This window comes from Pseudopodoces humilis, chromosome 4, assembly GCF_049639895.1.
Source record: "Pseudopodoces humilis isolate 2021_Gansu_Grassland_sample_001 chromosome 4, ASM4963989v1, whole genome shotgun sequence".
In the NCBI taxonomy this organism is placed as follows: Eukaryota; Metazoa; Chordata; class Aves; order Passeriformes; family Paridae; genus Pseudopodoces; species Pseudopodoces humilis.
The window spans coordinates 6053932-6126020 of NC_142203.1; the positions used below are offsets into that span (position 1 = coordinate 6053932).

General features: G+C 39.4%; 1 protein-coding gene across 1 annotated transcript; it reads left to right on the top strand.

Annotated features, from left to right (window-relative positions):
* The first annotated feature begins 12019 nt into the window (after nucleotides 1–12019).
* On the top strand, nucleotides 12020–32148 carry NREP (neuronal regeneration related protein). The gene is made up of 5 exons (XM_088054358.1): nucleotides 12020–12048; nucleotides 12153–12200; nucleotides 13678–13739; nucleotides 27024–27101; nucleotides 30475–32148. Exons 3-5 carry the CDS (start codon nucleotides 13737–13739, stop codon nucleotides 30595–30597), a joined length of 204 nt encoding a protein of 67 aa, XP_087910484.1. The 5' UTR covers nucleotides 12020–12048; nucleotides 12153–12200; nucleotides 13678–13736; the 3' UTR covers nucleotides 30598–32148.
* Nucleotides 32149–72089: the final 39941 nt, after the last annotated feature.

The following is a 72089-nucleotide window of genomic DNA, read 5'->3' on the forward strand; positions in this document are numbered from 1 at the left end:
CACCTGCCGTTCTCAGGCAGCTGGAGGGGCAGACATCTCAAATTGTTTTGCTGGAGGCCATTTTGCTAAAGGCTTCATTAAAAGCTCCAGCTTTCAGTTTAGCTGATGCTGAATCAAGCTGCATCATGGGTGTCACTATAATGAAAAGCCCTGTAGGACAAACCCCCCAATGCTTTTCTCACAGCCATATATTTAAATGCAGATTAAATGAGGAATGTGAGGGATGCATAAATCAGACTGTGATAAATCAGTCTGTATGAACTTTGATGTGCTTTGGTAACAATATGCTCATATCATGTCTTATCTTATATGATTGCTACCTGCAAGGAGAAAAATCAGATGGAAAATCTGAGTTCAGTTAATTTCTTTAAAAAGAAAACTATTAAGATATTCTTTACTTCTTTTTTCTTCAGATGTGCAATATCGCAAATAAAAATTGACATTTGGTTGGGTTTTTTTATTATTTGGTTGATTTTTTAAGTACAATTTTGCAACTTTTAAAAGTATTAGTCAGAAATTCTGAGCAATCCTAAAAAGAACTTGTCTCTCATAAAAATAATAACTATACTGTTATTACTTTAAAGCTGATCTTAAAAAATACACAGATTGCAACTAATTTTTAATTTGGGATCTAAATGAAATAAATTGTAATTTTACTATTGCAGTAGGTTTGAAGTTTTAAAGTTCCTTATAAATCTGTGACTTAACACGCTATTTCTCTTGGTCATCCTGAAGTTGTTTAATATGGTTGTTAAACACATAAAATGATATTTTAATTTATACAGTCTATCTTTAAATTGCTGCTGTGTGGGAGTACAAATTCTGAACTTCACCATTAGCAATTTACAGGGCAAGAGAGTATGATATGCCTTTACTACACAATCAAGCATCAGAATCTGAACAGTTACAGAAAGCATTTATTTAGAAAACATACAACAGTATGTATTCTCTGCTTAATTTAGAGTTTGAAACCAATCACTTTATTGTGATAATATAATATTTCATGATATGTAGTGAAAAAGAAAAGAGGAACAAGACAGTCAGGATACATATTGAAAGATAATGCAAAAGCAAAAGGCACAGGGTTACATGTCCCTCCATACAGCTGACAATGTCACAGCACTGACCTGAAGGGACTTTCTCAATTTATCTGCAGTGATTTTTAGTCCACCACCTTGTTACTGTGTCAGGAAATGAGAATGCCAGTTATCCCTGAGTGCAAGCACTGGGTGAAATAATATCAATTATGAACTAAGCTGATCAACTAAGTCTTTCACACACAGTGATTAACCTTGTGTCAGATGATAGTCTGGATAGATTCAAGAAGAGTAACCTACTGAAGACCTCCATAACCTATAATTAAATATTGCACTTTGCTGCTTGGTTGATTTTTTTTCTTCTTTCTCTCTTTCTTTAACTTCCTTGCCTTTTAAATGTCCTTTTAATTTTTTTTAAATATTTTTTTAATTTCTTTTTTCCCCAGGAGCAAGGAATTTGCTTTGAAGGATGTCTTTTTTGCCTTAGATAAAACATGACCAAATGCAGATGAGCACTTAATTTCTTCTAGGCCAAGAAAAAGGACACATGTGTGTGTCGGGAGCACAGGTGCAATCTCCTGTGATTCTGTCTGTGCCCACTCTCTATGGTGCTGTCACTAGGTGCCACAGGAAAGATCCTTGCACCCTCCCTGCAGGTGTTTATATACATTGGTGAGATACCAAACTGAGGTTCCTTCCACAGGAAACAGCTCTCCATGAACTTGTCCAGCAGGAGTCCATCCCACAGGCAGCAGTTCTCTGCCACATGGGTCACCCTTCCACAAGGCGCAGTCCTTCAGGCACAGCCTGCTCCAGATTAGGTCCCTTGTGGGGTCACAAGTCCTACCAGAAAACCTTGCTCCAGCATGGAATCCTCTCTCCACAGGTCTGCTGCTCCCTGCCAGGGGTCTCCTCTGGCACAGGTTTCCCACAGGTTGGCAACCCTCTCTCAGGCATCTCCTGCCTGGGCTCCTCCAGGGGCTGCAGGGGCACGGGGGTTTCACCACAGCCTTCACCGTGGGCTGCGGAGGAATCTCGGCCCTGCCCCTCCTTCTCCCCTGCCCTGGGTGTCTGCAGAGCAGTTCCTCTCATGTGCCCTCATCCCTCTCTTCTCTGGCTGCAATTACATCTGCACAGTAACTTTTATTTTTCTTCTTATTAAATATGTTATCACAGAATTTATCACACTGCTGATGGGTTGAGCCTTAACCAGCGACAAGCCCATCCTGGAGCCAGCCGGCACTGGCTCTGCCAAACGTGGAGGAAGCTTCCAGCATCTTCTCACAGAAATCACCCCTGTATCTCCCCTACTACCAAAACCTGGCCATACAAACCCTCCTAGCTTAAGAGCTTGTCCTGCTCTGCACAATCCTTCGAGGAGAGGCTGGTGACAGCCATGGCCATTGCCTCTGGCAGCTCTCTGCTGCTACAGGTCCCTGTGTGCTGGCTCTGCACTTCAGTGGCAGAATAGGAATCAAGAAGGAGCCTTTAGACAACCCAGGAAAATCCTCAACAAAGAACTTCCATTCTTAATTGCCAGCTTCTATCTCTATGGTTCTGCCTTTGTTTTTTTAAAATACCAATTATGATTAAAGCCAGGCATTCACAAAACCAGAAGGAAAGCACAGCTTCATGGTGTCCACAGCCACACTGAAAAGTCTGCAGTCTTGGAGGAGATTAATCATCTTGGAGGAGATTAATAATTATTTTTCATGACAAGCCTGATGCTGACTACTCTACCCTTGTTCTTGATTCTCATGTGCAGTCTGTGACCCAAGATGCATTTCCCCAAGAAATGTTGGAAGTAGATTTGAAAATATGTTTTTAAGATTTAGTAGTTTGAACAGAAATATGTTTTTCATTTGAGAGAAAGTAAAATATTTTTTATTTTTTTTGTTTTTTAAGGGCTTAGTTTCCAAAACTGTTTCATATTAGTTGTTCATAAAAATAACACTCAGAATAACTTTAAAATTCTGGAACTCTTCACTAGTTCTCTGAGTACACATTTTTGCAAATGATGAAAACTCTGTAACTCTGTGATCATAGAGTATTCACAAGTACATAACATTAGTCAAACATGCTTTGTATGAATGACTGAGTGGGGCCAAAGGAGGAAATTTAACATCATTAACACAGATCATTTAACTTGAATCTTTCTTACTGCTTGTCAAATATTATTCCACAGTTCTGAGTCTGTTCCTTTGCATTTCTGCCCCAAGCACTCTTATAAATGTATTTGGGCTGGGTTTTTTAAAGGCAGAATTTCCCCTCAGCTGTGTAAGTTTTTTATAGTGGTAATCAACAAACTGTGAGCACTCATCATAGACCTCTAGATTTGCTTCTAGAACAGCCCTACAGAATGGTAAACCACACTTGTGGGCTAAAAAGGGAACACCAAGAGGACAATCATGAACAAAGCTCTTTTTTAACAGTGTCAGAAACAAACCAAGAAAGCTTCCACCAGAAGCCACTTAAAATGCATTACTAACTTCCTAACAGCGAGCAGCCATTGCCATCTGTAGAGGTGAGTGCACTCTGGATTGTAATGTGCAGCTGCCCAGTCCTCCATCTGCACATGGTTTGAATGCTTCAGCTGCAGCTGTTCAAGAAGGGGAAGTTCTACATTTAAGAAGAACTAATCACAGTCGCCCTGGACTTAAAAAAAAAATAATTAAAAAAGTGCCATTAAAAGCAGGGCAGTAGATTGAAGGAAGCAGACACTGTATGTTTATGCTGTGTTATAACCTAAGAATAAAAAAACTGATTGTGGAATTTTGGTCCAAAAACAAAACTCCATTGAACCCAAATTAGGTTGGGATGACAATGACCATGCAAGAAAAGCATGTCTGAAATTTTACATGGAGTATCTGACAGGTATCAGGTGGGGTTACTACCTCTGCAGGCAAGAGCTGGATTTTCATTAATCAGTGTAAGATACAACATAACTGAACTAATCAATCTGCTAAATCTAGGAAGGAGTCTGTAATTTGGAACTCTTTTTAATTTTATTTTTTTTTTAAAAGCACAATTTCTTTTTTATGACATGCTGGAATTGCTGAATCACAGGCTTCAGCAAAATGGTAAAATACAAAGTGTTCTGTGAAAACACATACACACACACACACACACACACACATCTTTAAGAAAGAAGCTCTGTTCACCAACTTTTAGCTTTTCCTTCTAACTTTAATTTTTTACTCCCTGTTCTTTGGCCAGTTAATAAAATAAGTTAATAAAATAAAATAAAATAAATAAAATAAAATAAAATAAAATAAAATAAAATAAGTTAATAAAATAAAATAAGGAGTTATTGGGTGAAGGATAATGGACTGAAGCTTAGTCTCTTCCAAATGAATGGGAGATGTGTTGTTGGTGAACAGAGTCACGACCTTTTTCAGATATACCCTGCAGACAGAAAGAGGAAGAGTAAATGATGATACAATTTGTGAGAGACACCACAGTGCAATGCTTTTAAAAAAACGGAAAAAAAAAGAGAATTTTGAGGCAAGGAGATTTTGACCAAGTCTTTCCGTAGTGAGGAATTTAGAAGTCATTTTGGTTAAAGGTAAAGTTTTGGGGTTTTTTTGGTTTTAAGCCTATAATGCTAGCCAAAAAATTGCAATTACTTCCATACCCATCACTTCGACAACTTCATATTTTCTTGTTACTTGTCCTGAAACACTCTAAAGGAAATGTTATAGCTTATTATACATGATTAAGGGATCCCTCAGCTGTGGCAATTTAACTTTTTCCCTGGATATAGCTGGGTATATTAACTGATTATTTTCCCCTTTATATGTTCCCCAAACACAAATATTTGTCTTCCTGTCTGACCCAAATTCTGTTCCTTTTATGATTACTTTCAAGAACCCTGCTGTGTCGAGGTCTGGATGAAGAAATTAAAGGGATATTTGCTTTCTAATACAATCACATTTGTAACATAGTGTGCCCAGATCATCAACACTTTCAGCATCACAGGCAGTGTGAATCTGAGCGGCTTTGTACTTTCATCTAGAATGAATTTTCCTTGATTGAATTTTTTTACTTACATTGTGGTGAAAAAAATCATCAGAATACAGACATTTGAAAATAAACTGACAGAACTGATTTAAATCAAACTGCTATCTTCTACGCCTTCTTTTCCAGAACTGGTAAACTAGCAACAATTGATCCTCTGGTCTTGCACCCCAGACAAATTAAATTTAACCTTAAACTCTGCTTGATAGCCAAATTTCAGTTTGACTTAAATTCATGAAGTGTTGACTAAGGTAATGTTGCAGGTTCTCACTAAATTGCTGAGAATAATTGAATTCATGGCCCATAATAGAAAAACTGTAGTGTGCATTTTTAATTAAACAAATTCTCATGAATTTAAATTAAGCACACTGCATTCAGTTAATTGACTTGAATTGAAAAGCTTGTCTCTTGAACCATTGCTTGGAACAGCAATTAACACATCTGTGCAGTCACTAGTGTGAGTAAATGCTAAGTTGCCCTTACACTCATATCTCTTAAACATCCCAGGCATGGCAGCATTGCAAGTATATATAAATATATATATATAAATCAGAATGAAATTCACAACATCTGTCAATGTAATTAATGTCTCATGTTGGTTTAGGCAAAGTACACACATGTGCTACCTGCTTTGTGTGTAATTTTGGTTGGTAGTTATAAACAACAAATTCTTTGATCTGTATTTTAACTTTTCTTCTGAAGTTTGATAATGTCTAAGACTTTCTCCCCTGTCTGTTCTACATCACTCTCTCTCCAGGGAACACATGCCAATTTTTTATCCCAGTTGGCAGAACTAGCACTCCCCAGTCACTCTTAGTCAGAATTAAATGTTTTCTCACTGTTTTCCACACCAAAGTACCGGAGTCTGCAAGGAGTTTAGCCCACACTGTACTTTCCCCCCAAGTTTCTGAATATTTCTGTCTTGTTCAAGTAATTTATCATAGTTTCCTTTCAAGAAAATTAGGCATTGTCCCATGCTCCAGGGAACTTCAGCTAATGGTGTCCCTGTGACACTCAGGCACCAGAGTGGCAATTCCACAGAACAAAGCAAGCCAAGTTCTTGAGAATGACCACCCTTTATGGCCCTCAGAGAACTCAGGAGATTCCCTGTTCCTTGCATGCAGATATTGCTTTAAATATTCCACCAATCAGGCAGCACAGCTTGAAGAACCTGCTTAGTTTACAGAAAAATACAAGGTCAAGGTCAAGCCAAGTCCTCAACATTCAGTTACGCAATCGTTAGTTAATATGCAAGTTTCTTCAAAATATAATTTACTGGCTGTAGATAGGCCTTTTGATCTACTAGTGCTTAGTATTTTGGTGTAAATATTTGTATTATTGGAGCTGATACCAAATACGTCAGTGTTCCAGAACTAACATGCACATGCTCTGAAAAGTGAAATTAGACCAACAGGTTCTAGGTTTAGTTACATGATTCACTAATTCAGATAATTGTCCATGTCTATGTTCTGGGCCTGACTCCACAAAAGAAGCCCTAAATTCATGTAAAACCTATTGGAACCCTGATTAGAGAATCATTATTCTGTTTTACTATAACATAAGAATTAGTAGATTATCAATTGACTTGTGATATAAAATGAGACATAGCAATTTTTTCCATATAGTAAAAATTGAAAAAAAATTTAAGAGCTGGTGATCAACAGACCACAATTAAATTAGGATGCAGGAAGAGCATATGCAGGCTAAGAGTACCCAGTAAGCAAGACAATATAGCCACTTTTTTCTGCTTCTTGTTTTGTGAGTCCAAAGAAGGTCATTACCTGAAATCTTAGGCACCTACTGGTATTGTGGCTGCTGTTTTCCAAGTGAACAGCTGCAAAGCTGGACATCATGAACTAGTACTGACTGGGACAAAATATGGTCAGAACCAGCATCTTTTCCTTCCCTTCAACAGCAGCTTTTTGAGCCATTTACTGTTGCTTGTGGAGCTCTACTCCACTCTGTCTCAGGACAGAAATTTTCTCAGTTTTTTCCCTCTAAAGACCCTGAATCATAGTATTTTTTCTCCTTTAATACTCTTAAATTATTTTTCTGTCTGGTCTATGGGAAAAACTCACTTTATTGCAGTCCATAACAAAGTTCCCTTGAATTTTAGTGGACATGGAATTTCACTTCAACTTGTATATACTTAACCTTTGCAGGGTACTTGACTCTATACATGTAGGCAGCTTCACTGTATTCACAGACACTAATCTAACTGTACAGGCCTTGCCACAATTTCCCTTCCTCTGCTATATTATTTAAGTGTTCTACATATTTCAGATCACATCTTCTTGTGAAGTGTCCAGTGTCAGTCAACACTGCAGAGGAACTACAACAGGTTAAACCAAGAATTTGTTCTGGAAGTGTGAAGAACTTCAGGTTGTTAAATGTGAACAATGTGTTTGCATGGCAGCTGATGTGTGGTCCTTCCATCCAAGCTGTCCTCTGATGGAGTACTGGTAAAAAATCCTGAACATTTGGTTTATTTAATGACAAGCTAATCTTATTTGGAGGTTTTCCAGAACACTTGGTTTCTTTTATTATTTATGCATAGCTCACTTTGTTTAGTAATAAAAAATAAATGAAAATAAAACTCTTGTGAATTTGGAGATTGTGCATGAAAAACTAACCCACTGAATCCAGCTTCCAGAAAACTAAGCTGAAAATACAACCCACAGTTTGTGTCTTCTTAAAACGTGAGCTAATGGACCATCTTCCCCTCTCACTTCCATCTTGTTGACACAAAAAATATCACACACAATTTCTCATATCTAGTTTATAATCCACATTTCCCCCTCTATGGTTTTTAAAATCTTTCAAAGTACTTTTATGCAATTTCTTTCTCAAATTTATTTGTTGATGGCTAGAATTTAAGAATAGGAATAGCACAAGTAACTGGAGAATTTGAAAGAAAGGAAAGCTGCCAATATATGTTCTATCTTTACACCCAGTAAAGATAGAACAGTGGTTTCTTTCTGGTGCTTTTTAGGCCTTATCCACAAAAGTAATAGAGTGATGCAGATACTGTTAATGGAAATTGCATATTCACAAAAGCCACAGGCAAATATAACTGAATTTTGGGGTTTGGATGAAAGAGTTTTGTGCATGATCTGGCTCCAGTTGCTGAGGTATCACCTTCACCCAGAATCCTCTGCACCTTCTAACCTTCCTTCTTCAGGTGCTCCAGGCAAATCAAAACCAATTCATCACAGAACTAGGCAGATTTCAACCACCTCTAGCAGGCCTGAGTCTGATGGGTTTCTAGACCAGAGTCTTGCCAGTGTTGTGTGCTGTGCCCAGTGTTGGAATTGGATGGCTGAAGGACAGAAATGAGAAGACTGGGAATTGCAGCCCACAGTTTCTCTGGCTCCTGTCAGAATTGGAAAGGACAACTTCAGAGTGATTTTCTGGTGTCTGTTTTAGGTCTATTCATTGCAAGCCATGGAGTTTTCTCACCTGGTCTATAACAGTAAATTTTTGTTCTGCTGCTTTTACTTTTCCTCAGCTGCAATGACCTGTTCTGCTCTGCCCACTTTGCAGGCCCATTTTAGGTTATTTGTATAACAGTAATACTTTGTAGGTCAGGACTCTCTCCATTTTAGGGATTATAAATCAGAACAAAGATAGAAATAAAGAGAAAAGGAATCAAAAGGCATTGTGACAGATGAGAGGTAGTAAAAGGAACAAACTTTTTCTCCCTCTCTATAATTGACTGCAGAACAAAGTCAGACTTGTTTCAGTAACCACAGGGTGTAACAATCAAGCTTGAGGTTTAACCTGTTTTCCTGAGGACAGCAGGACAATCTACCTGAGTGTCACATTTGTAATAATGAAGTTTTAGAGGAGTGATTAAAGATTAAAAGAGCATTGGAATGTTGGTACTGGACTCCCAGACAGGCTGAAGGCCAGAACTGCAGGTGCAAAGACATTTAAGAGCATTTTAGAAAGGGCAATACTTCTCCCTAATAGGCTGCTCACCTATTGGGTGTTTCTCAGCACCCTAATGCTCTTGCCACTTTGACAAAGACCTAATACAAAAAACTTACTTTTTGGCTAATAATTTCAGTAAAGTGGTTTTTTTTTTGGGGTTTTTTTTTTCAAAGATACTTTAGTTCAATATTAGCAGTTTGCTTGAACTGGTTCTTAACCTATCTCAGTTTCTACCTCATTGTCTGGGTAGGCTTCTCTATTCCTAAATTTGGAAGCATAATTGCATTTCCAAAACCCTTCCTGCTTCACAGTGGGGCCAAACTGCCTCCTTCTGTTCTCCTATGCAGGCTCTTGCCCTCTGACTCCTCTTAACAGCTAAACCTTTGCTTCCAGTTTCCATCAGAGCTGCTGAGGGAAGCTGGCTAAGAAAAAGGAAACTGCAGACACTATAGCTAAACTGGAGGGTGCAGGCTTGCAGCAGGTCCTAGCAACATGGGTTGCTACAGGCTGCAAACAGGTACAACTTTTCACATACTGTCACACACAAACAAAAGCAGGTTTCTTACCCATGCTACAAAACCAGATCACTGGAAAGAAAATGAAAGCTAAAAGGGCTCAGAGGGATGTTCACAGCTATCCACAATGATTCTTGGTGGTTCCAGAAGGAATTCCAGAAGGAATTTTAGGATGTGCATAGGTTCTCAAATGGGCTGCAGAGGATGGACTGCAAACAGACTGTGGAAACTGGGCACATGTGGTTTTGAGGTAGCAGGGAATGGAGAAATACATGACAGCTCTAGCTGGGAGTTTGTATGTCTCTTCTCCACAGCTTTTCAGGAAATGATCTGCAGAGGGTCCAGGTGATTGGATTGCAAGTTAAATTAGGATCTAGGTGATGAAAAAATTTAAGTTAAGCTGTATTAGAAATTTTGTATTCTGCTACTTATTGATTGCAATAAATCTTCTGCTATGAGAGTCATAATATAGAAAGTTATCTTTATTCTGCTGAGAATAAAAACCTTCAATTGCAACTATGACCTAGTGCAACCATTACTCTGCCAAAGTTCCCTAAAAGAATCTGCTCATCCCCCTCCTCTGTGTTAAAGGACAGCATTGTCCACTTCAGCCTCTTGGGGGCTTCACCAGCACAAACTTCCCACCTTCCACAGTCAGGTCTTTGGTGTCTAAGTTTATTCCAAGGTGCTTAATCTCTACAAGTGGCAAATCCCTGACATTTCACGAGGTAGGGCGTGTGTTCTACAAGCTAGAAGATGCACCAAAGCCAAAGAGAGCCCCTTACTCATACCTGGGCATGCGCCACGAGGGCTTGCTACCTGTACTGTACTCATATTTGTTATTCAGGAAAAAAAACCCTAAACAATCAAATCACTCTTTCAAGATAAAGTTCAAACTTTCAAGCTCAGATGTGTTTCAGTTTTAACAGCTTATGGGTGAAATTTGTGGAGGAGGTAGGCAGCTGAACAGACATGAGCAATAGTAACTGTATTTTTGAGATAAATGATCTGATCCTTAATTCACTGAACTTAGAGTTATTATCACAGCTTACCAGGGGTAAATATCAGGGGCGGCATATGTCACATATTTTTCCCTTCCAGCTGCTGAATTTTCCTGAAGCTGGCAGGCCCACAAAGCATTCCCAGAGATGTAGTAGCTGTTCAGGAAGGTGCAGAGACATGCTAGTCAACTGCTTGCACTCAACAAATGGAAATCCTATATGGACCAGAATAACAGTTTTATAGGGAGTTAAATGCCGGCAGGCTTGAAAAACAAGGTTAGTTGCTTGCTAGGCCTGATAGAAAAGGTTTAATTTGCTATCAGCCTGCATCACGAATGATTTCATACCATTTTAATCACTCTTGCCCTGGACATTAACTCTGAGGAAGATACCTTCACACGCTGAATTTGCTTCTTACCACTTGTTTCTCTGTTTTTTCGGCTGTATATTCTCGTACAGCGTTCGAAGGAGAGACACCTGGTGGAGCAGCGCACCTCCCCTGTGTCCGTCCATCGTTCCGCTGTCCCTTCACCGCTCCCTTTCCCCGGTGCCTTGGCAGAGCCCTTGTGTCGCGCACCGCTCGTCTGTCCCTGCCGCCTGCCGCCCGTCCCTGCGGGCAGCCACAAGGCACGACCCCTCTGCTACAAAGCCGGTGCGACCCCTCGGTGACAGCCCGGGTGACACAGCCCCGGTGACAGCCCCGCCATCCCGCGCTGTCCCCGCACCTGCGGACACCGCCCGCGCCCCCGGCCCGCGCTGCCCGCCGTGTCACGGCGCCCTCCGTCCTCCCCGCCCACCATCTTCTCCCCTCCCAGACAGGCACGGCCGAGCCCGGCAGCCTGCCTCCGCCTCCCTCCCGCTCTCCTCAGATGCCCTTTGCAGGGTTATTATTACAGCTCGTGGCTGCGCTCCGCCTGCCCCCCCTCCCCGCCCGCCCCTCCGCGCTGCGCACCGCGCTGGCCGCGCTCCCCGCCAGGGCTGGCCGCCGCCCAGGGGTGCGGGATCCCTGCGGCCCGGAGCCAGCGCGCCCCGCTACCCGCTCCATGCCCCTCTCCATCGCCTTCTCCCCGCTCCATCGCCCGCTTCCCGCTCCCCGCTCCCAGCACCCGCTCCCCGCTCCACCGCCCGCTCCCAGCGCTGCCCCGGCGGGCCCGGCCGGCGGCGGGGCGGGCGCTGCCCGGTGCCTCCCAGACAGCGGGGGGAACGCGGGGCTGCGGATTATTGCAGACTAAGCAGTCTGGCGCTGCAGCATCGTGCGGGGGGAGGCGGGCGGGCAGGGGGAGTGTGTGTGTGTGTGTGTGCGTGCGTGTGTGTGTGTGTATGTGTGTGTGTGTGTAAAGGGGGGATGGAGCTGGCAGCTGGCCAGCTACCATCAGAATTAGCTCATTGTTCAATATAACCAGTGCTGGCAAGCAAAACCCAGCCCGGGAGAGGGAACGGGGGGGGGGTGGGAGGGGGGGAGCAGAGAGAGAGACTTTCCCCCATCCACCCCCACCCCTTTTTTATTTTTTTATTTTTTTTCTCCGAGGCTGCACTTTGGAAGAGGTGCAGTCATTCTTACCCACACCCCCTACCCTCTCTCCACTCCCCCAACTATAAATTCCCTTCTGTAGCATGCTGCCCTTTTGTAATCCACATTTGTGTTTCAGATCATGTAGAAAGGACAGAAAGTGAGCAGGGAGCGGGGGCTTTTGTCTGTAAGTATATGCAATTCCAATCCACAGAATTTTATTTTTTTTTTAATTAATCCCCTTTCTCTCCCTCTCCCCCCTTTCTGCTTTCTTCTCTCTGTTTCCCACTGTTTCTTTTCATTTCTTTTTTGATTTCTTTCTGTCCTTAGCTGGACTTTGCTGCAGCTTGGCTTTCCCCTCTCGGTGCACATTTCCAAACAGGCTTTTTTAAGGAAAATGAGAAAATGTGTAGTATATGTATCTAACTCTTTGTGCTTTAAGGCTGGATTTCTAGGCTGAGGATTTTTCTGCACACATGCAAGGGGAGATGAGAAGTGATTTTCTAAAATGTTTCCTTTTTCTGGGTTTTGCACTCCGCAAACACTAAAATGCATTTTTGAACCTAATGCACTTGGCTTTGTTAGCATGCATGCGAGGCTCTAGGATAGGTTTATCATCTCCTTTCTTCTCCCTTGTAAAACGAATCTCCCTCTTCTCCGCCCTGACACTGGATTCCTCTCAGGCTGCTGGGGTTTATTTTTGGAAAGCAGTCATTCTTGCAACAGCATTCTGTATTTTTGCATGTGCAGCAGTTAAATGTTGGGTGGTTCTTTTGAGAAAAAAACAAAACAAAACAACAAAACCAAAACAAACCATATTTTGCTGAATGTGTAGTGACGTGCTGCTTTTTCAAATATTTCTGTGTACGCTTATGGATATATGAGTTTGCAGTTTTAAATTCAATATGTATTTGTGTGTTTGTGTAAACATATGACTCATACCTAATTATATTTCATACATACATGCTATAGGTAAGAAATACGTAATAATAGAGGACAACTTTCAATTTATTTTTTTTTTATAAGAAAGCTGATAAAGGAGATATGCTACAAATTCAGTCCATTAAGAGAGTGATAATTTAAGGTAAACGAGGTAGGACCTACTCTTCGTTTTTTTTTCTCTCCCTGTTTAAAATAGGGTGTGTGTGTGGAATAGAGAGAGGGAGAAAACTGGAGGTTATGTAATGCAGTGCCATTTCCAAAAATACCTACTCTCTGGGCTGTTACATTCTGTTATACTTGTTCCTTGATTGCAAAAACCCACACTTAGTAGTATGCTGAGGACAATGGACCACAAATTACAGTAAACACTGACAGTTTTTTGTCCTCTTGACTGATTTTTACCTGTGTTAACCATTACGTATGGGGCTCTTCAGAAATATACCCAGTGCTAAGAATAGCACAGGGTTCTGCAAATCCAGGTACCAGGGATTCCTTTGTCCTATATTTAAGCCTACAGACCACTGAAGTGCAGAGGTGCATTATATATAAGCATATGTGTGGTTATAATAATTTGCATGACTTTAATCTTAACCACTGAAGCTTATACTTGGTTCACCCACTGTTATGCTGGCACAAAAAAACCCAAAACAACAACTTTTAACTATTGTGACAGTCAGAATTACTTTTTCCTTCATTTTTAATTTTTTTAAAATTGTTTTCAGATTGTTCTCCTTGTGCTACTTGAGAGAAACTGCAATCCCAGACTTAACAGAACCTAAAAATGGTAAGAATTAGTTGCTTTAGCAGAGTATCAAAAATGTTTTTTGTCAGTACAAACCTTATTTCCTTCTTCCCAATACTAATTTATAAATAGGACCGTAATGCGACATACTTTTTGAGGCTATGGGGACTTGCTATACAGTAACTGATGTACTCTGAAAAGCTCTTTATGTTGGATCTTTTATTTTCTTGCATTTTTTGAATAAAAATCTGAAATCTCTCTCTGTGCAGTAAGGCTTATTAATTGAAACAAGAAATATTTAAGTTATTGTGAAAGATACACATCATAATACATGCAGCAATACATGCAGACAAAACAATACCCGGTAATGCCAACACTAACACTTTTCTCCCAAAAAGAAGAAATAGGTGAATATTGCACTTCATAAGTGAAAAAGATTTAATGTTAGTCTGTCAGGGAAGTACATAAGGTACAAACTAAATTTTCTTACTAGGTTAACCTTCTGAAAACACTAACATTCTTTGTGACACAGTTCTGTTCTAGAAAAATGTTTAGGCCTCAAACCTGACTGAACTTACAGGCACTTGTTTGGAATGTGTTTAATGAACAACAACCTTCTCCTCCAGTGCTAATTATGTTTGTATTTTTATTGATTAAAGCCCATTTTTTATACTCTGAGCCACCACTGCTGACAAGCTCCTGATTTTAAGGACATGCATGTAAATACGGTATTCTCTGACTGTCTCAGAATCAGCAGGACAAAGATAACAGTATTTTCTTAGAAAAAGTGCTCAAAGTAGGCAGATTTTATTTAGATTTTTTTTTTATCCTATAGAATTCTTAGTCGAGGATGCAGCTATCTCAGAAGCATATCTAAATACATATGCTAGCAAAAATGTGATTATTTTGGATGCTACAGGATAAAATCATGATCAAACCTCTGCTAATTAGTATTGAGCAATGCTTTAAGTAACATTGCACAGGGCTTACATTAGCACAGAGTATTTTCCCCAGTGTGAGGTTCTGAGGGACACTCTTATTAAGATTGGGTAAATTGCATTAATATCATCCCTATCTGGTTCTTTGGAGTTGTTTAGATATGGGGGAGGGGTGATGATCAAAGAATGATTAAAATGAGAAAATATGTATTCTGTTATAAAGGCTTTGTTTTTGTTTTTGTCTCCTTGTTTTATATCATTTCTATCTGCAAAAATAAACTTGCAAATTCTGGAGTTTTAGTCTATTCTGGAACATACTTTCATCAAAGTGCTTTGCTCATCTGTATATAAATGAATAGATGGGGTGGGGAATTAAAAGGGAAATGATTCACTTAAACTGTGAATAGAAATCATGTTAAAATACATGTTGTTCATACAACTGTGGAATATTGGATAAGGCAACTGTTTTCCTACGAACACCAAGGTGACAATCAACCCACATTTTAGATGTTATACAGGCTGCTGTGGGCAATTTATGCCTATCTGTGGAACAAAAGATTATTTAAGTTTAGTTAGGCATAAAATAGTCACTGATTTCTAGCAGCAGATGGTTCTATAAATCCAGCAAGGTTCCTGTAGTAGCCAAAGAAGTCAGTTTTGTAAAGCCAGTCTGGGCCAGAACATAAAATACAACTTGAAGCTATCCAATTGGAAAAAATAAAATGTTGTTACCCACTTGTCTAGTCCCATCATTTGCTTTGCAGTGTAACATAAATACAAACTTCACTTAGCTGTTTTTAAAAGTTTCACTCCTTTTTTGTGATCAAAATGAAAATGTACTATTAGGTTTTACCCCAGTTTGCAAGACTATTTAAGATGTGATACTTGGCAGAATCTCCTCTCCTACCACCACCCTTTTTTTTTTTTTCTATTTCTTTCACTTCTGGCACACTAACACTGAATGTAATTCTAACTCAGACCAGTGACACACTTTCCTTGCAGCAGTGGACTTGTCTTTGGCATATATCTTCTTGTATTAACTGCAAGTGTTTCTCTAACCATTCTAATTTGCAAGAAGTACTCTTCTTTGCATAGCAACACTTTCTACACACTGAAATATGTGATGATGAAGGTGCTTACTTTATTTTTAATATCACAGTATGTGCAAAGGCTTTACTCTGCTCTCACTGGTCAGTGAAAATTTAGCTATTGTGTTTCAGTAGACTTAGACTTTAAAAAATGGTGGAAAATGGCCTTCTTATTCCTTTGCCAGTCTGAAAGCTCATTAATTATTTAGCTAGGCCTACAGTAAAATTTAAAGTGACTAGAATAAACTTGTTAAGTGAAAACAAATGAGTTCTTGGTTTAACTTCACTGTGTTACCCTCTTACTATCTTAATTTTCTTTTCTCATAAAGTGTTTCTTAAACATTTTAAACAGTAAAAGCAAGTTATTTAACACATTAGTTTTCAATGCTGTTCCTCCTTTTCCCAGACTTGGAATTAGAATTACCTGATCAATTAATCAGTCTTTCTTGCACTTGTTTAATAATAGTATCCTTAGTTTTAAGAGAAACAGAAAAGCAGAAGAGTGCACTTTCTATTATTCTTATAATTTTAACTCATGGACATTTTGCACCATCTTACACAAGGACATTTGTTGTTTGAAGATCTGTTCTTACTTCTGCATAATGTATTTCCTTAAGTGTCTACCTGAAGGAGGAAAGAGCCTTTTATATTGATATGCAATGTGTAAAATCCTGAGGTAACATAAGTGGTCTTTTAATTTGAAATGCTAGAATTTCTGCATACTACCTTTGTGGCAAGTGCTGAGTGTCATGTCAATGAAAATAAACTAAAATTTTAGTGCTAACAAGGGGAGAAAAAGGGTTCTAACTAAAAAAAGAATTTTTTAAAAAGAGTTTGTTTTAATATTTTTTTTTCTGCCCCATCCAGTCATTAAAAGTGATCCAATCATTTAAATAAAGGAACTTACTAGAAGAGTAGGAGTAAGGAAGTATAAATTCCAGTTTTCTGTAATCTCAGAGAAGGCTCCTACCAAAACCAGGAAAGGATTGTGTTTTGTGTTGGCTGTTTGTTTTGTTATGGTAAATATTAGTTTTTAAATAAAGAAATCAGACCATCATTTAAGAGACTTAGAGAACTGCTCTGTTTATTTGCTTCCAGAGCACTCAGGTGTGTCCTTTTCTCCTTCTTGTGGATTTTAATTTAAGTTCTGAGAGCTCACAGTGTCAGTGCTTAAGGAATTTAAACTGACAGCACTAATAATTGTGTATATTGGTAAACAGATCCTTAAGAATTTAATTTTGACTTTTCTGAAGGTAAACAGAAGATAATCTAGAGCCAATCATTAATTTGTGCCTGGCTTACCACAATGAGATAGCTTTCTTGTCAGGCTATTTTTTTCTGGGCTGGCTGTTGCACAGTATGGCTGTGTCATGCCAGAGTAAAAAGGCTCTGGAAGTAGGTCATTTGGGCTGAATGTTTCCTGTAGTGCATCCTTGCCTGAACTGCATCAGTTCTGAGGTTATTCTGCCATGTTTTGTCATTTACATTCCCTGAATTTTATAGTCTTACTTTGGGGAAAGGAGAAATAGGGGATGATAACCTTTAGGGGCAAAAACAGTTTGGAGAAAAGTTCTTTGTTAAGTCAGAGGGAGAGAAAAGACAGACTTCATTTGGTTGAAGAGAAAAGAATCACCATCCCATTTAGTTTTTTGTTTGTGTGGGTTTTTTTCCTAGTTTGTAGAGAAATTTATAATATCATTTACGTTAGGTGAAGATATTTATGAAGAAAATTTTGTGCTTAAGATTTCATCCCAGTTTAATCATTACTAACCTTTTCCCAGGGAATTACATGCAGGTGTCTTAACACATTCTGTGATTTTCTGTGCCCCTGGGCTGGAACAGCTCTTCATAATTTTAGGATTATTTGTGGAGAATGGAGTCTAGAATTGGTCTGGCAGAGGCAGGCATTATTTGGAACCTTTTATATGCTCTGAGAAAAAAAAAAAAAGCAAGATAATAAAATGAGACATTATGTCCAGCCTATTACTAGACACACACTGGACAAAAGCAGCTCTTGGTCTGGCATGAGAAAACTCATACCTGGTTGATTACTACCAAGCCTGGTACTGGAACTGGAATTGGATTCTCTATGGTAAGTCAGAGTCACACAGAACCTGGAGGACTGTCAGATCCTCTTTGGTTCATGTATAGCATGGGCAGAATTTGGTCAAGAGAAGTAATTGTGAGGAATGAAAGCAAAATAGTTTTGTCCATCTGAACATGTATATTGTGCTTTTTTATTGTGCTTATGTAATTTACATGTTATACATTGTGTGTAGTTTGCACAGTGCTACTTGATTGCTGAAAACGCAGGGAAAATTAAAGCTTTTCCAGCTTACAAAGTTTATAAGCAGAAATACAAAACAGTTTTTGCAAAGTTCTGTCAATCCACCTGTTCAGCTGAGCAGAAAACAAACCTTTACTTGATTATGAGTAGAAAAGCAGAGTTTAAAAAAAAGTAATTTTTGCCCAAAGCTATAGATACTGTGGATATTTCAGTGGTACAGCTCATATGCACATGAAAAGACAAAAGCTTTTTATATACTTGTTTCTATGCAGTCAGAAACATGCTCTGGGTGCTAAAATTTTGTTAATCTGCCCCAGCATACTCTATCTGAAACTAACCGTATTGACACATGGAAAGGGAGGTTTATGTAATACTAGGTCCAGGAAAAATGTTTACTAATTTCTTTCTCAAAGGCTGAAATTTTGGAAAATCAGAATTAGGAAGATACATCTAGTAACACTATAGATAGGATATTGATTTTTTAAGGCCTCGGATCTAAAACAATCAGTAATTTTTATTTTTTGCCTGACCTTGCTATACTGCTGCTTCATACCTGAATTCAGATCCTTGTATATGCTGAAGAGATGGGAAAAGGATGACAATTATTTCTAGAACAACTTCATAAACATAATTCGGTTTGCATCATTGACTGGGACAGGATATTTTAATAAACATAGTTTTAACTATTTGTATTTTGGTTTTATTTCAAATATTTTTTCCCCTCATTAAACCATATTGATTGAGGGAACGATCTTCAAAGGTGCAAAAATATTATTTTCAAATGTTTAATGTAGAATGATAGTATGAATCATTGTTTGACATGCAATTAGATTTGGACTTCTGGTCTGGCAAATTCACAGTAGCACTGCTGAATGAATCCCTCTGTACATGTTGCTGGGAGGATTCCTGATGTTTCCTTCTGTAAATACTGCATTAAAACAAGCAAGCAAGCAAGCAAAACCAACCTGCCCTCAGAATAAGTAGGATTTTCTCATCCTCTGGGAAGAAGTGTCTCTGGAATAATTTTGTTAACAGTAACCTGATTATCTCTACTAGCTTGGCACACTTATGAGGGAGCAAGTTGAAAAAGTTGTAAGAAATCTGTGCATCCTCACGGGAGGTGGTAAAAGCCTTGGCTTAGTACACATATTGTCAGAAATAACCCCTGGCACCTTCCAGCACTGATGTTTAGACGGCACACGTTGACACCACAGAGCTACTTAGAAAGGTCAAGTTAGAGAGAAACAAATCTTCCTTCTTTGCTTTAAAATGACTGTAATAAATCTCCATCATGAAAGAGTATGGGTTTACACAGCTCCTTAGATGAGTCCCAGAACCTACAGATATTTTATCACTTTTATCCTCCAGAACATCCATCATACATTTTGTGGTTTTGTGTCTGGAGTAACACTTAGCTGCATCACCATCTGCCTAGAAGAGGCTGGTAATAGGGAGGCTTCAGGTAAATGTACCACACTGCTTTCAAGCACTTGTTAACAATCAGTTGCCCTCATTATATATCTTTTAATGAGATAAGTAAGAATTGGCTCTACAATGTGGTTCTATCTCCCATTTCCAAGAGTATGGCTGGGGCTGTTTAATACTTGCCTGCAAAACACTGCTTGGGCAAGGGGCTGGCACCTGCTGAGGGGAAAGAAGGGCTCTTGTGGCTGGGCTCTGCAGGAGCAGTGAGCTTACCTGCACGTGGGGAACACATCCCTGCATCTTCTGCTCATCTCTTTGGTATGTAGGGAAAATCCTGTTGAAGTCCAAAGCAGTCTCTTGAGCCTTCTGTAAGTTACAGCATTCAGGCCACTAATTTAGAAAACATATAGGAAATTTTTAAAAAGAAACACTTTTTTGGGGGGGAGACTGCTTGGTATATATATTTTGTCTACCCAAAGAGTGGAGGGACAGGTCTGAGAGGGCACACAGGAGAAGCATTATTCTGGTCTGTCTCTTTTCCTGTTCTTAAGGATTTCCTTACTGGCCACTTTTCTTGCTGGACTTTCCCTTAAGATCAAAACTCAATAGAGTGAGGACAATGGACTAAATAGAATTTTTGGTCAGCCTCTGACCATGCTCCTTTTCTTCCTCCTCTGTAGCTCAAGTAATTTGTCCATGTCAGGTATGAAACTACTGAAAAACAACTATGCATCCTTTGGTCCAGAATTTTTTGCTGCCATGCTGTGTGCCCACCTGAGTTTATAACAAGAGACTTGCTTATGCATTTTGTTCTGCAGTTACCATTAGGCGTAGATGCAAATAGTTACTAATTAAGGTCTACCTTATTGCACTTGAGGAGCAAATTACAAGCTCCTAAGTAATTAACTGAGAACTAGAGTATTATTTCAATTCTCAGCCTTGTTGCTGTTGTTTTTCTGTGTGTTGCATGTCAAGGAAAACAAAAAAAAATACTGTAGTACAGAGACAAAATAAATATGTGGGGCTGCACTGGGTTCTGAGTTTGGTTTTCTGGATGGCTGATCTGCTTATTTTGATTTCTGTAATGTTTTGCAGTTTTGGAGAGCATACACAGAAATTTACTAAAGGAACAAAGTAATTTGCAGCCATTATATTTCTTGATGGAACTTTCCACATAATATACATTTTCTTTTTATTTTCTCTGAAATAAATGTATTCTTTCTCTTTCAAGAAGGGCAATACTTTGTTAATGAGCATCTTAGTAAAATTCATTAATTCAGTAAGAAGTTGGAGGAGCATTTATGACTGTTCACAATGTACTGCTTGATTTTTTTTTCTCTTATTCTCTGTATGCATGGTAAATATTAACAATGTTTTGCAATCATTTTTGTGTATTAATGAAGTAAAAAAGCAGCATGACAACACTGCTTCAGGATTTATTCTAACTGGTGCAGGAAAGCGAAAATTGATCTCACTTCTTTACATTCTTTACATTTACAAAATTGCTTTACATTCAGGTGGTGTAGAGTGGATACCTCCCCAGGGAAAGTTAGAAAGTGTTTTCTATAACTAACCTCATTCAATCACATTTGTTAGAATACAGTTCAAGTTTCTGTGGAGGGGTTCTTACTAGATAACAAATTGGGCAGAAGTCTTATATATACATATATATATATATATATATATATATACATATACATATACATATATATTATATATATATATATATATATATATAAGTATACATATAAAACATACACTCTATATGGATGAGGACAGGAATGAGTGTCTAGAAGAAGCTGATACAGATAAGCCAAGGTAGAAGACTGCATAGGAGCAGACACTTCAGGGTAACCTCAAGAATAGATACTTTAAGAACAACAAAGGAAACAACAGATGACGATGGGTTTGTAGGAGAAGCTTTTCCATTAAAAAAAAAAAACAAAACTATTTCCAAGGTCACTTCCTTCTGCTGGGTAGGCAAGGAGCAAATTACATCCTATTCTGAGAAATTGACAGAAATTGCAGAAGAGATGCAAAAGGACTGCAAAAATCCCCAAATACCTAATAAATAAACTTTATAATTCACTTGCAGTGTGGAGAGGGGGATGCAAGGAAAAGCTTACTTGTCTCATTTAGGCCTTTTCATCTCTATGTGGTTGTGAGTTTGAGTCATCAGATGGGGAGGAATAAAAAGCAGCAGTAATGTCTTACCAATGAAAAGGAAAAGACATCAAAAGATGCTGATGCAGAGAAGTCAAAGGCAAATTCAGGTGTACAGCTGTCTTGCCATTCTCTGCTGATGTACTGCCAAGTATTAATTATCATTGCAATGGCAGGTAAAGTCTCACAAAAGGGTGTGCCACTTGGAGCAATCCCAACTGCAGGATCATGATGTAATTTTTCATCAGTTCTCTCAAACCATTTATCTAACCTTCTTTACCGTGTGGAACTAACAACTGAAATAAATGTAAATTATTGATTTTCCCCACTGTTTTTTTGATGTTCATGGTACTGATGTGAAAACCAGGGATGACAGAAAAATCTGCTGCCCTGACAGGATACTGAAATCATGAACTCAGGTTATTTGGGATGACTGTCACTGCATCTCAAGCAGAGGCTCAGACTCGTGATGCAGAGACACTGAAAAAAGCAAACAAGTTCACAAGTTCACAAAAATTGTCAAGCCTCACATCTGCTAAATCACACTTTCACAGCATTTTTAAATTACTAAGCTAAAGTAATGAAGTTGCACTTTCATTTGAGTAAATTTTGGTTTCTGCTGTTTGCACAGGGAAAGCTTCCTCAGTGAGCCTGTTCCAGAGTCAGCCTATCGCAACAGTAGCATCCCATTTCATCATGAGCACAGCTTCTTAAATATAACAAAGGCTCATCAAAACTTCAAGGACTCCTTGAATTTAGGAGTAATGATGAGTACTCTTGATGTAGCCTTGTCATTGCCCTCTCCAGAAGATCTGGAAAATAAAAGCTGTGACTGATAGAATACTGCTACCCAACTAAACTCTTATAAAGCAGCCACCTTTCAGCTGAGAGTTGCTGTATGTATTAAATCTTGTGTGCTAGGTTAGGAACACAGTGGATATTTGTATTTTATACTTTCATAATATCCCCCTTACAGTCTTAAAAATAAATTACTGAGGATGGGAACATTAGTTTACCCCTTGCACTGAAGCAAAGACTTTGATTCTAGCACAAGCTTTCCCTCCAGTTTGGTTTAAAAAGAATAAGTGAGGTTTTCATTTACAAAATTATTTATTTAGTGCTTGAACAGTGGTGCAGTAAGATTGTTTATGCATTTGGATTGTGATTGTGGGATGTTGGGTAGAAAGAAAATGTTTTACTGCAGTGGGAGGCATTTCAGGGGATTGAGAAGTACATGGTAGGATGTGCTGTGAAAAGTACATCTACAGCTCAAACTAGCTGTCAGCTAAGAAATTTTAAAGAAATGTGGGTACAGAAATGAGGAGCAGTGTTCCTTTTTGGCTATACAGCCAAAAGTGGCTATACAGCCCACTCTCAGGAGGAGGGTGGCCTCTCTCCTTCTCTGCTCTGGATTAAGCACAGAGGGCACTCAGTCCTCACAGCTGTACAATGTCATTTTGGTGCTGCAGAGAGAATGAGAATGCTTTTCTTTCCTTCTTTTCCACACACACCTCTGGTCATTCTACTCCCATGTTCCTCAGCATGTGGCCATTGGTGTCTGCTATTACACTGCTAAGCCATATAGTAAATTTTTTTCTTATAGTTTTTTTTTTTTCCCCTTTCCTAGGTAGGCTACTGCAGAGTTGTTGGACATGGTCACCTTTTATTTGGAATTAGGACCTACAGTACTTGTCATCATTTCCTTTTTGTTTTCATTCCCCCTGCATCCAAATTGCTTTATAAGACAAAGAAGTTACCTGAAGATTCTCTAAAAGGTGGTTGCTGATTTATTCAGAGCAGTTGCTCTTCAATAAACTTTTAGTTAAGAAATCAACAGTGCAGTTGAATACCACTGTAAGTCCTGAATGAGATTTGATTACAAGAATTTAGTGATGGTTCACATGGGGAAAAAAGGAAAAAAAAATCCAAGGACTTTCTCAATTGTTTCTTAATTATAAAAACCTTGGGAATTCTTAACAGGAGTATGCTCATTTTAGTAAGTTTAGCATACCATAAATCTGGGAATTTTTTCCTCTTGATGAATTTATCTGAATGTTTGAAAGATGCTCTTAGTGAATAGGGACAAAAAGTGGGTACCAAATCAATTTTAGCATTTTGATGTGACTAATAGTGTATGCTAAGTTCAGCTCTGTTGAAATTGTTTTAAGGCTGGACAAAAGATTGTGCTCCCCTACCATTGTTTTTAAGAAAACACAGCTTAAAATGAAATAACCTAGGAATTAGAATTTTGAAATGTTGGTAAAACAGAGCAAGAGCAAAAGAATTTCTCAGTCTGTTGGCCAAAGGAGTAAAGTAGACTGTAGTAGACTGTACTGGTTTTGGGAAAAAAAACCCCAAAAAACTAAACAACCCAGAAGAACTATCAGTAGTTCTGCAATGTGAGAGAGCCGGTAAACAGACTAGGCATTTCTTTTCCTCCACTTCTGCTCTTGCTTTAATATTAAATTGTATTATTTGTATTTTTTCAGGAGACTGGAGTCTACAAAATTGAAAGCATTCTCATAGAGAACCCAAAATTCCCAGTTTTCAAGTTGGCCTCAATGTTTCAGGCAGAATTGCATAGCAGAGTCTCAGGTAGCCCTTCCCAGATTTGACAGCTCATGGATGAAGCTTCCTGGCTTAACTGTCTGGCTAACGAGGATCAAACACTGAGGCTATCAGTGTGACTCAGCATTATGCAGACTTGTAGTAACTGTGGTTTTCAATCCATCCTAAAGCTCAGTAATTCTGTTCTGAATCCTGATACTTTGGTTATTTAAGCCAAGCCTGCACTTGCATAACAGTCACACAGGAAGTACTAAGAAATGAAAATTTGGTGTGTATCAATGAAAGCATTTATTTAGAAGTGTTTGCTTCATGCTAACAGCTGGAATGTTGTAACCCTTACATCCTACTCTGTAATGGAGCAATGCTTTCCTCTCTCTCATAGCTCATCTTGCAACATTTATATCACTAATTTTGCGCTGCTGTAACTGAATTAATGTTCTACATGTTTTTCTAATACCTTAGTTATCAGTATATTTGAACTTCCAATTAGTTTCTGCATTTATAAAGCACAGCAAGAGGTCATGTTTTTGTTTTTGTTTTGTTTGTTTTGTTTTTTTCTGGTGAATTAAAGTAAATATTCAGTGAACTTTTCTACATCAGCATCTTTGTTTCCATTCCAGAATGTTCCTCCACTTGGCCAGATTCTAAGGCATGATTCTCCAGCCTTTCAGCATTACTCTCAAGGCAGATACCTAAAGTTCTTTGTCCATTCAGGACTCTGGTACAGTCATAGCAGAACAGTCACTTCATGTGAAATAGTCCATATGATTATTATCTATCAATATGGGCCTTAGTATTTGCTTTTGAAGAAGAAAAAAAGGATAATATTGGTGGGTTTGTTTGTTTGTTGTTTGTTTTTTTTTACAGAGAACTATTGCAAAAGATAGTATAGGCATTATGTGGTGTATTTTGCAGGTGGTGGTAGGATTTGGGGTTAATTTTTTTTAACCCTGGAGCATAGTTGTGAGCCCAATTTACACCTTTTACCTCCTGCCTCATTCCCAAAATCCACCCTCAAACTGCAATTCCTCCAAGTTTTTATGAATTTAATTTGAGGATTCCTTTCTTTTTCATCTAACTTTGGGTGCTTATTTTATTCCTATTAGGTTATTCATAGGGATAGCACGGCCTATAGGCTAACCTAAATACACCTCAGACTCCATGGAAAATATAGAAGTTTGTATTGATGATATTGACTAATTCTGTATTCTGGTGCTTATGTGAGCCTCCCATATACATTTTGTATACTTTGCTAGTGCGAACAGCACGTTCTGTGGTAGAGCTGAGCTCCTATTGCTATTTCCCACCACGAGTTTTCAAGCAGAAAGGATGACTACGCAATGAAATCAAGACATGTTTGCAGAATGGGTAACCAGTGATTAAAAATAGCAACAGAAGATCTCAGACATTACTTTCTGACTTTTGCATGTATCTTTCATGCAAATGTTTCAAATATTCAGAGCGAACATTGACCCATTTCACAGAGTGCACTGTGCTACACATTGGTTATTTTATGTCAAACACACCCAGAGAGCAGAACTGGTTTGTCTGAGACCTCAGACATGAAACAAATCTGTTGTTTTAACCCATGGGAAGTGCTGTGGTTTGTAGTGCAGAAAAGCATGGGACACTGTACAAAGCAGGTACTGCCTTGAGCTCTGTGTTTTAAATTTCTCTCTGTCTCCTGCATTATAGAAGAGCTCAGTATTTTCTCTTGGGAAGAGGATTTAAGTAATCTTCCAATAATTTCTTTAGGATAGAACTAGTCCAGTTCTGATAGCTCATAGTCAACATGCACCTCCACAGAAATGAAAACTTTTCTCATGTTTCAATATATGCACAGGAGCAAGTGGGTGAGTAAAACCGGTCCAGCATTTACTTAACTGACAATGAAAGTTTTGATTCCCAAAGTGCAAACAAATCTGAATAGTATAATTTATAATGGCTAGCTCAAAATGCTGACAGTTTGACATCCCAGCACCATGTAGAGAGTTCAGTTCACCAAACACAAGAGCTCAGGAGAAAGATCCAGCAAGAAAATAAATTTAAGAATTTTTGTAACATGTAACATGTACCTGACCACATCAGTGTTTCTGAGGCTGAGATGAAAAGATATTCTGATCTTCATCTTGAAGCTGAGAGGTATTAGCTTGGTATTTATTCACTTTAACCTCCACTGTAGTCAGTGCCCAACTTTAGATCTTAACCTATTTTACATAGAAAAAATTTCCTGTAGACATAGTAGGACAGCACCTTAACTGTTAAATCCTGCTGCCAGCTATTTTACTGTATGTGTTTTATAATGTGTTGGAATTTCTTTAATGCAGAAAATACAGGGAGCTAACACAGAACTGTAATTGTTTCAATGATCTTACAAAGTTACACATTCTAGTTCACCACTCCTTGTGAAAGGATATCAATGCTGCGGTGCTCTTGTCACCTGCAGTCTTCAGCAAAGATAATGAACTTCATTAAACAGCCCTTTACCAGTGATCTCTGGCAGAAGGGAATGGACATGTTTTCTCACAATATCCTCAGCAACCTCATTAGTACAGACATCCTTTATAAAGAATTTATTGGAGAAATTTAAAAAATATCCATCCTTACTCTTTAAATTTTTTTATTTTTTTTAAAGGTGCCTGTTGAATGTAGATAAACATAAAACAATATAGTTGGAATGCTCTAGGGACAGATGTTGTCATGGATACAAAACACATGTACTAAACATTAAATACTCTGGGCCAAGTTCTACTGACATTAGACTTGTTTTATTGATGTGGTCTGTCACATGAGCACCATTGCATTCAATGAATCTCTCTTTGTTAGTAAGATCTTATATATATTTATGTCACTACAGGTTTATCAACCAGGTTCAATGACTTGGGTAAACCAGAAGATCTTTCCAACCAGCCGTGGGGATGGGGGATTTCCAAAGGTAAAGTTATTTATGTAATTTCTTTTGTATAATAAATAGTTTGCTAAAATGAAAGTTTTCAGAAAAAAAATAAAAATTGAAAGTTCAATGGATTTAATTTTAAAACCACTTCAAGAAAGAAGCCAACTCTCATGATTTTATCATAAGTCTCATATTACTCTGTTTTTCTTAAAGCCTTGGCTCCTTGCACCATGCAGTTAACTGAAGATCTCAGTTTTCATTTTGTAATTATGTTTTTACCCTTCAGGCTTGCAGAAAACATGGACTCTTGCTGGCTGCACACCAGAAGGAAAACATACTAATTTTCAAAGGCTCATATTTCTTAAGCCTGTCTCATGATTTTACAAGTTTGACATCTGAGTTTTGAATGTTTAATTTTGGCAATGCTTTCCTAGCAATGCAGATGAAAAAGTCAATGATAATGCAGCAGGAGGAACTGGGTTGTCTTTCATTGAGTACCTTGCTTGTGCTTTACCTGGCTTGAGCAACAAGCATACAAAGTGTGGCAGTTTTCATCTGAGTTTGACAAGAAATACCACAATATAAAGGCAGAAGGTGTGGCTTATCAGAATGCATTAATAGGATTTTACTCTGTTACCTTTACTAGTTTAATAAATGTGAAACTGGACATGGAATTCCAGTAGTGAAAGATAGCAGATTACACAGAACCATGTGATGTATATGTTTTATTTTCATATTCCCTTTTAATTACTGGCTCAAGAAGGTAAGTAAAGAAGACAACACATGGAAAATTGTTTTAAGTTTCAGTTATTAACAAGGCTTCTGCTCCGTTAACAAAACTCTGCTGCAGTTCCATATGGGTAACACTGTACATTCCTCTACACTTTTTCCTCTGCAATTTCTAAAGTTTATGGGTGGGCTATTTGCAGCCTCATGTGCCAGTCTTTAAACTAACATATACTGCAGTAGTGCCATTCTTAGCGTTGACAGTATTCCAAAAGTTCAGCTGAGAAGGCTGGTAGCAGTGCCAGAGCATGACTAATGTGCTCTATAGGGTCATATTTACATCAAATTAATTTGCTAATTTTATGAATCAGCTGTGTGTTAACTAGACAATTTTTATTCAAAATGTTGTTAGAAGTTTTCAGTAAATTGTCATTCATCATTAAAAGTTTCTCCTGAAGCACAGGAATGAGGCTGTGCACTATGTGCAGCATAGCAACAATGCTGCATTATATTGGATTTATGAATAGCTGGGGGTTTATGCTGTACATAGCTTAAAATAAAAGTTTCTCAGAAGGGATAACAGTTTCTCAACTAGCCAAAACATATTATAAATCTTTTTCCCCTTTCAAGTCACTGGATTCTTGTTTTTAAAGTGCATTTTTTTTCCTAGCCTTTATGTAATTCTTCAGAAGATATTTGGCATGTGCTGGTGCAACAACCAGTTTTTAGAACTACCTCCAAATTTTATTTCACAACTGACATTCAAAAGCAACTTCAATATTAATTGCACATAGTCCAGCTTCCAGCAGAGCATCATCTTTAGCAGAAACTGTACATCTTTGGAAAATTCTTTCATTTGAACTATAAAATAGGATAAATTGGTGAAAAAAACTGCAGAAAGTTTCTGTCCTCCAGCTGAGCACTTTTATCTACTCAATGGTAAACAGCTTGAACTTCTGAAAGAATAAAGTAAAATTGATAGATTTTTAAAAACTATTATTTGAGCTAAAAGTGTTGGGTTGTTTTTTGTTTTTTTTTTTTTTAATTTTATTTTCATACAACCAATGAATGTAAAAGGCTTCAGTTCTTAATGACAGTTTATTTCCAGACCTAGAAGGGTCACATGTAACTTTCTATCTCATGATTGTATGGCAGGATTTCAGGACTGAGATTGTTTTCACAGCTGAAAAGGAACTGCCCAACACAATGCTTTTGGAAATTTGCCCAGACCTTTGGTCTGTGTGGTGTGCCTGTTTGCATGTGAAAGTTTCTAGTTTTCCCTTCATATCCTTTAATGATACACAAGTAGCAAATTTAGTAAAACAAAAATAAGTAGAAATACTACCATGAGGATAGAATTTTCTAGAGTACTGTAAGGAACCATGTTTGTGTAGTCACTAAAATTTAAAATTTATTTTCTCATTTTGAAATTCTTGCAAAATACCCATATTGGCTCTAGCAAATATTTGTTACAACTCCTTACTCTTCTGCATATGTACTGACCAAATTCTGCTCTTTTCCTCCATTTCTTGATGCCCCAAAGGAGCAGGTCACCAGCTATCTCCAGGAAGGGATTTTGCTCTGTGCTCAGCCTGAAAACCGCTCCTGTGTGCAGTGCAGAACCCCATGGGGAGCTCATTTGCCTAAAATTTAGAATTTATCCTGTACACTGGGATGAAGACAGTGGGAGAGCCATGGGATGGCTTCATTCCCAGCACAAGTAAATGTAGCAAGTATGAACACCCCAGCGAAAATTCTGGGTTTGAAGAGCCAAGAAAGGAAAATTGCTGAAAATTGCATTTTATTTGTCATTGGGAAACTGCCATGTGTTTAATTCTTAATTCAGAAATTCACAACTGTCACATCAGAAAAAAAAAAACAAAAAACCAAACTTGGAGAAGATAACTTTAATTTCTTAAACAAAAATTGGTGTTGATATTATGTGACAAACACATCCTAAACAATATGAGCAATAAAACACCTTTACGATTCTTACCACTTAAACACAAAAAACACACATTTTTTTTTTCCCTTAAGATATATTACTAGCTAAACAAATTATTTTTATTTCAGATTCCATAGTGACATATCATCAGCAAAGTACTTTAGGTATTAGGTGCTTAGCCTTTAGGCTTCATTCTGAGGCTTAAAATGAAACATATATGTGAATGCTGTTTAAACTTTGCTGAATAGGCACAGTTAATATGTATGGCTAACAAAGACCTGTCTGAGGCAGCTCGCTCATATGGCACACCACTTCCTTACCTACTCAGAACAAGAAAACAAAGCAGTGTTTTTAGTGTGCTCTTTTTGACAGATTATTATAGGAAAGTGACTTAGTGTATGTTGGTTAAACAGTAAGGTTTTTGAAAAATTGGATATCTAGCCTGGGAAAAGTTCTCTTAGTATTAAGATCATCTTTCATAAATAAGATGCACTTTTATGTTGGATCTTTTGCATTTTTTGCTGCTAGGACACATTAATTCCTGCCCAAGTGGAATGTTTTTCTCAGATGCTGCAAGAACCTCCTGGTTTTCAACCAACCCTTTGCTCTCTGCAGCATCAGGTGCTTCAGTCATCTTTAGAACATGAACTCAATATAGGGAACTATGGAAACTTTATGATGAGAGAAGGGAGCACCCCAGCAAACAGAAGCACAACTAATACCACTTTCTCCTCTCCACAGGGAAATCTCCCTATCTCAAAGGAAGTGAATCGCAAGAAAAGTGAGGTGGAGGGGACATCCCTGGCTCCAGCAAGTGGCCGTGGACAACATTTCACCAAAATCAATTACCTCTACTCTTTTTAAACATAATTTCTCCATTCATATTACATATGGTGTATGGGTTTGATGAGGTCATGGTGTCATATATTGGAAATTGTTTCTGTGTAAATCATCAAGTGTAAGAAGAAACTACGGGACTCTGAGCCTTGCTTTAGAGAATAACAATGGACAAACATGTACCATAAAAACTAGTTTTTAACATTCTAACTCAAGCGAAAGCTCTCAGAATTTCACACTGTGAATCCATGTTTACAAACATTACAGGTGGGCCCTCAGGCCTGGTTCTACCACAGCAATGTCTTTCACTACTCAAACTCCACAGCTCACACACAACCGGTAAACCACTCTCTCCATTTCCACCAACCCAAACTGCTTCTTGCAGAGGCTGAGAGTCCCCCTTTTTTTTCATTTAGATGTAACAAGCCTAGTAGTTTATTTTCATTGATGGTCTGTATATCTCTATATTTTATCCATGTACTCTTTTGATGTATAGAAGTAGTATGAAACTCATGGTTTCCTTGTGGTAAGTGATCGTGATGCTGCCACGGGATTTGAGACACTGATGAATGGTGCTATTTTGGACTTTAAATATGCTCCTTGGCAAGGTAGCTCTGATGGAGTTATTTTTTATTTCCATGTTCTGAGAGGGTGTTGGTACTTTGTTTTTCTGAATGTTGTTCTTTAGACTGGACTGACTTGTTTACTTGTGTCTTCAGTGTGGCTTTCTTATTCAGTGCTGTAGGTGAGTAACTACTTATAGTGTACAAGTGAGGAACTGATTCCCTATCAGTGTCCACTCACAAACATGCAGTTATAGTGGGAGCAATCACAAAACTGTAATTTTCGTAAAATCTCCTTTCTGACTCCTATCCACCTTATGGAGAAAGATGAGCAATAATTTTCCACCAACTTCTCAAAATCTCTTGATTTTTGTCTTTTTTTCTTACAAGCCTTTTTTAAAGAAGGGACAAGTTTTAATGTCCTCTTCAAATCCATAAACTAGGGGATATAGTAAGAAAAATACAGCAAATTTCTGGGAAGAGAAGTCCTAAAGGGGAAAGAGTACATTTCCACAATACTGTCAACATGTGGACTTTACATTTTTGTTCTTGCTCCCAATCTAATATAAATACAAAATAACACAAACCACAAAACTAAGCAGTATCATCTACTCATGGAGTGTTGTTGTGTTAGACACAGTCTGAAAGCCCACCTTAATTTTTTATATAATTCTGTCTTTTAGCTATTCCTTTTACAGGGCAGGCCTTGTTCTGAACTGTCTTAGCTTCTGACTGTTAAAAACCAATGCATGCACTGCACTTCTAGATTACTTTCCTTTCCCTACCTTCTGTATCCCTTTCCTTGTACACTTTCTTTTCCAATAGAATAGATACGTCTGCTGTGCTGTATATAGAGCAAGAAGTAATATTCAACAGTTGTGGCATTTATGTATAGTTGCAGCTGTGTACTGCTGAAAATGCAGGCTTTTGTAACAATGTGATCTTTAATAATGCAAGTACCCAATGTATTTTAGCTATTTTAGTAGGTTTTGTTCAATAAATATGCAAGCTCTAAGGGTGGCTGTGATGTGTCTGTTTCCTTATTACAGTTAGGGCAGGGTTCCAGTTACCATTTGTTTTCACCTGTTCTTTCCCTGAATCCTGAGGTTTGTTTCAGGAATGTCTGCTCAAGTAAAAGGTGATTTCTTTTGCTTCTTGCTAAACAAGAGCTATCAAGATAACCTAAATGCCAGACCTGGATCTGGCAAATGATAGCTTGCTGGACAGTGGCAGTCAACATACTTGGCTTCCTACACTGCTGAGTGGCTGGGTCAGATGTGACACTCGGTGCCATTTTTAGTAGCCCCAGGAGGACACTCTGGGGCTGTGCATGGCAAATACAATATGTTTCACTTACCACCTCTGGTAAGCTGAATTAAAAGGTAATTTCACATGTGTGGGTAATGTGGTTTGGAATAGTGCTGATACAGTCCTCTCTTAAAAACACTTTATTGGTGGAAAAATAGCACACACTTTGCTAAGTTTTAGAACATACATTGTTTTCATTATAGTATAGATAAAGCAGAGACAAAGATTATTTAATATATGCTATGATTAATAGAAACTTCCAGAATAAGCAAAGATGGCATACACTCCTGCATCTGCAATAGTGGCTGTGGCATACACATAGTGTCAGCTTCTTAAGATTTTTTAAAAAAGGAAAAAAGTTATTATGCATTAAAAAAAAAAAAAAAAAAGCACAAGGCCATTTTAAAGAATGTCCCCAGGACTTAATACATGTATTTTCACCTTTGGAATAAAGTATAAAATTATATAAATAGAATTAATAGGGGAAAAAACTGCAGAGTATGTGTCTCACAGTCACTTGTTTCAGAACACCATGACCAGCTACTTTTTTACCTACCTCATTAAATAATCATTTGTGAAATGGACTAGTAAGAGTATTTTGAAAGCATTATGGTCAAATAAATTGATTCAGGAAACACTGGTTCCAACTTCAAACCTTTTTATAACATATCATGGAGTATCTGGCAAATCAATATTTGTCCCTCAGCAAATCAAGCAAAAAATAAAACCCCAGAGATGAATTCTAAAAAATAGGATTAGTAATGAATAATTGCTTTCATAAACCATTTTAAGCTATGAAGATAAAATCACTAACTAGGAACTAACTGTTGTTACAACTGAGCATATTTTAAATTAAGAGTAGGGCAGAATAGTATGTGTTATCAATTGAACTACATACTAAAAAGCTGCATCATTAATTACCACATGCTGAAAACATTAATCCTTACACCTTAGAGTTTGTGTCACCAACAGCATCCTGAGGATGTGTATTAAAAAATCTGATTCATATTAATCTTTTCATTTTATTCATTTTATTCTTTGGAAGCTAGCTAAATTCTGTCTGCAAGCATATAAAACATACGGAAAAGAACCATAAAAAATTTAAGTCAATAATACTTTAGTGCCAGACTCCAATTTAATTTTCACTATTAAAGCTGTAATACCATATTACAAAAAATAAAAAATAAAATCAATATTCTACATAAGAAGTTCAAACAGAAAAAGGAAATTTTAACAGAATGGAATGAGCCCAGATCTGTCTCATCAACATCATGTTCTTGTGAGTGAAACAAAAACCCTGAGTTTAACCAGCAATCCAAATGAAGTAATGGTTTAGCACCACTGAGCAATAGGAAGGATACAGCTGGAATAAGACATCCTCAGGTTCCCCAGCTCAGAGAACACTGGTACACAGTGGCAAGTGCCCAGGGAAAAGCAGCAGGAGTGGTGTGAGCAATGGCAGAGACTGTGGCTGGTGAGGACTGACTGAAGCAAACAATCTGGTTTAGTCCCACGTGAAGTTAAGGAGCTGCTTTTCACAGGGGGAGTGCAATACCTCACTACTTGGAAAAGACTTTGGAAAGTCAAAGGTGGAAGGCTCAGAATGTGCTCAAGAAGTAGCCAAAGGAGAGGTTATCAGTGCTTATCTGAGACCTTCCAGATGATGTTGGGTCTGTTACCATTTGTTATCACCAATAACTCAAAGCCAGATGATCCTACCATGAAGTAAATGAAATTTCTGCCTTTCTGAAGTTTCCTAAAAGCTTCCTTGGCAAACACAGTGTGGGCCCCAAACACTTCCAGAGCTATTCACACAAGACTTTCATTTCCCATTCACTTACCACAGGCTGAGTCCAAGAGGCCCATGATCTATGTGCTAAAGCACAAGATCCCTTTTTGTGGCTCTTCACAACATCCCTGTTTACTAAGGTTCATTTGAGTTCTGGTGGAGTAAGAGGCAGAAATGCAGGAGCTTTGGGCTTTGCTGCTGCAGCTATGAAAACATGGGTAACTTACATTCTAGTGCAGAGAAAAGAAAGATCAGGAGGAAAAAGAGGGGAAAATTAAAAAGAAATAAACGGAGATGTATAATAAATGGAGAGTAATATAGCAAGCAATTAAGGAGAAAAGAAATTCAGGACTTGAGCCTGTCTGGAGCCTGTCTGGAGCTCCAGAGGCGCAAGGTTTTCAGAAAGAAAACACAGGTGTCAAATTCCAGTTTGGAACAGTTATTTTCCTTCACAGATACAGACCTGTGAAATGACCTGCTGAAAACATGCAGGAAGAAGCCCTTCATGAAACCCTTTATTTATGCTTTAGGAGACAGTCATTATTGGTTTTTTTTTTCCACCAAATTTTGTGAAGGAGGAGCTGCAGGAGAGGGGGTAGGCTGGAACTCCCCACAGGAAAAGACATAGCAGGGCAAGAGACTATTGGCCATCTGTGTCAGGGGCAGGATGCAGGCTAATCCCTGTTTTCATCTTGAGACTCTAGCACTTTTTCTGCCCATGGACATGCCTGGCAAAGTTCAGACAGTGACCACCACACTTAGAACCTGTGTCCTAATCCTGGATTAAGTAGGGGAACATGGTATGATCCTGCATTTATAGTTCAACTGCTATGTAAACATAACCTAGAATCTTCAGGTATCTTACTAGCACATTGACAATCCTGCTGGCCTACACCTACCCATCTGAACTATTTTGTAAGTGCATCCAGAGCTACCATCTGTCAGGGTACGTCCAGAGCACAAAGTGCTGTGTAGGCTGGTGTAAATTATCTCAGGAAGGAGAGTAGCTGCAAAATCAGCACTGCCTGAGGAAAAAAAGAGTCAGAAAAGGATGCTCATGGTCTTTGTGTATTCATTGCTATCTTGCCATTCCTGATGCTGCCTGAGTACCTTAGCTTGATCCCACCAGTCAATTTTTAACACTTCAGAGCAGCTTAAGTCTATTCCTGCTCTGAGGGCTCTGGTTTGCTGTTTTAAGTTGTGAGTTTAAAGCTTTCATCCTGTATGTCACTTGGTGTATGCTGCTTTTCACAGCTCTCAGATTCTTGTGACTCATCTAATATTTTCCAGGTGCTGATTCCAGAGGAAGAGATGTGACCCAACAGCTGATGTTCTATACAAAGAAAGAGTATCCTGTTAGGATAGCACTGTTTCAAATTCATATTGCACATGCCCAAAGTTAAATCCATAAATCTGTCTAGACAGTTAATAGTTTTATTGGTAAATTTATTTTGTGTAGCTTAAAACAGATCCTGAAGATTTCAAGAAGTCACAGCACCTGGGATTTCTATTTTCCAGGACACATCCTCAAAATGAAAGGGCTGAGCAGGTTTCTTTTGCATTTTTTCCCATATCTCAGGTGGTTTTTGTAGTCTCAAGTCTCTAGTCGATCTCAACAGACTTCCACTGACAAATATAAGAGTGCAGAAAGATCTTTGTGGCACAACTTCTCCATTCAACGCTGCATCTTCCCCAAAGCTGCAAATTTTACTGCGCTCTCCTAATAAAACTCTCTGTACCCACCCATTCAAAACCTACCACAGGCCATCCAGCTTTCTCCAACGAAATTACTGGACAGCAAGCCCTGAAGGCTGCTGTGTCTTCACCAGGCTGCCACAGGTTTTACAGCTTGTTCTGGGTTTGCTTTCCCAGCAGTTATGCAATCGCTGTCCCCGCTGGCAGCTCTGGAGCTCAGTGTGTCAGCAGGCTGCCAGGGCAGCCCTGCTCTGCAGCCTTCGCTCCCCTCTGACTCATTTTGGCTCGGACACTTTTTCCCCGCTACTGCCACTCGCTCGGAGGTGAGTTCCTGCCCGTGAGTCATCACCGGGGCTGTGCAGCCCTGTCTGCTGGAGTCCCCTGGGAGGCTCAGGAGCCGGGATGTTTCCGGCACAGGCTCCGCGCAGACAATCAAAGCCACCTGCAGCCTCTAACAAATTCACAGCCCGTTTGCTTTTCTTTTCAAGTCCGACAAATTCTCGGCGTTTCCTTGGTAGCCCACCCAAGCTGGCAGCGCTGTTCACAGGAAGGTTGAGTGAGGACAAAACACCCTTCAAAAATTAAAAAAAAAAAGGGAAGGGAGGGTAAAAAAAGGATCTGAACACTGTGTTTGTAAATAAACAGCAGTAAGTTATCAGTAACTTAACTGTAGCAGCAGGAAACATTTCTGTCAGATTCTGGAAAGCCAGCCGTGGCAGGAAATTGTTACATAAAGTGTAAAACTGCTAGTATTTAAAAGTGTACTTTGATCAACAAAGGGAGAAAAGATGCATTTCATGCTTTTCACTCCGAAATACATCAATATGAGCAATTTAAGGTAGCTCTTTTCAGTGGGGAACCTCAAGTTACCAGACTTGCAATTTGTTGGAAATGTTAAAGCTCACAGCACTGGCAGATCACACATGAGAGCAGAGGGAAAAAACTGGGCATTGTTCCCCAGGTTTCATCCACTGCTTGTCTTTTTACTGAAGGATCTGAACCTCTGAAACCAGGAGAGGAGATGGACACCCCATTTCCCACCTTGCCAGAGCCCCAGTGAACCTCTCCAGAGGTCTCTGCTCTGTTTTCCTTTGCCCAGAGGGTCACAAAGAAGCAAGTTTCAGCCAGAATAGCCCAAGTCTAGCTGCTGTGAATCAAGAAACCTATCTACAGCCCCCAGGGATTGGATTTGGTAATCCATTATAATCCAGCACACATGTCCTGCATCTGGCGGGGAGCTTGCTGAAGAGAAATGAGAGGAGAGGGATGCATTTCCAGTCCTGGAAAGCAAGGTAGTTGAGGACCTAGAAGGTAAGGAATGACTCCTTGTGACAGAAAATAGGTATCCTGCTCAAAGCCTTTTCTATGGTTAATGGTATCTGTCCTAATTTTCAATTAATTCAGAAGGAGAATCCAAGGATGCTGTGAGCCTAAATCACATGCCAAACCAGGCATTTTGAAACAGTAAACCATCCTTCTGACCTCACAAAGTGGTAGATGCTGAGCTATTCCACTAGAATTACCAGGCTGAATAAACAAGATCAAAAACAGGTTCATGGGGATAGCCCAAAACTTTGGATGCACTTGTGAGGCAGACATTCAGCTGAGTAAGGGAAACTGCAGAGCTCAGCTCTCATTGCCCAGACAGTGTCACTGACATTGTCTTACAGACAGGAAGAGTTTGAACAAAAGGGCATAATTCTGCTTGGGGCAGGCAAATCTCCCTCAGTTGGGCTTTGCCCATGCACACCACCCCGTCTTTCTAACCACCTTGGGATGCTGAAAGGAAAACCTCAGGTTTTCTCTCCTTTCAGGGGTGCTTGGCTGCTACTGATCAGAAACTGAAGCTCTCCATGCATTTTTAGTCCACCACTCTTACTGTGGATGGGTTTCCTTCATTATCAAGGTGATTGTGCTTGTACCCTCCTGATGGATTGAACTACTCTGATGTGGAGGAATGACATAAGCCAGAGCTCACCTTCTGCTGGGAAGCTTTAGGACCTGCCTAAACAACATTTGATCAGCTATAAAGCATTTTTTTTGGATAGTGAATAATTTTGTACTGATTTAGGGAATAATAGGCCACAGAAAGGAGTCAGAATACAGGTTCCCTAAAAACTCAGATTTCTCCAGATGCTCTAATGGGCTTTGCATTGCTCTAATGTGCTTGAAAGGTAAAGACAATCTGGGACTGGCATCAAGAACAGGTCTTGTCCTGCTGGACCATAAGGAAGGTACAAGGTGTACACAACTCTCTTCTCTTGCATTAATTCCTCTGCTTCAAAGCCAATACCCTTCTATTTTACCCTCCCATCTATTGTATGTGTAAACACTCATATCAGAAATGTGAATAACCATTCAAATTACAGATTATGATGGAACAAAAATCTTGTTTGTGGATAGTGCAATAATGTTCTGTCCAGTGTCAGGTAAGGCAAGGTTTGTTCCTGCTTCTGAAAACCACAGGACTTCGTGTTTATTTCAGAGTGGTACAGGTGGACCCACTTCAGAAAGCTGGGCTTCCTTGTGCTTCTTGGAATCACACATGAAGTACTGAACCTGTTCCCGCACAGCCCATCAGCAAACCATCCCCATAAGCATAAGCTTTCTTTTGAGAGGATAGAGTGCTGTTAAGGAAATGGATTTTTGAAGGCTGAGAGAATAATTACCCATGTCCTTTATTTTTTTCCCTTTGGAGAGGAACATAATGTTTTCTGGCTAACCTTAAAGTCTTGAACCCTAGAAAACATTATGTAATGTGTTATATTAGGAATACTGTGCAAAACCCAGAGAAAGAGTTCTCCAGAGGCTTCACAGCAATAGCAAACTATAAGGGTTAGGCAGATATTATAATTTCAGAACATCTCTTTTCAATATTGTTAACCTACATAAGTTTTTGACTCTATAATGAACAAAACTATCTACACTCAGCATGGTAGGTATATCTGAGAAAAAAATAAATATTGAAATTACATCATATTTCTATATTTTATGTAGATAATTTGTAACATCAATATTTTTAAACAAAACTGCTAGAATTAGGCTGGTGAACATCACACTCTCCTGAATTTCAGGAAACCCTCTCTGGAGTGATGGAGACAACAGGCCTGAGTTTTGCTGGATTATAAATAGCCAGATTTGGCCTGGCTCTCTTGTGGGTTATGCAAGTTCAGTGTGGAAGAGGAAAGCAGATTAGGGGCCTCATGTTGCCTATTTCTGAGGCAACAGGAGCAACCTGGAGATTGCTTTTACAGTACAGGCAGGAGGCAAAAGAGTAGGACAGGAAGAGCTGCTGTCCTCCTCGGAAGGGGCAGAAAAGTGAATGGCACATCTCCCTGCTTCCTGTGCATCACAAAACAACTCCTTTACCATGGAACAGATATTTTTGGCTAGTTTGGCATCTTACAGGGCACAAACTAGCATGCTGTGCCCTCAGTGTGTCAGTATGTCAAAGTAACTCAAGGCCAGAGTAGGTGTCTCTTTTCTTTGAGCTTGAGAGAGTGGTGGCTTTTGAACTGGCTCTGGGCAGCAAGCAGCTTCTTGCAGTATTTTGGAGGTGTGTATTCATGGCTAATAGTGACTGCACCACTCACCTTTGAGCTGGAAGGTCTCAACTAGTACTTCCTCAAAGTACCCCACTTCCATGCCAAGCCTGTGCCACAGTACCCCACAAGACTGATTTTCTGTTTCATTTGTGTTTCCAGAATGATATGTGGGTGCTGAAACTGAAAAGAAAGCAAATAAAAAGAAAGCAGTAGGTCAGGGAAACTACTTTATCCAATGCTCATGACTCACTTATCTTATACTAGTTGCTAAAAATACTTTTTTTCCCTGCCAGGAAACAAAAATACATATATCAATGTCTTGGACCACAGCATTTTCACCTCACGTTGCCAAACTGAACAGTCATGGATGTTCTTTGCTGTTATTTTTTTGATTTACTGCTGATTCCCTGGCACTCATAAGAAAAAGTAGAGAGAAAATCTAACAGTGAATGAGGAGTATGTCCCAACTCGATAGCAACACCCATAGTGCTCTCTGAGCACTCACAAAACTTACTGACTTTAATAAAAGCAAGCAGCTGTAAAATGAGAGCTGAAATCCCCGAGGGAGAAAGGTTAATGTCTGCACCAGGAAAGTCTGTTCCCCAGGGCCAGCATGCCTGTGCTGCTGGATGCAGAGAGCCAGCAGGATGCACGGCAGCATGCAGGAGGGAGCAGGAGGCTCCCCTAGGAACAGCTGCAGTCCTGAAAAGAGGTGCTAAGTCCTTCAAAGCTACAGCTCCTGATACACCAGCTACTTTTGAAATAGTAATTTTAAGTTATCCCTGTCTTCTTCTCACAGGTGTAAGAGAAAATAATACTGTTTATTAGGTTTTGTAATGTGAGAGGGTGCAGAAATCCCTGAGATCATTAAAAATGTCAAAGACCAGAGTGGGACACTAAAAAAAATACAGGAAACTAGTCATGTTCACTGATTTCTTATGCCAATTGCTGCAAGTCACTCTGTATCAGATCCAAAAATCCCCGAAACAACCAACCTTAACAACAGTAAAACCAACAGCAACAACCAGAAGAGAAAAACAAAATAAACAAACTATGGGTCCAATGTTGGAGTGTACTTTAGGCACTCCAAGTGTGTAACCTACCCCCACTTCCTTGCCCATTTTCATCACAATTCCACTATAAAACTTGACCTTCTTCATTTCCAGCAGTGCTGCAGTGACAACCCAGCCACTTTGAAATACTAAATGCATGGTGGTCTGATGCATGGAAATATGAAAGATACTTGCAGTAGTTGTCATTATTCCTTCCTAAATACTATTACTACATTGGCTCAAAAGACTGATGGCTGACACTTCAGGACTCTACAAATATGAAATACCTGCTGTACCTAACAGTGCCTGCCTCAACACACAGGCTTTCCCTCAGCTATATTCTTGTACTCTGGCAGTTCCATTATTGGAGTTCAACAATAATTGTTGCTTTCCCCGTATGTTCAGCCCCGATTTACTTGTAAGGAACATTTACATGTTTGCTGCATCCATTTGGGGTTTTGTTGTTTAGTTAAGTCTGCTGGTGGTGTAAGTTATTAAGTTACTCATGGCTTTCCAAAAATCTTGTCATACCTTTTAATGACAATAGTCACTGTTGATATTCACAACTCAAATTACACTGACTAATGTAACCAAGTTTTTCTAAGCCTTTGTAATTCACCTTGAGTGAGTTGCTTGCTAAGGCCATAAGGGTCTACTCATTGCTGATTATAAGGTATGGGATTTGGCCATTATTTTATCTGATCTATCTTATCTAGGAATGCATTCCTTAAAATCTTTTGGATAGTCTCATCCTCCTCTAGAGTTATCAATGCCTTGCAACAGAAATTTCCAAATCCTTCTCTATGCTGTGGGATATAGTCCATAGGCCTGTGCTTTCATCTGTGCAAGATAAGAGAAGTTTGCCTTAGCCAATTAAATTAATTGATCACAAAGGTTTTAAGACAAAATAACAAAAGTTTGAAATTTTGAAACAAAACTAATGATACAAACCATTTTTTAGCAGTCAGCAAGGATTTAATGAGAACAAAATTCCATCCAACCAATCTCATTTCCTTTATGGAAGGTTATAATGAGGTTAAAGGCCTGTGAATAAACAATAGAAGCCATAAATCTTGTCTTTCATTATGTTTTTTGATATTGGCTGATGTGATCTTTTTATAAATAAAATAGGCAAACCAAGACTGGATGAAATACATTTGTGTGAGAGCAAAACTGGAGAACCATACCAGAAAAGTGCCTAGCCATTTACTACAAAAACACAGTTCTGAAATAAGTCCTTATATTTGTCAAAATCAATATTTCCAGCAACTAGGATATTGAAATAGGAAGAAACCCAACTGAAATTCAAGGACTGAGGTAAAAGTACAGTCAGTGCCTGTGGTGAAAACCAGGAACATTTGAAAATTTCATGACAAACTGATATTTTTTCTTCTTAAGAAAGTGTTGTTCAAGAAGAGGACAATGCCACCCAGTGCTTAGGCAGCCAAATTTTTGTGTAGTACCTCTGTGGAAAACTACTTGAGGGTCACAATGAATCTGTAGCTAGGAGGAGTTGATCTGTTGCTGTTGCTAGAAAAACTAACACTACCAGATAATACAAACAAAAGCATTAACCTACAGGGCTCATGCACAGCTCATTCTGCTCCTGTCAACATTTGCCAAACTTCAGATGAACAGCTGTATCTGGTTTTGGGAAAGGCGCTTCCTGGAAGATGGGGAGAAGCTGGAGAATGCCCAGGAGAGAGCTCTGAGACTAGCCAGGGGTCGAGAAAATGTGCTTACCAAGGAAGGACTGCATGAAACAGGACTGCTTAATTTAACATGAGGAAAGCACAGCAAAAAAGGCAGCTGTGAAGGGACAGAGGAAAAATTTTGGTTTTTGGTCCATGAGCGTCAGGGCAGGATGCAAAGAGCCTAAATCCTGGTAAGAAGCATTAGGTTAAATGTTTGAAAGGGGTTTCCTATCAGCTTGGCCTCTGCTGCAGGACATCTTAGAAAGAAAATTGCACAAATTTTTCCAAGCTGTGAAAAACCTCACAACTATGCAGGTAGTTCATACTGCTGAAGAAGGCTGAAGATCTTTGAGACTTTTCCAGGCAAGCTTGGCTGGGGAGAGACATGTAAAGCTGTTCTGAGGGTGGTGGTGCTGTTCCTCTGGACCTGGTGGAAATGTCCTGCCCTGCAAAAAGTGCTGCCTTTGATGCCCACCCTCCCTTGCCTCACTCTTTGTTGTCTTGAACCAGGTCTTGCAAGCAATCTCCCAATATCTAATTAAGAATGCAACATCATGTTAATAAACCAAAGACTTCAATGCTTTATTCTTCCAATATTTTCATCCTCTCCTTTCTCTACCCCACTTGAAATATTTAATGGATGTTTAAATATGCTGGTTTCCATGGGTGTTAGCAGACCAATACATAAAACTCTGAACCTTGACTGCCTTCTTGTCACACTCATGAGGATGTGCTAAAACTACTGGCTGCATGTAATCTAATAACCAACAGAAACAGCAGTTGCAGACTGTAGCCTCTGGCCTAATGACCCGATGCTTTAATTGAATATATGATGCACCTACCACAGCAAATATGAAGGGGAAGACAAACAGTGAGTGAAACACAATTTTCACTTCATTCAGTTTCTATTATTTCTGCCACCTACAGTATTTATGTTGTTTCGAAAAGTATATTAAGTTTTCACTTTATCTCACAGCCATAAGAAAACTATTTATTGAAAGCAAGGAGATTGATTTCTTTTAAGGCACCTACTCAGGTAATTAGCCAGTTTTCCCCCTCAAATCATGCATTCCACTGATGTGGTGCTGAGAAGATCAGGCAGCTCCCCACCTTCACCCTTCAGCCTGGACCACCAGGTGCTGCTTCTAAGAGAGATGAGCACAGACCCAGCTGCAGCTGCAGGTGCTGGATTGTACATAACAAGGTCACCTGCTCCAGGTGCCCTCTAGTCCACCCTGCTCCCACCAGATTACATATGTGCCTAGAGAAAGCCAGATTTTAATTTATTTCTAATTATTTTTGCGTCATGAGGTGATGCAGTAGCTTGAACCAGGGACATGGGCATGGGCTGGGTGTTTATGACCCCAGTGGATGGATCACTGCGTAGAGTTTTCTGCTGTGAGGCTGCTGCGGGGTCCCAAGGACAACTTGGATGTCCCCACATCCCTTAGCTGCCAAAATCTGTACTAGACCAACTCTTAGACACTGAAAATCCAGACTCATGTAATTTATAAATAAAACCTATTGCTTCTGTTGAAACTAGAAGTCTAATCTACTTAACTGTTAGAAATAACCTTCATCTTTCTGAAATCTACCAGGTAGCACAGGCTGGACATAAACTGCTGAACAAGCAGCATTCCCTGTGAGGAAGATATGCAGGAGCAGATTTGTAGCTGCAAAGCTGCTCCTAGCACACAACATGATACTTCACAGGATAAGGACTGCTTCCCTGGGCTCAGCTGGTAACATCCAAACTGCCTCAAGCTTTGTTGAGGCACACATAACCACCAGGATAATTATCTGTCCAAAAACAAGTTTTGATTTCATGTTAGTATTGGTTCTGCTCTCAGAAGTGTGTCTGTAACATCTGCGTTCTACTCATTAACTCTGGCACATCATCTGATTAACATCATTATCATCAGGGGGATTATAGTACTTCATGTACATTTAAAAGGCAATAATTATGCATTGTACTGAATACAGAAGTGAAAAGCTGTTTCTGGAACTCACACTTGCTTAATCCTAAGGACTGATACATAGTACGTTTATGGGGTCTGTCAGAACTAGATGGAAAATAGATGTGAAGTTGTACACTCAAATGTACAATTGTACAATAAAATTAAATAGAAGATGTTCCTTATACTAGTAAAGAAATAAAGGCAAGTTCTTTTTTTTTTGCGAACTACCTCTAAGGAAAATTTGATATGAAGAATTACTTGTGTTTTCTATATTATATGACAGTAATTTATGTCAACTACTTTGCTTTTCCCCATTTTGCGATTTTTGAAGTGCTTAGATTATTTTGTGCATTTTCCTCATTGTTGAATGAAACCACTGTAACTAAATGTCATTAAAGAAAGCTTTGTGCACAGTCTTTTTCAAAGGTGAAGCCAAGAATTTAGGAAGGTTTACAGTGGTGATTTTCATGCAGGTAAGGTGACCACCATTTTAACTTCATGAGTTCAGTTAAGTTTGCTATTGGAGATAAAAGGAAAGACCTAATGTCGCAGAAAAAAATTTCTTTCCATCAGCCTGGTTCGGTACACATATCAAATTCTTCCACATCTGGGCACTCTGAGAGATGAGGAACACAACTGCTTAGGCCTCAGATCTGATTTAGTACCTGTGCATTAACATCAAACTAAACTTCCTGGCTTCTGCTGCAATGTGAATGGATTGCTAAAAAAAGCAATGTGTAATTATGAACGGAATTCTCTAAATTCTCATATGGTTCATCTTCATCAATGCTCCAGTAGCCTGAAGGTATCTTATCCCAACAGTCTAGAATAAAAAAATAAGGTTATAAGAGAAACATTTTACCTGGTATTTCCTTTGTGATAGATACTAATAATATATTGGGGTTTAGTACAATTCCTTGAATTAAATCTCAAGTGACAAGACCTGAAAGAATGTCCAACTGGTTTCCTTCAACTGCAACTTAGATCACTTCACGCACTGTTGTAGCCAACAGCTATTTAGAATACCTCAACTTCATGTTTTCCCAGCAATTACACCCAAGTCACAGCAAAGGACAAAATTAATATTATTTTCATTTCTGCAATTAATAGATTATTTGCCTCACTTTGTTCAATATCAGTATGTTTACAGAGAATAGTGTAAAGATTGAAAGAGTCTGCAAGAGGGATTTTGAGGGACAAAGTGAGCAAGGTATGGAGGAAGTAGATCTACCTTGAATTTCTAACAGACTTTTCTTTAACTTCGGCATGCTGCTCATCATAGGAATATAATTAGCCTGGTTTAAAGCTATCTCAGACTAAGTGTGCAATTGTTCAGCAAGATGGCAAAGGTCAAATATTACTAGTGTAATTTATTGCATAATAGGTTCTTGCTCCCTAGTTATGTTGGTGGGAGTGCTTTTATTCTAAGGCTACTGCCAAATTCAACCCTCTTCTTCAAATAATTTTGAGTCTGCTGAGAACTCATGAAGTCCTGGAAGGAGGGGAATTCATCCAGTCCTGCAATGGTCTGTCTCACAAAACTTGCCTCTGGGGAGCTTCTGAAGTAAGGCCATAGCATATGTCATGTGTGACAATTTATCAGTTTGTTTCATTCACAGGGCCTGGCTTGCATACTTCAAAAAGCAGTAATTTTCCCAGGGGGTGATTCACACCAAAGAAATTTTTTTTTGTTTTTAAGTGAGTGTCTGTGCTACACATTTATGCTCTTTCACATCTCCCCTACACCACTGTTAGCAAAGACAATTTTAAGAGGAGGGGGCAAGCCACCTCCAGCTGAGAAGCACATATCTGATGATATTGTTCCACTAGATTGAAATCATGTTTATACTCTGCCAGGGACATAATTTGGAGTTAATGTAGCAACCTGGGCTTTTGCCCACGAACTTTAGGCAGTTTATTGACTGCCTTTCCAGTCTGAGTTCAGAGAAAAGCAAAGGCTGCTTTAAACTTCTACCACAAGTAAACATAAAGTGAAATTATTAGGACAACCTCAGATCTGCAGCGCAGTAATTCTGCAGCACTGTGGTGATGTAGGAGAACAGTGTGCAAGCACAGAATACCTTCTCAAAGCAATGAAGTGAAAAAAGAGGGTTTTTTTCAGTTTGGGTGGGTTTTTTTTCAGAATACTCAAAAAATTTAAGTTGGTACTTTTCTAATTATTATCTCTCTGTTTTCAATCCAATTCTCAGCATCTCTTAAACTAACATTTCAAATAATTTGGAGACATTTTGAAAAAACCTAAGAACACCACAGTATCCAGACACTGTTGTGTAAGCAGCTTCTCCTCCACCCAGGAATCCAAATCTATGCTGAACAAAACCAGAACAACCCTAAACTTAAAAGAGAAAATGTAAAATAAATACCAATACCTACCCTAGAACTTTTTATGCTTTACTTTATTTGTTCTTTTTCTGTACAGCAGGACCATTGCTCTTTGAATCACATACTTCTCTTGCAATTAAATTAATTATAATTAACTGGGTTGTTACTGTGCTCTTCTATGCAATGTACAAATGTGTGGGACAGAAAGCAGCCAGCAAAGAATAAATCCAGTGGTCAGGTAAGGCAAGAATAGAAGTGCAGAGGAAAGGAGAGATTTGTCTTCCATCAAATGTGCTAATGGGAGAGTAGGCAGAACCCCGCTCCCTTGCCTTTGCTGGGACTATTCATGTGCTTAAACGCATACATGCATTCATGTTTTGACAGTCTGAGATTTTTAAAAGAAGATCAAAGAAAGTGTGGGAGGGAGTGGAGAGGAGGTTTGAAATTCTCTTATTCATTCAAGTGAGTTTTTGCCTCTGAGCTTAAATTTGGCTCAGTCCTGCTGATAAATCGCTTTGTTGTGTGGGCAGCTGGAGTGGGAAACACACACAAACACACACAGACACACTTATGTGCACACGTGCACACACAGAGTTCTGTCGGGGCCAAATTCACATTGTACAGTGAGATAGTAGAGACACCTCACACAAGTAAATTATCCTGAATAGCAAGACAAAAAATGGCCAAAAAACCTACCCAGGTTGAGGGGAATTTGCTGTGATTAAAGAGCAGTGGAGGAAGACAAGAGTGGAGCAATTCCTCTCTAATTTTTTCCCCCCATTATTTTTCCCTTTCTCTATGGTCCTGACCTTCTATGAGTTGTGATAATTCTTGACACTTCCCTATTTTCTCCTGTGTTTTTACATACAGGATTTTTACATCTGATATATGTATTTCTTATTCTTTGTTGAGTCTGCTGACCAGCTGTGATTTGTGCTTCCACCCTCAGCCTCCTGTTACTCCCTTGTGCCTATCTTCACAGTCTCTACCATAATTTTCTGCCACCTTTTGAGGACCTCTGAGGTGTCACAAAAGGAGAGACCTCTTGAGGATCTCTGCCATAGAGTAGGATGACTCCAAAGCTGTGTTATTGGAGACCTCATTTTGAGCCACAAAATTTGTGCAGTGCATAAATATTTGGGAGATTTAAAAGAAAATTCTAGAATGCCTATTTCCCAAATGTTAATCTGGATGTGTAGCAGGTACAGGGACATGTAGGTAGTGCCTTTCACTGTCTTCAGCAGGGTTTCTATCATGTCAGGAAGCATGCCTTCATTATATCAGTAGTCTTTAGCCAGATCTCTATGAGAAGCAGGACACAACCTTCTTACGTAATAATAAATACTGCAAAACACAGAAAAATCCCCTCTGCCTGACCTTCAAACACTTTCCAAGAAATAGTTTAAGCATTTTCCAAATAAGGCAGCAGTTATGCAGGAAGTTTGGCAAGTTTATGTCCAGCTTGGCAAGCATGAGAGAAAGAGATGCCAAAAGTTCAATCTCATTTGCCAGCCTCGAGAGTATAGTATCTATCTGCAAGTTTCTACTTGATAAATCAGAGACAAGTATTATCTCCTCCTCTACCAGTACTCACTAACTATCATGTCCTGAAATGAAAGCTAAGCAAAAGTCAGAGGGTTTGGATAATAGAGATGGGAGAATTGCTCCAGCTTTCTGTCTCACTTCTAGCATGTTTTCCCAGCCATAGAGATTTCCTAGATTTTTTTTTCAAATCTTCTTGAGTTATGATGGGAAAATAAAAGTAGATGACTGCAAAATATGTAGTTTGAGGACTAACAACCATCCTTGCTCTCTTGATGTTCCAAAACAAGTATGCATGTCTCATTTCAAGTCTCATTCGTTTTCAGGTTTTCCTACCTAGTCACGCAATGTGATTTAGAGGTGGCTGCATTCCAAGAATTCTGCTAGAAAAGGACCCCAATACTTCGGGACATTCTGGTTGATGGTATTTTTCCAAATAAAAAATACCACAGACAGTTATGTAAGCATATATATTTAAAAATAAGAGAGTAAGTTTTGCCATCAGAAAGAAAGACTTTTTTCCACACTTCTAAAACAAGCTAATCATGTATTTAAGATGACCACAAGTGGTCAAAAGCACATGGAACTTTTTTGTTGTTTAACATCTGATTTGAAAACTAGGCATGTTTCCAGATGAATTTCTCAATCAGTCCTCAAAAACTCTCATGAACATACAAGACAGCTATTGGTTGCTTCTTATGGAGCAACTTGATTGTACTACAAACCTGCTGCACAGCTGACACATTTTTGAATTTGACAAAATATCAAACCAAAGAGAACAGGGGTTGACTTCTGTAATGCTTCAAATGTCCTGGTCACAGTCCAGTGAAGCATTGCCTCACTTCTTCCATTTAAAATAACCAGTTCCACTGCAGAGTCCTCACTTGCAGAAAATCACAAAGTACAGCTCTGCTGCTATAGTATTTGCCAGATAAAGGTCCATCTATGGAAAAACTGGCTTCAGGTAGTTTTCCCTGTAAACAGACCTTAGATCAAGGAGAAAATAAAAGGAGGAAAAGTAATATTGTTACCTGAAGCTTTCTTATCTACTAAATAACTAGTAATCCAAAAAGAGCATCTAGGTCTGCCACAGTTTCAATGTCTTTGCATATGTGATTTTTCATGCTTGGAAGGCATGTCAAGGGGCAAAAGTGGATTTTTTTTTTCTTCTGGGTGGGAGATCAGACTGTCTAGTTGGAGCCCAAGCTACAGATGCCCAGAACACCTGGGTAAATATCTTGCATGCACATTATGCAGCTCCCAGCAGACAAACTGTAATGATGTTGTAAGTGTGGGAAGACACTAAAACCACAAATTAACCATTTTCTGTAGAGTGTTCACTGCTGCAACTTATTTGATCTACTTTTTCTCCAAGAGCTCAAGGTTAACAAAAGCAAATGCTACAAAATCATATTAAACACAGAAAACATAAAATCTCTCAGAAGTACCATGCTAGAAACAGTCATTTTATTTAATGTGTACAGGACAGACAATATAAGAAGCATCATCTCACTCTGCCACACAGCCCTCCTTTGATGTTGAGGAGAAAGGGCAGAAAATAAAGTTAATGTTCATTGAATTTTCCAGTCAGTACAGGCAGCCTAAAAAACAACAAGGAAAATAGGAACAGACTTGAGTCTTACCCATCCTGCTGACTCCACTTTTACTGAATGTTTTACTTTTAGTAAACAAGCTAAAAGTAAACTTTACTTTCAATAAACAGGGTTTTTTGTTCAAAAGGCTGCTCTATGAACTTTTTGTGTTCTGGTTTAAGCCACACATAAATCAGAAGTGTTAAGCTAGAGCAATTATAACACTTACTGGCCATATATTAAGATAACCTGTTAATTAACCTGAAATTTTAGCCGGTTGAAAAACATTCTCTACTAGTATTGAAATATATTTTATACCATTGCAGAAAGTCAGGTGTTTACACACCAATGTAGATAAGAAAGTGGTGAAATTTATGCATAGCATTAGTCACCCATTCTGGTTTTTAAAGTGTTTACTGAAACAGACAATTTCTGTTGGTATTGTAACAGCTGTATGGAGTTTATGAAGGCAAATACATGAGAAACTTCAACAGGTAGATAATTTTAAACATTTCAGGCTGTTTCCATAGCTGAGGGCTACATTCTTACTTGTGATACACAGTGTGAATAAGACTGAAGGAACCTCTCTGCAGCAAAATAAGGCTTCTGAGAGGCATTATTCAACTCTTTAAATCTGCCTGAATTACTATTTAGGACAAATACTCTGCTGGTGAAAAATACAGAAAATCAACCAAAACAAATACAGAAAATATTTCAAGGTCAGTTCTGTATCAATTAAGTTGGGCTGAAATTTAATTTATTATCTTCTTAAGTTTTTGGAAAAAAACGATGCAGCACCTGTTTGCAGGTAAACAATAAAAATCTGCTTTTCATGTCAATACAATATTGCAAAATGATAAATCTTATCTGAGTAATATCTGACTTAGAATGCATTGGAGGGTGAAGAGAATATTTCTGCTTACTAACAAGATAATGTTTGAACTGATTATTCGGTAACTACTGCTGATAAACCTGGGCCAAATATAGGCTGATTTATTTCTTATTTGATACTAGCACTACAAAATATCCCCAATCTTAACCCTGAGGTATTGTTTAAATTGCAGCAAAATATTTGCTCCATTTTTGTGTTTTCTATAAATTAATATTTTGCAATCTGTTTGTTTGTTTGTTTGTTTTGTTGTGGGTTTTCTGTTTGTTTGGGTTTGGTTTTTAGTTTTGGTTTGTTCTCTTTTTGTTTGTTTTTGGAATTTCTGAATTTTTTTGTGCTTGTTTTGTTTAATTTTATTATTTGTAGTTACATATATTCTTATCTCTGAGAACTGTGAGGCCTCTAGGATTTCAGCTTCTGCAAGGCACCTCCAAAATAGACATTGTAAAGCATTTAACAAACAAGGCAATTCAAGGGGCTGGGATCACACTCCCTTTAAGACATGTGATGAGATCATGAGGGCAATCCACCAAGCTAATTTTTCTGACAGGGATAGGTCAAGAGCTGCATAAGCAGACACATTGAAGTGAGTTTAATCTGCCTTAATTGGTAGTGTAAGTGCTAAAGCCTCAGTAAAAAACCTTTTGCTTCCACAGGCACCTGAAAATTCATTTGTTTCAGTTCCTTGATGACTAAACCCATTCTCTTGTGCTTCACTTCAGCATCCTTCAACCTGCGTATTAGACTTGGAAAGCTGCTGGGTCAATTAAAGGGTAAGACATTGCTCCAAATCATACAATCTGCCCAGATTCACAGATCCAGATCTACAATCTGTAGGACCTAAGATCTCAATTTTCAGCAAGAATCCTCTCACATCTACACAAAGATCTTCCTTCCCACCTCTGCCACAGGCTAATATTCCCATAGAAAGAGCAACTAGAAAGTGAGAGAAGCTTAGTGATAGAAACAATTTAGCAGGGTTGAGGAGATTCTGGGATATCCGAAGACTGTTTGCACTTTTTGTATTGGACAAGAGCAGCCCAAAGAGAAGCACAGATTGACCTGAGGAAGGTCAAGAAAGCCAGGTTTGAGAGCAGCACAGTCTCTGCAACACAGTTACAGCACCATGACACTGACTGGCACTGAGCACCTTATTCTGAACTGAACAAAACTATCCCAGATAAACAGCTTCTTTGCAACCAGAGTAAGTGTTTGTGGCTTCTCTTGTGTAGTGCCACTGTAGAAGGGAGAGGACAGGAAGGGGCCAATGCTGAAAATCTTTGAATTTCAACTTATCCTCAAAAGAGAAGTTTTGCAATAGGGACTGTGGAGCCTCTCCTGGCAGCTTTACTACAGGAGCAGTAGTGAAATCTTCACTGTCCTGTTGCACTGTCCAACTTGTCCAGCCTGTGCTGTCTGAGGAGACTTCATGTAGCCAGTGGGGACAGGGCTGGCCCTATCTGTATCCAGCTTCGAGATCCTCCCTGTGCACTAAGACAGGATGTCCTCTGACACCCAGGAGCAGACAGATGCCTCCTGAGCCAGCCAACAAGTAATAGCTGAGCCAAACACTGAGCAAATGAGACACATGGATTTGAGCACTAAGGCCTCAGGTGCAGAAGGCAGGGTCCCACACACCGAAGAGTGTAACTCTCCATTGTATACTGGTGAATTTCACTGTAATGGTGGAACTGTTAAAAAAAAAAAAAAAAAGAGGTTGGATCTGGAATCCCATGTCAGTAGGCTGCAACACCTAATCTCATTAACCCTTGGAGCAAGGCTCCTCAGCTCAAGATCAAACCAAGGCTGACAGGGTTAGAAATTTTCAGGGACATAATTACTTGGCAATACCTAATGGCTTTTTGCAATGCTTTCTTCTTTGCCCCCTAGACATGTCCTAACTCGAAAATGGCAGAGCAGATAGAAAAACCCTATAACAGTCAGTGTCAGGAAGTCAGCCAAGAGTCACCCATTTAGTTTCCATAAGACAAGAAAAAAGGACCTTCCACTGAAGATACAGAAGTAAACAATTTAGAATCAGGAGGAAAAATTTAATTATGTGCTGAACCAAATAATAATCAGAGTACCTTTTATCTCATTCTATCAGAAAAACAAGGAAAAGTGGTTAGATGGATAAAAAGTAATTAAAAAACATCTAACATATTCTTCATAAATTAGATGTTATTTGCTGTTAAATTAACCAGAATTAGAGTTAATACATAATAGATTTATGGTTTATGTCAGAATTCAAGACTGCAAGGGTTGTGCTGGGAACAAATTTTTCCTCTTGGCATAAACTGTATGATGGGATTTGTGAAGGTGCTACATGTGTTCTTCAAGCTCATAATCTGATCAAAGTCACTGCTTAGCATTGCAAGGTTCGTGCTTTTCTGTACCTGTTTTCTACTAATCAGAACATTAAATTTGAGGGTGAAGACAAGGGAGAAATGTTACAAGGTTGCACAAGGCAAATTTATTGTACAACTTATGCCTTTATCATAAAAATGGAGAACACATTACATTACAGTACTATGAAGCAAAGGCAGAATATTTGACTTGATAAGGTGGAATAATTTTTTCACCACTGTGAGTAGTTACACACCACAACAGCCAGTCAATCTCTGCACTAATTATTTCAGAAAAGGCACTGGAAAATTATTTTCTGCAGTGAATAGATTAGAGGGGAGACTAACATCATGTTTTCAAGACTTATGATTTGATGGCTTTTCAGCTAACATTTTCATTGCTGTTATAATTGCCTTCCTATTTGTCATCTTGACCTCCCTGTTAGATAAATCCTGACTTACAAAAGCCCTCAGAAAAATGCAAGCCTTTGGAGGGGGCTAAAAGGAAAAATCAAAGCTTTGACTCGAGGAAGTATCTCCAACCTCTGTTACACATGAGGAACTTTTTGAACACATTGCCATCATGCCACCTGCAGACCTGCAGGAGCAGTACAGACGGTTACGGTGCCTTTATGGCAATGGTGTCAGTTCACAGTGGCGTGCTCACTTTCTGGCTGGCATTGGCAGCAGCACAGTTCAGGCATTCCACTATCTCTACCGAGGGAAATTTTTTTAAAAAATCTGATGTAGGAGCAGCCAAGGAAGAAAACCAAGTTATAGTGAGACAGCTCAAAGTGTTGCTCATATACAAACATGCCAGAAAAGCTCTTTCACTCATTATCTATAGAACAGTCTCATTAAGAAGACCTAGAAGAGCAGAGGAAAAAGAGTGTGGTTGGGACTGAAGTTCTCAGCTGCTCCAATGCCATTTCTGATTGTGACTCCTGAGATAAAATGTGTGAACAACTAGTTTTGGTATTAAATGTAACATCTGCATTTTGATGTTTCTCAAACATTCATCACCAAACATCTGGTTGCAAAGGTGTCAGCAGCACTGAGGCCTGTGGAAAGCCAAGGACCATTCCAAAAACAAAATCCTTCTCTAAAGAGGACTGAAGGAACCATGGTCTCAACTATTGTATCACACACTCTAACCAACAAACTTCCCTCTGAAGTGTCTCCATTCCTTCTGGGCTGGCACAGACAGAGCTGGGCCTACAGACTCAGTTGTCTGCAAAGTGATCAGAGGCTCCTTTTGCCTAGCAAAAGAGGAAAGTCTTCAGAGCACAGAGAGAAAAAAGAGGTTCCCTCTCATCTGAACTCTTACTGAAATGTCATAATCGCAAGGGCAGATTGAATTTTCACTCAGCTCAATTTTTTTTCTGGCTTCTTCAATTTTTGCTCCAGAGGAGTTGAACATCAGGAAATGCTCTCACTGAAGAATCCCACAGCCTAGAAGTTTAGTCAATCTTATAGTGATAAGGATGACAAAACCCATTCATACAGAAAATAGCAAAAGGATGTGCACCTCAGTTAGCCTGTGTCCTGAGTAGGTGTGGGAGGACTTCTATCTGGATTTCTGTACCCTCAGTGAAACAGACACACTGCAGTGGATAGCATTAATTTTGTGTGACAGTTCTAATCCCCTGAAAAATATCTGTGTAGGAGGAGGGTTCTGCACTGGGTGGATCTGATACTCACTGTCACCATGTTGCAGAGCTCCAGTCCACCTGGCATTGCTTGTCCCCAAGTTCCCCAGGGCACAACTTCCCTGAAGATCAGGGCTCCAGCAGGAGCACCCTTGCTATCTGCACACCTGCCTTCCTTCCCCAGGGCTCTTGTTCTATTGCTGCAATGGTGACCTCATTTTCAGGAATTTTACTGCTTATCTCCTTACCTCATCTAGTCCCTGGCTTTCTTAGTCTATTGAATACAGAAAACTTCATCTGTAACCCATTAATAGTTTCAGTCTTTTGATTTCCCGTTTATCCATCGGTTTAATGCAGAACATTCTGTCTACTTTCAGTATTTTCCCTTTTATACCAGTTAATAAGTAAATGATCCTTTTAAAATTTATTTAAATTGTCCACACAGGAACCTCTAAATTTAGTTAAGAGAACCACCATCAGCTTGCATAATGATCTGCAAAAAATTCTGAAAGTAGTAAGAGTAGATAAATAGCCATCTAAAAACACAGTATAACAAAACAGGAATCAAAATGACCATAAATCCTGCCAATATTTTCAGTGCTGCAATTATCATAACATTACCATACTAATGACAGTCAACCTGGCAGCAGAGATCTTGGAAGTGACACTGTGGTCATGCACTGCATTGAATATGCCCATGATCTAAGCAGAAGTGTAAAAACACAGAGAACAGAAAAAGTTCTGCCAACTTTAATCTACTTAAAGCCTGTTTCATCAGCACTGCTAGTGCTGAGGGCTTTGGCCTGGGCTGGCTATCCTTGCCCTATGCAAGCTTCATGCACCCAAACCTGGCTGAAAATTATCTCTTACTGGCATCAACAAACCTGTGCTTCTGCTATTTTGGTAGAGCTCCATATGCTGCAGTCACACCTGACTGGCATGCAGATATTCTGTAGGCACCAAAGAGCCTTTGAACACCAGGCTTGTGTACTGCTGCCACGACACATGAGCTTCATGTCCTGTTTTCCAGTACCTTGTTATATCCTCATGCTCATGGAAAACTAATCCTTCCATTATGGAGAAAAATCTATGTAAGTAACTAGAAAAATAACCAGATGATATGTTGGGATGATATTACTATTTCAAAGCAGTAGTTAGCTTGGCTGTTGAAGGAAAAGAATTTGATAGGTAAAGATTTACTAGAAGTGCCTTCTTTGAAAGTGCACATCTTTGCCTTTCTCCCAGAAATTTCCTGCAGGATCTTCCTTCAAGAATGAAAGTTACACAGATAACAATAAGCAAACTTATGCTTTTCAATGCAAGATTTTCTGGGGTGTTTTTTTTGTTTGTTTTGTTTTTCAGATGAAGAATAATATTTTTCTGGGTTTTGCAACCCTTCTTTGGCATAGCTAGGGAACCCAAGTAAGTTCATAGGTCTTTACTATGGGCTACAAGACTCATTATGCAAAGTTCAAGCCTGTGTATGCTCACATCAAACCTGCTGCTTTACCAAGAAATACACACATTCAGTCTTACTTAAGCTACCTTTAAATCTGAGAATGGGAATGAAAATTAAGCATTTGGCAAAAAGGGTGCCACATTTGAGCTGTATGAAAGAGGTGAAACAGTATCCTGTTCTGAGGATATGAACACACACACACATAGACCCCTTAACAGACCTCCACAAAATACCAAGACTTGCTGTTCTTCTTCAAAAACTGCATGAAAAAAAGAAATTAATTATGATTTTGTGACTTCCTGCCCTTTCTTGGGCAGGGTTTTAATGGTCTGAAAGACCAACCTTCACTGATAGCATGAAGAAAACAAAATAGCCAACATTTCCTGTTAAGCCAGTTAGGCATACTCAGTATAGAAATTGACTCAAATCACCAACAGTCAGAATCAGGCATAAGAAAATTACTCCACGAATGTTAGTGTTTTTTAAAACCATTAGGTACCATCAAGATAAGCCAAGTGTTTTCTAAACTATGATGAGGACCTCTTCACACTGGAGGAGTTCAACCTAGAAAATAGCAAACACTGAGACTAGGAAGAAATATTATAAAGAATATATCCACATAATTACTGCTGTTTATCAGAGTCACAATCACATGTGAAAAAAACCCAAACCTCTGAAAAGAATGGGAACATAAATAAATAAAAGGTAGAGAAAGAAGAGTAAAGTTTCTAATGGTCCTTACCACATTTCCGGGAAAATGCATGAAAGATTTCACCATCTTAGCATGTAATTGAGTAGGCAAGTAAATTGATTATTACCTGGAAAAGGATCAGGTCAAAAAAACAAGTGAATTAGAGAGAAGAAGACAAAGAAGCAGAAAATATTTTGAAGAGCATATGTTTACCATCCCTGAATAATTCAGAATGACCAATTCACATACTATTTGTTAAATTAACTATCCAGCCTATTAAAGCTATTACAGTAAATTGGACTATGTCCATCTGCTCTGAAAATTGTTCTTACCATGAAAATTATCTCTTTTTGTTTTCAAGTTGAAATCCCTCCTGGTGCAACTAGTACTCATTGTCCCTTGTCTTGTCTTGTCCTGGTGAAGAGACAAGCTCTATCCTCTTTGTAGCTAGCCTTTAAGTATTGGTCATGGCATGGCCCCTAAGCCTTCTCTTCTCTAGGGTGAAAAGACTGAACTCCTTCAGTTGTTCCTCACAGTGCAGGGTCTTCATCCCTTTCATCATCAGCTACTGTCTGCAGAAAGCTGTTGTTGAAGTAACTTGAAGCAAGTACACCTTCAAGATGAGTGAATCTTCAGGACTTACTGAAAACTAAACCAAGACATTAACATGTTATGTAAATGTGATTGTCCAGCTGCACTAGCACAGCCACCTTAGATATTGTGTGCAGTTTGGGGCACCACAACACAAGAAACCTGTTAAACTATTAGAGAGAGTCCAAAGGAGGGGAGTGGCAATTGTGAAGGGCCTTGAGGGGAAGGCATGTGAGAAACAGCTGAGGGCAGATGAGCTGTTCAGCCTAGAGAAGGGACTGAGGGGAGACCTCACTGGGCGCTGGAACTTCCTTATGAGGGGAAGAGGAGAGGCAGACACTGATCTCTTCTCCAAGGTGACCAGTGGCAGGACTGGAGGGAATGGCCTGTCAGGAGAGCTTTAGCTTGAGTATCTGGAAAATGTTCTTTCCCCTGAGGGTGCTTGGACACTGAACAGGGTCCCCAGGGCAGCTGTTGCAGCACCAGCCTGACAGGGCTCAAGATGCTTTTGGACAATGCTCTCATGGTGCGACACATGGGAATGGTGCTGTGCAGGGATGATAGCTGGACATGATGATCCTTTTGGGTCCCTTCCAGCTCAGCTTAGTCTGTGATTCCATGTTTCTGTAATTTCCATCCACACTAATAAGAAATTCTTTATTGTATTTACAATGTATCCATGGATACCCTATGTATACAGATCCAGTGATTTGTGCAAGTCAACAACTGTTATTTGTAAACTCCAAAGATGACAAGGTGTTTTGGTTCAATCCCAGCCAGCAATTAAATACCGCACAGCTGCTGGCTCACTCCCACCCCTGGCAAGACTGGGAGGAGAATCACAAAAAACACATGGCCTGAGATAAGAGTAGATTAATAGCTAAAATAAATAAAGTCAATAGTAATACAATAGTAATGAAAGGTGAGAAAGAGAACTAAAACACAAGGAAGAGAAGTGATGCACAATAGAGTTGCTCACCACACACTGACTGATGCCCAGGCAGCAATCGTTCCCTGCCAGCCAATTTCCCCAGTTTACATAGTGGGCATGACATTCTATACAATATCCCTTTGGCCACACTGGGTTACTCGTCCCAATGCTCCCTCCCAGATTCTTGCCACAGCTTCTTACTGGCACAGCATGAGGCACTGCAAAGTCCTTGAATTAAGATAAGCACTGCTCAGCAACAACAAAAACATCAGTGTGTTATCAGTATTATTCCCACACTGAATCCAAAATACAGCACTAACAGCTGCTGGGAAGGAAATTCTCTCTATTCCAGATGAAACTAAGATAGCAGGCATCCCTTATTCCATTTAATTTCTACAATGCCAGGTCACTCTTCCCAAAACCCCATCACTTTCCTCTTTTTTGGTACATACACACACAGAGACAACATTCCCATAAATTATGGATCATCCCTATGAAAGTCCATTGAGTTCACTGAGTGCATGACCCTGGGCTCCATCTGTCAGAACCAGTTTTTAGGCAGGAAAGAAGGTGTGTGGTGTTGGACTGTTGCATGTGGAAAGCAGGTCTGAATCCATCACCACTGTTCTTGTCTGGTTCCATCAAAGTCCATTCTTCATTAATGTGTGATCAAAAAGGAGTCGGGGTCAGAGCCCAAACCCAGCACAGACATGTGAAAGCAAACTGTGGCCTGCACTCTGCTTTCAAAAGGATTGACGAAAATGCATCAGTGATACCCACTGTGGTACCACTGCACTGCCTCTGACTCCAGTTCATACTGAAGTCCTAGTATGTCCAGTACAGCAGCACTCAGTGATGATGCAACTTCTTTCAGGCAATAGCCTATTGCTAGTCTCCATGCTTCCCCAAACCTTCACACTGGCCATATGGGACTGACAAAGCATGAACAGATCCTGCTGATCACTCCTTGCTTCCCCAGGTGATAAATCACCTAATGGATGGGTATCAGGGAATCTTATTCCCAGTGGAAGAGACTGGCATCTGTTGGTCTTTGACCTTCAGCAACTCCATAACAGAAGGATCCTCTAAGAGACCAGGCAAAGTAGGAAGCTGCTTCATTTCTTCTGTCTCCATGGCAGAGCTGAAAGTCCACTGCCTTTGGGTTTTTGAAATACCTTCTCCACAAAGGGTAATTTGTTGTCTTCTGACCTCTCACATGAGGTGAAGGGAGGTATAGCAGAGCATGTACATCTCTGACAAAACTGCATTTTTTTGGTAAAAAGTGGGAAGTCTTCTAGAATCAAGCTGGAGTAGAGGAATGGATGTCCTGAATAACCAGAAAGAATTACATAAAAAACTCCCAAACACTGACTTCCAGACAATCTGTGTGTGAAGTAGAAACAAAAATTTCAAAAGGGAAAAATGGTCACTGATTAGGGAAGAATGTGGTTCTAGAGTGATTCATAAGAAAAAATTATAGGTCAGTGATGCAGTGCCAATGTTAAAACAGAAATACCTAGTAGAAACATTTGTGTATTGGCAAGTTTAAGAATCAAAACCCATATTCTACGTTAATTGCAGAGAATTAAAATACGCTGGGAGAGTTTTTACTCTGATTTGAGCACTCACTGCTTGAAGGTCTCACATCATCTTTCCTCTCCATTTTTTTCCCTTTCATGAGTTTCCTGCTGTCTTTTATTATCATTCCAATTTATAATGATAACTGCAAATCAATCTCCCCACATCCCCCTTGCAAAGGACTCTGGGACTCCTTCCCTAGAGGCAGGACTTCTGTCTCTTCCACTAAGGCACTGCAGGGTATATTTGTGTGGATGGCCAAGATACCTGGGAGCTCTTGCACCAAGAGCAGCAATTCCCCCATCTCTATATGAGGGCTTACAACATGAAGAAATGTACAGAAGAACTGCATGGCAAGTTTTACACTGTAGAGAGTGAAAGCTCCAAGCTGCACTAGCCTTTAGAACAGACAAAGTGGCATGCCATAAAGAAGCTGAGAGGATCATTAATATCCTCAGAGAAGAATTCCTAGTCTTGAGTTATGAAGGATGCATCAGTTTATTATTAGTCAGACTGGTGTCAATACTGTCCAAGGTGATGGATTACACAACTCTCCGTGACCACAGCAAGGGCTCCTGTCACAACAGAATTATTTAATCTTCAGAGTAAAAGCTAAATGAATAGTCAGGGTTAAGCCAGGGCATCATATTTAATGTCAAGCATAATGCTACTGTTGTCACTATCTTGGGCAGGAGAGAAAAAATGTAGACCAAAAATTCCCCAGGAATTTACTGAAATGGCTGCAGTATGACTGAGTCGTATGGAGAGCAGTGAAACTCACCAAGCACCTATTTTTTTTCTTTTCTTACTCAAAACCACACAAAATCATTGAGAAGTAAGGAAATATCATTTACCCCATGCCAGCACAAACAACTCCTCCATGTTAGGCAAAGAAAACACCATATGTCATCTTTTCTCTTGAAGTTACAGAATAAACTGACTAAAACATTTTGAGGCATTTCAAGAAGAACTTTACCATTTGTAAACTTTGTCTATGAGTAACCAATGGCACAGAACCAATACCTCTAGTTCTGGAAGGGGTCTCTGGGCAGCTCCTGGCTGAACAGAACTTGTCAATGAGCAAACCCCACTCCCTCAAATCAGCAGTCAAAGTCTAGCAAGATCTAACACATACAGATGTTGTCCTGGTTTCACCTAATGTACAAATGTTAAGACACCTGAAACATATGGCAAGTTATGTGCTATTTATCTAGCACACATAACCTAAATAAGTTCCCTTTTTTTTTTCCTCCAAGAGTTAGAAGCATTAGTCCATGCAGAAGCACTGAAATATTTTATGTAGGTCTGACTGAGAGGACACAGAACTAAAGCAAAAGTCTAAGAGAAAAGCAAAGAACATGGCCCAGGTGTCTATAATTTCTTCTGCACAACAAATATTTATGTGAAGACTCTTCAGTGAAGATTCCTAAGTGAAGACTCTTCAGTCTGAAAAAAGAGAGACAACTGAATGAGGTCCATAACAGATGTCAATAAAGCCCAAGTACACAGAGAGATTGAATGGGGATTAACTGATCACAGTGTTCCAGAACCAGAGCTGGGGAGTGCATCACATAAAAGTAACAGAAGGCAGATGGAAAACAAGCAAAAAGAGGCATTTTTCCTCACAGCATATGGCAGATTTTTGGATAGTATTATTTTACACAGGTTTTAAAAGTGAATAGGCAAATTCATGGGAGAAAAATCCATAACCAGTCATAAATTTAATCAAATTGTATAAAAATATCTATTTGCAAATAATCAAAAGGTGAGAGAGTGCATGTGTGAAAACTAATTTGTGATTAACTTGTTATATTCTTCTACAGGTAGATGCCCTTGGCCACTGGAAGAGACATTCTTATGTTCTTTGCAGTGTATTATGAACTCCGAAAATCATTATGGATGTCTTAAATGTAAATAAATGTTGTACAGAACTAGACTATGCTGCTTTAGCAATTTAAGGAACATTATGCTATAAATGGCACATTTTCTTTGTGGCATGAGTTACCTACTATTTTTTTACTTATTTTTCCTTTCTCCTAAAGATAATAGGAATTTATGCAGGAGGTGAAATAACATTCTATATTTGCAGTCTCCTGTTCTGGTTGTTTAGGCTATCTCAAAAAGAATGCAATCATCATTGTTAAACCTAAACATGTTTCTATACATGTTGTTAGATCCAAGGAAAAGATCCATACTGATACTGCATTTTTTTCATTTGCTTTCAATCTTGAGCAGAAATCAGTCTCTCAAATATTCTGGATTTTGTCCCACAGTAACTCCAACTTTCTGAAAAAAAAAACCTAAACCAAAACACCAAAACACCAAAACACAGAAATTCAAAAGTATTGTGGGAGATCAGTGAATAAGAAATGATAATTTTTCCTCCATTAAGCAGCACCAGGGGGAAAAAAAAAATAAAACCACAATCAACCTAAAGTCAAAGGAAAAAAAACACCAAGAAGAAATGCCAGAAATAAAATGAGCATAAAAGAAATAATTGAAGAAAACAGTAATGGTAGTACAGAAAACAAAAAGATCATTAAAAAATCAGTTATCAACTCTCCATACTTCCTATTAAAATGAATGGATAAAATTTCACCTGCTGGCCTGTGTGAAGTGTGAATTTCATTATTGAAAAGCTAAATAATGTGGGATAGTAAACTCAATTTGCTAGGTGCCTTTAAATGCTAAACCCCTTTCAATTTCTCTATAACTATCTTAAACTGCCATCTGTCATGTTGCCAGACACTTTCTGCAGAAATCAAGAGCTTCAAAATTTCTCTCCTTTGACATGGTTTGAGCTTTAAATGACACAGAAAACCATCCAGAGACGACCGAGAGCTCAGACAGATGCACGCAGAGCACAGAAATGCACAACACGTGCACTGGTAATCGCAGCCTGCTGCACGGCAGGCACAGGCACACAGAGCACTCACACAAACACAGAAAAAACATCTTGCTCCCTCATCTGGCCGAGCAGGACAGTGAGGTTGTGGATCCAGCAGCTGTCTCTGGATGCCAGCCTCCCCTGCTGCTGGCATGAGATGTAGGAGTGCCCGAGGTACAGGACCTCTCAGACAGAGAAAACCACTTTGTGGTCTCACACAGACACGGCACCTGCCTTTACCCCAGACTCTGCCATCTCTCCAGCAACTGGGACTCCTCTGGGCCCCAAAGAGAGAGCTCCTCCTTAAACCCAGGGAAAAAAAAAAAGTTAGAAATTAATATGATAAGAAGATAGATCAGCCTCCACTAACTGGGCACATGGCAACGGCGGACAAGCATAATTATTTCAAAACAACCAGCCCTTTCTGTCATCTTATCCCTCTGTTTTCCTCTACTTGTTCCTCCCCAAATCATCTAAATTCTTTTCCTTTCCCATCTTTGGTTTTTCCCTAAACAGCCCATTATAAATCCTCTGCAATCCTAAAATGCTCTTCCCCTAACACATCCTATGCCTCTAGGCAGAAACCCCCTCAGTTCAAAAGCTGCTCCAGCCTTGACTTTTTATTATAATTGGTATCACGGCTGGGCCATGGGGTGGTGGGTTTCCTGTGAGAGACTGGGAAGAGCCTGGACAGGGCACAGTTCCCACCTGGCTTTGGGCTCCCGTGCTCCTCTGGCTGTGTCAAGGTGGGCTCTGATGGGCTGGTGGGAGCAGCCAGAGCAGGACGTTCCCAGGCCCTTCCATGAGCCACTGGCTCCCTGCACTCCACTGGAGGGGTGAACAAGGGAGCATTTTAATGTCACAGACATGGTCATGGAATCCATGGATCCCTTTGGGTCCCTTTGTGTCTGGGACCTGTCCCAGGCAATCAAAATACAACTGAGGTTATGTAACCAAGGTTGTCCTGCATATCTGGAGAAGGTGTCAGCATGAACCTAACTCAGAGCTATTTACCCTGTTCACCTCCCTGAGATGCCTGTTTTATTCAGCTGCCAAACAATGTAGCTAGAAATAGGGAACGAGAGGCTGGAGAGCAGCACTACAGGAAAGGACCTGGTGGTCTTGGTTAGTGGCAAGTTGGCTCTGAGTCAAGTGCCCTGGAAGCCAGGAGGGACAACCCTGTCCTGGGAGACACAGCATCACCAGCTGGGCAAGGGAGGAGATTGTCCTGCTCTGCTTTGGGCTGGGGTGGCCTCATCTCTAGTGCTGGGGCCAGTTTGGGAGACCACAATATAACAAAGACAATGAGCTATTAGAGATGTCCAAAGGAGGCCATGAAGATGGTGAAGGATCTCAAGGAGAAGCCATATGAGGAGTGTGTGAGGACACTTGGTCTGTTCAGCCTGGTGAGAACAAGACTGAAAGGAGACCTTATTGGAGTCTGCAGCTTCCCCCTGAGGAGAAAAGGAGGGGCAGGCACTGATCTCATCTCTGTGGTGCCCAGTTGCCCAGAAGAAGACATCAACAGGACCCAAGGAAATGGCCTGAAGTTGTGTCAGAGGTATCAGGAAAAGGTTCTTCCCCCACTTGAGGGGGAAGTTTAATATTAAAATGAAAAAACCTCTCAAGTAGTTTGGATTTTATTCTGAACTGTTGCTTAAAAGATTGGTTTACTAACGTTAAATTTTGAAGTATTAGAAAAGCCACACATGCCTTGACAGTGCCCAGAGAGGGCGAGCACCCGTGGATCAGCAGGAGGAGGAGGTCAGAGAGGCTCTGTCGCTAGGATGACTTCCCCCTTCGAGCCCCCCTCAGGGCGAGGGGGAGGCTCTGTCGCCAGGATGAACTCCTCCAGACGACCCAATGATTCCTCCGGACGATCAGACTGTGGGAGGGGCCATGCTGTATATAAGGGATTATGAACCGCACCGCAGCGCCCAGCCCCTAGCCTGGAGCCCTGAGTACTACCTCAGCTCGCTGCTGCCCCGCCGCTGCCGCCGCTGCCCCGCCGCTGTCGTGCCCGTGCCGTGCCCGCTGCTGCCCCGCTGCCGCCGCCGCCCGCCGCCCGCCGCTGCTGCTGCCCCGCCGCTGCCCGGCCTCGAGGCGCGATGCTCCTGATGCTGGCCCTCTCCACTCGCCACATGCTGCGATTCCTTGAGCAAACACGGATCTTCCATGCAGACAAGCTACAGGATGACGGGGAGAGAAGGGGAAAGAGAAGGAACCGGAGGCTGTCCCGATCCAGAAGATGCAGAGAGAAGAAGTGTGAAAATCAGAAAAGTAATACGGGACAGTTATAATGTTATCCATGCTTACTGTACTTTGTTAAAATAAAGAAAGAAATATGTAAATTCTGTACCTATCAGTAAGAGCTTCCAGAATTCCAAACCGTTTCTCTAGAAAACAGAATTTAGTCACATTTCAGCGCAGGCTTTTGGCATGCTCTTGATTAATGTTAACCTAAATGACAAAACTAATATCCTACAGGTACAGATAACATTGTAAAAGTTTTCCAACATGAAGTGCCCAGTTATACATTTCAACAAGTAAAACTTTTGGTGTTGTTTCCGAAGAAAGTTGTTTTGTTTGTTTGTTTCAGATTGTTACAATTGTTATTGTTTTGCTGCTTTTCACTCGAAATAAACCCATGAGAGTTATTACTATCTTATTTTCTTTGCCATCATTTCACAGCTGTAGTCATAGAAAATTTAAACCAGTTTTTACCTTAAACCATTTAACATCACTCAAAAACTTTGTCAGCCACTAGTGCATACATAAAATGTCCAATATTACCCCAAAAATAAATGACAATAAATAATAAATATTTTCCCAATAAAACAAGTGAGTTTGTTTTATTAAAAATAAATGCACCTCTGGCTTGTATTTAAGAAAAATGTATAGACAACTTTCAAAATTTTCTGATATAGCAAGATGAAGCCACTAATCTATATGATACTGAGCCACTGGGCAAGATTTATCATTAGAAGAGAATATATGTATCCACATCACAGTTATGGTATATGCAGAGTCGATGAATACCTACTTCTTTCCACTTTAGTCAGGATTAATTGAGAAGCTAATGTAAATTGCTTCTCCCTAGACTGTCTATCTGACAATTTTCTGCCATAAAAATACAGCCATTTTCTATGAAAACATGCATTAACACAGTTTATTTTCCCGGACCTCTTACACAGAGAAGAGGTCAGTTAGGCCTTCTAATGCATCTTGCAATTTAAAATACTGTGCTGTGAAGAATATTGCTCTCTTGACCCAATTTCAGCCTCTTATTTCCAGAGCACTGCATAAAAGCTTGTGTCAGAGCATCCTTCAAACATATTAAAGCTCCTTGAACTCTGAATAGGGCTTTATTCAAGTTCCTCCTTGCTGTACACACAGGCAGTTGATGTGACTGAAGCCCCTTAAAAGTTTTACTGCTATTTGAAACCACACAGTCCCTCTCTGACCCCTGTTGTGCAGCCTTTGTTACTACCCGACAGAATTACATCCTTTTATCAGCTGAACTACCCTCCTCAAATCATCAGCCTCTTACTTCTAGTTGGCTACATGCATAGTTTACTTGAACTCAAACCTTGTTTTGCTTCTACATAAAGCTGCTAATTTGCATACTTTCCTCATCAATTCTTTGCTATGTCTTAGAAGAGTGCCCTAGCCCCGAGAAGAGTGGGGGTTTTTGTTTGTTGGGTTTTTTGTTTGTGGTTTTTTTTGTTTTGTTTTGTTGGTTCTGGCTTTTGGTTTTTGGTTTGTTTGTTTGTTTGGGGGGTTTTTTGGTTTGGTTTTGGTTTTTTTTGTGGTGATATTTCAGGATCCCATCCCAGGAAAAAGGTGCTCTTCATCCAGGAAATTAATTCTTTTCTAAAAATGTTTTACTCATCATCTTTGTCTCATCTAAGGCTGCTTTAAGGAGTCCATCCATATAAAAAAAAAAAAATCCTGACAATTGCATGCAATGAGTTTTAAGCTGCACTCTGAATTTTGTTGTCCATACTGTTATTCTCCTCTCACATCAAACCCTGGAGCACCTTGTAATAAGACTCATCTGAAAAGACAATGACATGCCTCCATGGTACAGAGGAAGAACTGGTTTATTTATACCACTTGCTCTCACCAAAGCTAAGAAAACAAGAGATCATAGGGCTAAAGAAGGCTTTTAAGACAATCAGGTTCAGTCTTCTGCTACTTTCACAACTGAAAAATACTTCACATTTCCTGTCTGTGACTGCAAGCCTCAACCAGAACCATGCTACCTTACATTAGTCTACTTACTTAATACTCCCAATATTACACTTATAACCAAGATGAATATTTAATTCAAGATATCAAGTCTGTTTTGGACTGTCTGAGAAAACTGAGGTATTTATTTTGTCCATATAACTAGCTGATTAAGACAGATTGTGTGTTAAAACAATGATGTCATGTTCTGTTTATTAGTCAAAAAGGCTTATTTACAACTCCTAATGCCATTTTCTGAATGGAAATAGCTCAGACATCCAAGATAAATGCATCTTAGTTCACTGAAAAGTTGCCAAACATACTTTAAGATCTTAAAAGCTCCAAGTTGTTAGCCTAGAAGTATTCTAAGTAGTTTCTATTTTATATGAATGATAAGGAGGGTAGTTTAGCACAAAAGCCTACAGTGCTGCCAAGGAGCATGGTAAATTAAATAATTAAAAGAAAAACCCACAGGAAAAAGGGATCTAGTGTTTACTTGTCATTGGTTCTTTCTATCTCTCTTTTTTTCTTTTTTTTTTTTTTTTTTCCTTTCCTTTCTCATGATTTCCTCAAAACTACAGCAGCTGAAGTAGTGAGCAGCTTGAGTGGGCAGAGTGAAGCTGGCACAACTCTGCTACTGGTGTAAGACCACTAGGAGAAAATTCAGCTTCAGCTTCACTGTTTGTCTGCATCATTCAGCTCCTGCTGTCAATCTTTGGGTGAAGGCAGAAAAAAGGAAACACAGCAGAGACTAAGATTTTAAAAGTGTGGTTGCAGAAATCACAACACACTGTGTTACTGTAACAATCCCAATGTTGGAAAACAATGGAGAGGTGGCAAGAAGTTTTCAGTGCAGCAGGATTCTAAAAACACATTAAACATTAGCCTTCTAAACAAAGATTGGTAATTATTGCTGTATGTTCTCCCATACAAAGTGCAACATCATGGCATCTTAATATGTAGTATAGAGCCCTTGCTGTGATCCATCATCCACCTTTCAAAGATCCGTAATCTCAAATTTCTACTTTTTTTTTCTCATTGCTGTAATAAAAAATCTGGTTTCCTAAACCTGAATGCCATCTTCTGTCTGTGACCTGAGCAATACGTCCTTTCAAGGAATGTTTGTAAACTTGACAGATTTTATGACTGACACAAAGAAGTCACTTTTGGTACTTATTACTTCAAATTGGGAATTCCTCACCATGACTGAGACAATGAATTAGAACAGGGATATATCCAACAGCTACACCTTGCTGATAATACTCTATCATAGCGGCACAAGCATGGAAAATTCACAGAAAATATAACTGAATGACTGCATTAGATGAAAACATTGCTTTAGGGTTGCTGCCTGAGTCTCCCACAGGTCAAAATTGCTTTAGGGACAGCTATTAATTTATCATAAACCAATATTTCAGTACCAGAAAATGTGAGATCAGTAGTTCTCACAAATAAGTGTATTGTATGTAGAAACCAGGAGTTACCAACACGGCAATTTTACAGTTATACTTTTTTCCATTTAATTAGCAGGGAAAATACATATGCACAGATGAACTATGACTGTTTAACTTCGTGGCAAAGCCATGAACTACTCCTCATTTCTTGTTGGTGATAAAGTTCTGTACACTGCCTCATGGCCAATAATCTGTGCTTTTGACCCTTGGCCAAGGCACAGCTATTGCAGAATGGTGCCCTCTTTGACCAGCTCAGCAGAGACCTCTGTCATTGGCACATCCCCAGGGCTGCCTCTTGGAAAAGAAAAAGATGCCCATGTTAGAAGTAATAAATGACAACAGTAAGGATGGAAAGAGGCAAGCTCCCAAACAGATGAATCTACAGAAAGCCATTGAGGGTGTAATTGAAGCTTGCCCAAAACAAGTTCAACAACTTTTTTGGAGATAAGCAGTACTACTTACAAAGGCATTTTGGTGAACAGCTTCCTGACTGCAGAGAGGCCACAGACAAGTGCATCCAGGAATCCAGATAAGACAAGAGGTTAAAACTCTGTCTATCATTGGACATAGGTTTTTTACTACAGGCAGCTTGCTACAGTCAGGAAAACATTAAAACTGAACTTTTTTGATTATGGAAGACAATGTATTCTCTGGGTTGCAATCAGCATCACAGGACATTTAAGAGTGTTTGCTGGACAAGAATACCCAAACAACTGAGAACTGCTCATAAGACTCCATGTACACAACTCTTACAGACACTATTGCCATGTACGGCTACTGTGCACTATTTCTACTTATGCAGTACTAACAATGACATTGTGACCACTGCTTTTGAAAAAAGGAGCTAAGATATTTTAGAAGCCACTCTCTTTAAAATTCCACTGACAGGATATGGCAGGAGAGGAAAAGAATCCAGTCATTTGAAATTCTTTCACAGAAAAAGTTATAGTACTTTCTTAATATCAGATGACACAGGCAGATAAAGCACATAGATTATTTTAAGGCACTATGCCTTTTACTCTTCAGATCAAGAAGAATCAACTCATCATTTGACTCCCCTATCTGGATTTGCAGTCTGCTTTGAGAATTATGTGAAAGTAGATTATTTTTGCAAGGAGAGAATGAGAGTATCTACATAAGATAGAGAAACCAAAGATTAATTGCTGTTCAGAGAAATAATGGTTCTCCTTTCAGACACAAATAGACCTTATTCTGAATTTAATTTTGTTACACACCATATTACACCGGGAACCAAAATTGAAATAAGCAGCTTTTTTACTTCCTGCTTATAGGCAAAAAAATCAGACATTTGTCCAGACCCATAAAGCAGCAGATAAGAAAAAGATGGTTTAGTGTAAATCAGTTAGATAACATTAATTAAAGGGATATCTAGCATATTTTAAAACTTTATAAGATTTTAGCAACACCTTCATAAGGAAAATTTGTCCTCTCCTCGATCATATTTGGTTTTAGACATAACTTTCAAGTGCAGCTGCTTCATAAAATAATATTTATTTTGTTTTCCTGCCATCTTGTGGCTTAACCGCAAAATGCACTTACGAAAAAGCGGTACAACTGCTGGTCTGCGATGTGATTGCTTTTGGAATACTATCTGATCTAAGCTGTGCTCCAGACCATCACCCCTTCTCCCCTAAACAACATTGCAGCTTTCAACAGCACGGACCTGCAATCCAGTGAATTCCTGCAACAACTCGATACCATGGAAAGAAATTGTGCCAGCTAGGCCAGGTCTCACCAGAGGGGTGATGGCCCATTCTCTCTTCCAGACTGTTCCCTTGACTCAGATCTGCCTAAGACAGTGAATTCTTACTGCATTCCTGTTTCTCAGTTAAATACTTTAGTTTGAATGATTATGTGAGAAGTGAGCTGAATTCTAGTCTGGCTCATTCACAAACTGAGACAAACTCTATCAGTGCTACATAAGTGAAGCATGCAATATTATTAGTTACACTTCTCACCATCTGGAAAGTTGCATTTGGCAATATGTATGAGTGCTAAGAATCCAGCCATAGCCTTTTGGGATTCTTTGGCATTTACAGGGAATGGTCAAACTAGCTGATTTAATACAGCTCATATTAAGCAAACCAACATGAAATTCTAATGCCATTTCTTCGTTTTCTGTGAGCCAACTGTAGAAAATAAAGACTTGCTTTCTATCACACTCTCATTAAAAGGCATCATATTGTACACTCACCTAATCCAGCCAAAGTTAAATAGATGCTTGAAAATCAGACATGAAAAATATTAGAGGTTTTCCACAAAGTTTGGAGGCTATTTTGTTTGGTTGGTTTGTTTTGCTTTTGTTGTGGCTCACTTTTTAACTGCCCAATAGAAAAACAAAGTTATTTGTTTTCTTCATGCTGGTGACATATCTGTATGGAAAAAAAAATTGCCCATACTGGATTTGAAACAGCCTCCTACCAAAGATGTAGTCAGTTAGATTTAGTGGCTAGTGAGAGTTTGCGGGTGAACAATACCTATGCATATTTTTAGCAAGGAATAGCCCCTCAGGATTTCACTGGCTGAATTTTCTAATGTCAGACTCCTCTAGCAATTGTCCTGCCAGTTGAAATGCTATGCTAGTCTGACGGAATACACCAAGAGTGGTTAAGAGCAAAACACTTTGACTAGACTGCCATTTACCAAGAAATTTTCTGGGCCATATAATTGCAGGTGAGCCAGTAGAAACTTTCAAAACAAAATTGTTTTAGTTAAGTATCAGTCCTCCTGTACCACTTGCAGAATGCTCTTTCCAGTACCTTCCAACTGGTTTTTCAGGGCACATGTTCCAGGGAAACTTTTCTCTAAGTTCAATTTTCAACTGTTCTACTTACACCCGAGTTGCAAACCCAGATACTTGCATTTTATTTTCTTGACAGAGAGCATAGATTGGATAGTTAGAAAGGTGGGGAAAAAAATCTTAGAAGACAGCTGCAGAAGAAAAGTAATTGCAGGATTTCTCACAAGATCCTCATACAGAAGTTGTTGACATGCCAGATAGTGAGGGAGGTGGTGGTCAGTGGCACAAAGTCTGGTTGGAGCAGTGACAATGGAGTCAATATTGGGTTTGAAGCTCTTCCACACATTCATTAACACTCTGGATAAAGGCACATCTGCACCCTCAGCAGATCTGCAGATGCCACCAAACTGTGAGGAGGGGCAGATACACCAGAGGGTCATGGTGCTGTCCAGAAGGATACAGACAGGTTGAAAAGAGAGGGTGACAGGAACCTTATCCAGATCAGATGACACTGAGATCCCTGACAGCTTCAACCATCCAGTCATTGGGTCTGCACTGCATTGTAGAATAAAGTGCTATACAGCCCATGTGTTTTGAACACAGAAAGCATGGGTCTAGAAAGTCTGAATTTTACCACAAAATTTGATGCCTGTGAAAAGGCCCCAAATTTACAGTACTCTGACATGTGTGGAGGGATTTCTACCTTTCACAGTTAAAAGGAATTTAAGTTAATATGTGAAAAAACCAAAAACCCAGTAACATTTTGAACTGCATTCTCAGTTATAGGTATTTTTCACTGCTTGAAATTGCTCAGATCTCCTGCACCAGTGGACAGATTCAAGTAGATTGAGTGGAATGTCCTGGTAACAGTAAGCACAATAACCAAGGAAAGAAAGGAAAACTGGGAAGTCAGAAGAGAGTAATGATAAACACATTTCCCATGATCAAATTAAGCACAGCTCTAGGAAGAGAT

What these genes read in the sequence shown, in the direction of transcription:
- NREP (XM_088054358.1), top strand. An exon ending in GGGATGGGGGATTTCCAAAG is followed by an intron (nt 27,102 to 30,474) that starts GTAAAGTTATTT and finishes TCCTCTCCACAG; the next exon opens with GGAAATCTCCCTATCTCAAA.